Here is a 72,089-nt window from a genome sequence, read left to right as displayed (position 1 = left end):
AGCAGGGCTGCGGCAGGGATGTCATCCAGTGAGATTTCTCAAGGAGAACCAAGGCTGAAAGACCAAAATGTCACATTGCATGAGGACTTCCACCCCTTATGCTCGTCCCTCCCCTGTCCCGCTACAATAGGAGAACTGTTCTGAGGCGCTAGAGTGGTAACACGAGTGACAAGAAAAGTGGGAGAAGGAAAATTTCCCTCCAGTCCTTGGGAACGTGGAAGATGTTCCCCTTTTCCCTGGGACAATAATAAAAATGTTCCAGGCGGTAAGAAAAGAACCATGTGCTAGACTGGTGCTACTGTGTGGCTAGCAAGGATGACTGATACCACTGCATGCAAATGACACCTTGAGCACGGCTCAACCCATTGCGCAGAAAATTTGTATCAGGTTCTGCATTCTAAAGGACTGTCAAAATAAAGAAACAAAGTGACCTTTCTCATTGTTACAGTTTCAGGTACCACCAAGGCAGAGAAAATGCCTCAAGTCCATCAAAGTTCATGATACCAGAAGAGGGCGCTAAATGGACAAGGGGTCCCAAGAAACATGTCATGCTGATAAGTAGGGGTCACTGGGTTCTGGAGAAGGCAGAGAAAGCAGAACTTCATCAAACCTCAGGAGAAACTAGCTCCTGCCATATTTCTGTTTGCTGCCAAAGCTAGCACAGGCTTAAGGTAAAAGAATAATTTAAAATATAAAATTATCATTTGACTTCAAATTTAGTTCATGAAGGACAATATCTACTACTCTGTACAAATAAATTATTCTTGGATGTGAACAGTGATAAATTAGATGAGTGAACTCGTTTTGCATAAGAGGCACAGCCTTTCACTTGACTGTGAAAACAATAATTATAATATCGCCATTCTCAGCAGGACAAGAGGCTGCTATAAACATTAATAGTGTAAATGCAAAACTTATTCGTTGTCTAGCAGAAAAAATATATCAAAACATCAGAGTGAAGCTCTGTCAGTGGGAAAGAGTAGACGTGTGCCAAGTGTACGAGGATACAATGAGAAAGGTTGCTTTTGTGTGTGTCAATAGCCAGTGTAAATCGAGGACTACTCTAGGAAAGGATAATGGCAAAAGTGACATGCATGTTTCTCCACAGGACCAAGGTTAATCTCAGCCAGGAGTAATTAAGATGCTCTCTGTGAGGGTGAGAAGATGGACATGATCGCATGATGTATGACCTGAAAAAAGTAAAGTCATCCCTTAGTTATTAAACAACTCACTGTTAGAACATTTATTGAGTAGCTTGATGCCAGAGACATAAAATAACCAGGATACAAGACATGCCTGTGAATATTTTGGGTAGAGGACACATATATCTGAAACAGAAGAAGAGGAGGAGGAGGTGGAGGAAGAAGAAGACAAGGAGGAGAATATGATAGAATAAACATAATGTTATAGCACTATTTATTGCTGGAATACTAGATTAAAAAGGAAGAAAGGGGCAGAAAAATTAAGATAAAGCCATGCCTGAGGTGAGATTTTAATATTTGCCAGTCATTTATTCAACTCCTATGGATGAAGGACTAACGATGTTTATTGTGCTTGCTATCAAAAGACTGACAGATGGTGACTGGACTTGGAACAGGCAGAGCCAATGGTGGGTTTAATTAAAACTATACACGCAGATGGTGTTGTTAAAGACAGGCTGATTGGCTGTATGTGGGAGTGTAAGAAAAGGATCCACGAAGGAGGTGAGCTTTGAGAGACATGGAGATATCTGTGAATCCAGCTGTGACAAGCACAAAAGACTACGGGAATTCTATAGTGGGAGCAAGAGTTGGGAAAGGCGGGCTGCATGTGATGCACACAGAAGTGAAGGAAGTTTGACACAGTTATTTGGTGTGGGACAATTGTCTGTATTTTGTCAATTATATTTTAAACAAATGCTGGTTGGTCAGTAGCCAGGCAGGAAGTATAAGTGGGACAACCAGACAGGAAGTAGAAGTGGGTCAATGAGAACAGGAGAATTCTGGGAAGAGGAAAGCTTGGTCCACAGTCCTGGCCTAGCCACAGAAGAAGCAAGATGTGACTGCCTCGCCAAATTAGGTACCCAGCCACGTGGCTAACATAGATAAGAATAATGGGCTAATATAAGTTGTAACAGTTAGTAAGAAGCCTGAGATACTAGGCCAATCAGTTTATAACTAATGTAGACCTCTGTGTGATTTCTTTGGGACAGAATGATTGTGGAAACCGGGCAGGACAGAAAACTCAGAAAACAGTTATTAATTATGAAAAACATAGTTAGAACATTAGAACTACTGAGTAGGAAAAATAAGGCAAGAGTCTAGGTTGGCAGAGACCATATATCATAACAAACCATAAATCCAGACTTAAAACTGAAAATTATTTTGTAGAGTGGTGATTTTCTTTTTTGTTTTTGTTTGAAACAGGGACTCTCTGTGTAACAACCCTGGAGGTCCTGGAACTCACTCTGTAGACCAGGCTGGCCTTAAACTCACTGAGATCCTTCTGCCTCTCCTCCCAAGTGCTGGAATTAAAGGCGTGTGCCACCACTGCCTGACTGAGAGATGCTCTTTTCAAACTGGATGCTACTATGGTTTTTTTTTTTTTTTTGCTTTGTTTTCTTTGTTTGTTTGCTTTTGAGTTATAAGGGAGTATGTAAAAAAAAAAAAGTAAAGAACCCCCCAAGGACTGATTATAGAGTTCTTTAGGCTAGGCTATCTGGCTTTAAATGTTAATTATTAGGTAATGTGAACTCTTTGAACACTGTTGGGGAGAGAGGGGAATGACAAGCTTCCAAACGCGCCTCTTGTGACCATATGTCATATTGTGCCAGAAAGTCATTTTTCTCTTAACTCATAAGTAGTCTTCGGATCCTATTTATTCTGTGTATTTCTCAAATCCATCCTTCTTACCTCCTTCGCTATAGGGGCCTCCAGTGCTATGGGCCTTATCATTTGATGCCTGATTGGATAAAAAAGCCTCCAGCTTACCGTTCTGCTCTGTGCACTCAGTCCTCCCCGTGAACTTGTCATATCCCTCAGTGCACAGCTTTCAGATTTACTAAATATATGCAGTTTTCACGGGAGTGTAATTTTCTGGAAAGCGGATAGATGAAGTCCTGGAAGGGCTGCCAAATTGAGATGATTGCTAAAAGGTCTCCAGTTACTCATTCTCTTCCACACCATCTGATTTTCCTTTTCTACGTGGGCATTCCTATCAGTGTACCAACAAGCTAACTTTTTCTTCATCCTACAAACAAAACAAAACAAAACAAAAACGACTTTCATTTCCATGTATTCATTTGCTCTTGCTACTGCCTTCATAGCTAAATTCAAATATGTGAGGCTGGGGAGATGGCTCACTGGGTACAAAGTTTGAAGTCCCAGATCCTACCTTAAAAAAAAAAGCCAGATGCAAAGTACAAACATCTGTAATCCAGACAAAAGGCTGAGATAGGAGAAGAAGCCCCAGAAGCTCATGAACTAGCCAGCCTGGTATAGGTGGTGGGAAAACAACAGAGACCTTGCCTCAAACAAGATGGAGGGTAAGGATCAACACTCCTGTGATCTCCACACCTCCACATATGCACTATGGCACGCACAAATGAGTACAGAGAACATGTACACACACACACACTGTTGTAATATGAGCGGCGGGGCTGCGTTCCCAGCACCCCGGCTGCCTGGCTAGCTTATGCCCCGAAATAATTACACGGACACTGTATTCTTTTAATCACTGCTTGGCCCATTTCTATCTAGCCTCTTCTAGGCTAACTCTTGCACCTGGACTAGCCCATTTCTAATATTCTATGTAGCACAGCTAGGTGCGCTTACCGGGAAGATTCTAGCCTACGTCCATCCTGGGTCAGAGCTTCATTGCGTGTGTCTGCCCAGGAGCCGGGAGCATGGCGTCTCTGCTCCAGAGAGCAGGGCTGTCTGTCTGAGCTCACTTCCTCTTCCTCCCAGCATTCTGTTCTGTTTACTCCACCCACCTATGTTCTAAGCTATGAGCCCAAGCAGTTTGTTTATTACTTAACCAATGAAATCAACAGATTGATATATGACACTCCCACATCACACACACCTCAAATATGTTTCTGCTCCCTTTTATAGCAAGCTTAATAGATACATTGCTTCACTCTTCTTTTTTCCAGAAACTAATTTCATTTACATTTTTATCTTTCTCACTCTATGCAGTATTTGTCAAAGTCATCAAGCCTATTAACAGCTCTCTCTTCTCGCCTTGACCTCTTAACTTTAGATGCAGTAGATAATAAAGTCTTGAAATGACTGGCAATCCTTCATAAGTTTCCACCTAATTCAGTGGGTATCTCTTTCTTAGAGACCTTTGATGGCACCTCTTCTTTTACACGCCTCTAAATTTGAAATAGGTAAGTTCTGCTATCTCATCCTTTGCTCTCTCTATTTGCTCCCTAAGTAAATCCAAGACTGATCTTCAATCCCGCATATAGATCTGGATGATTCTGGAACACTCCCTGGGATGGTTAATATTGTCTACTTCACAGGATCTAGAATTACCAAGGAGACACACATCTGGGCTTATTTGCTAACCGAAGTGCGAAGACTGACCCTAAATGTGGGTAGCACTATCACATGGACTGCTGTCCCGGACTGGATGAAAGGGGAAAATGGGGGGTGGTATTCATCCCACTCTATCTCCTGATCGGGTGCAGTGTGGTGAGTTGTCTCGCAGTTCTGCAGCACGATGGACTGTATCCCCAACTGTGAGTCAAAACCAACCTTTGCTTCCTTAAGTTGACATTAGCGGGTGTCTCGTCAGAGCAAGGAGAAAAGCAGCCCACACACTCACATTCAGAGACTAGACCTTTTCCCCCAAGTTGACCCTTTTGTGGTCAACCACCTACTTGGCAAAGCTTGTTGGAGTCCTTTAGGCATTGTGAACTCACCATAGTCAAAGTAGATATTAATTTCTCATCTGACGATTTCCATTCCCTTCTTATTTTTCAGAAAGTGCCCCCACCACTCCCTTAGCAAGGACCGACTTTTTCTGTGTTGCCCTGACTGTTCTGAACTTCCTCTGTGGACCAGGCTGACCTAGAACTCACAGAGATCCTGCTGCCTCTGCTGTCTGAGTGCTGGGATTGGAGGCGCGCACTGCCACCGCCTGCCACATTAGTGATTTTCATCATGTCATTCTCCTATTTGAAAGGTCTACAGAGCTAGTTCCAGGACAGGCTCCAAAGCCACAGAGAAACCCTGTCTCGAAAAACCAAAAAAAAAAAAAAAAAAAAAGAAAAGTCTCTGGAGGCATCACTTCCAAGTGTAAACTCCTCCACACGCTCCGTTGTAGACACCACCCTGCTTTCCTGCTGGCCCCCTGGTAGGCCCTGTATACTGAGCACCTGGAGTTCCTTCTGTCCGAGATGAATTTATCGCAACATTTGTGAGGTGCCTTCCTTCACACAGTCTTCCTCTACACGATTCTGAAATGCTGCGTTCCTGGCCTTTCTCTTCCTCTTCTCTCATGTTCATTGACTCAGCTTCCATTTTCCATGCAGCACCCCCTCCCAGCTTTACAATGTCTTGTATGCTTGTCAGAGTCTTCAGCTAGAATGTGATAAAGACTATTTTTTTAAAATATAATTCTATTTTAGCTTATCAAAGTACAGCTGGGCCTCATCTTTGGGCATGTCCTTAGGAGGCCAGTTGTAGCAAGAATTTTCAATCCCGATATCTAATCAAATTCCTTGCTCTCCACTCACTCTCTTCTAGGTAATAACTGATCACATGACTTTCTTCAGCAGAAAATCTTAAGTCAGTTAAACAAGGAATCTCCGTGCTTTCTTAGCTATATTCCATCTGAGAGTGTACTCCACCCATCTGTCTAGATATTGGCCCTCTTTTTTTTTTCTTTTATGAATGTGGACTTGAATCCAATCTCTTGAGGACTACAGCCACCCGTACCTACTACGAGAGTACTAAATACAGAAGTCTTTCCTGTCTTCAGAGAAGGGCTGGGCTTTTTCAGCAGGTGCTACCATTCTCAGTGATAAGAAGGAACAGGGGAACACTTGCCTCTCTCCTCCTCGGCCACCAGTGTCCAGTGAACACACTCAGGAGCCCGCCCATCAGCACCACTAAGGAACGAATGCATTTAGAACAAAGAAACATTACATGCAGGTAATCCGGGAACTTCAGATTGGTTCGACAGATAGTCTCATATTACCTTAAACATAACAGTATTTTTAGAATGGTGTGAAACATTCATTAATGAAAGCTTTAAGACAGCTACTAATACAATTTAATTTTACGAGCCCTAAGTCTTGAGAATTAAAAGCCCTCAAATACCATAGTTTCATTTGAAAAACCGAGTTCTCTGGCAAGGCTTTAAAGGTCTTTTTTTTCTTAGATGAAGAAATATTTTGTTATTTATAAAACATTTGGAATTACCTAATTTATCTTGCTTGCACTAATTAATCAGGTCAAAGCTCTGTTCCTAAAGCTAACAGGATCGAGCTAACAGCTGAAGAATTAATGCCCATTTGAGGTCATTAAAGTGTGTTCAAAAAAGCTACAAATAATACATACACTGTGAGTTTTGTCAGGGGTTGTTTTAATTCCAAAGGACAGCTGTAACAGAGATGATAATCACTTCAAGGTGTCAGTACTATCTGCTTACTCTGACCTCCAGCAGCTTGAAAAGATTCTCAGAGATAGTCGCAGAATCCATGGAGGGGGTCATGATTTAACTCATCTCAAAGGGGTGTTGGAGCTTTTTTCTTTTTTTCACATGAGCTGTCAACACACACATGAAAGCAAGATTCCCAAAAAGCTGGCAAGATCCATAATATTTACACAGCAAAGCAAACAACCTTTGTTATTCCAATTAATACGTCTGCTTGTGAAGAAAGCCTGATCCGAACTGTTCCTGTCTCCTTAGCTACACTCAGCTTTATAATGTTGACTCATATTGAGGCAATTTAGAAGTGTATGCAGTTTTACAGGATGAAAATAGATTATGTTGAGAATGACATTTGTTACTAAGGTTCTTGCTAAAAATAACATCTCAAAGTTATTACATTTTCTTCTAAGAGTTTTAGGTATTGTCACATGCATCTGGTTCTCTTTAAGAGCTAAGACCTAGGAAATACAATTCTTCAATCTTAAAAGTCAGTGATAATAAATGTTAAAAGGTCAAATTTTAAATAATATATCAGGATTAAAGCATTTGTTTCTGTGTTGTTTTTTCATGACAGGGTTTCTCTGTAGCTTTGGAGCCTGTCCTAGAACTAGCTCTTGTAGACCAGGCTGGCCTCAAACTCACAAAGATCCATCTGCCTCTGTCTCCCAAGTGCTGGGATTAAAGGCATGAACCACCACCGCCTAGCCAGGATTAAAGCATTTGTTGAGAAAGCTTGAACTGTGAATTACTGTACTTTATAGTAATCCTATTGTCTATCTATCTATCTATCTATCTATCTATCTATCTATCTATCTATCTATCAATCATCTATCTATCTATCTATCTATCTATCTATCTATCTATCTATCTATCTACTTATCTACCATCTATTTATTTTTGTCATAATGGGAACTGAATCTAGGGCCTTCCATATACTAGAAAAATGACTCACCATTATAATAGGTCTCCAGGCTTCTTTGCCCTTTTTAATTATCTTTTTATGGCATCTTGCTATTTAGTCCAAGCTAGCCTGGAACTCATGGGCTTCCCACCTCTGGTCTCATTCATGCCAGAAGAATAGGCAGGTACCATCATGCCTATTTTTAAATTTTTTTTACAGATTTTTTTTTAAATATAAAATTTACTTATTACATATGGTGTTCTGCCTGCATGTGTGCCTACACGCCAGAAGAGGGCGCCAGATCTCATTACAGATGGTTGTGAGCCACCATGTGGCTGCTGGGAATTGAACTCAGGACCTCTGGAAGAGCAGCCAGTGCTCTTAACAGCTGAGCCATCTCCCAGCCCCAGAATGGGTTTTGAATGTATTTATTGAGCCTTTATCACAGAAAAGATATCATCAATATAATCATTAAATGTCTAGTTTTCTTTTTATTTTAAATTGAAGAAGAATAGAAATGCCTTATCACAAATCTGTAAGACTTGGTAGTTTCTGAATCATGCTTCTCCTCTACCTTCAAAGGCTTGAAATGCTGAGATCTGTAAAATTTCATCTTATATTTAACATGAGGATCTTACTACTTTGTGTAGCAACTCCAGAATGCTTGACAGAATGATTAAAAAGGAGGTTTAGTTTCAAAGATCATAGTGTATCATGGTGAGGAGGTCACAGTGTGACACAGCAGTTTACATTATGTCTGTTGGGAAATAGAGTGAGCTCTTAGGCCTGCTGGTTCTTTCTTCTTTCCCTGTGCTATTCCAACTGAACCTCAGCCTACCACATTCCAATAAGTCATCCTGCCTTGTTTAGTTCTCCTGTCAACAGCCAGGTGATGGCAACACCTTTAATCCCAGTACTTGGGAGGCAGAGGCAGGCAGATCTCTGGTCTACACAGTGAGTTCCAGGACAGCCAGGACTATATAGAGAAATCTTTTATCAAAAAACAAACAAACAAAAAAACCCCAAAAAACCAAACCAAACCAAACCAACCAACCAACCAAAACAAAATAAAACAAAAAAAGGAAAGGAAAAAAGAAACACTCCTGTCAATATCCTCTGAGGAGCATTTTCCAATCCAATAATGTTGAGGATCAAGAATAATTATCACATATTGGCATAAAATGAAACTTCATTTTCCCCTCTATTTTTAAACAAAAATTCTAAGAAGATATGTAAAATTCTACTGGACCCTAGACACAGCAGATAGGCTATGAAAATGCCAATTTTAGATATATTAAAAACTATTTTGTTTTTTTAAATTAATTTATTTATTAAGGATTTCTGCCTCCTCCCCGCAACCGCCTCCCATTTCCCTCCCCCTCCCCCGATCAAGTTCCCCTCCCTCATCTGCTCGAAGAGCAATCAGGGTTCCCTGACCTGTGGGAAGTCCAAGGACCGCCCACCTCTATCCAGGTCTCCTAAGGTGAGCATCCAAACTGCCTAGGCTCCCACAAAGCCAGTAAGTGCAGTAGGATGCATTACTGTAGTGAAATACACTTATGCTCTTTTTGTACACTGTTAAGATAGGTCTTTGGAAAGGCACATTCCAATTGATGTAATAAAGAGCTGAATGGTCAAGAGCTAGACAGGAAGAGATTAGACAGAACTTCTGGGCAGAGAGAACGTAAAGATAAACCAAGCATAGGGGAGATGCTGGAGGAGATGGAAAGGAAGCAAGACATACAGGAGGAGAGGTAAAAGCCACAAGCCACATGGTAGCATGTAGATTATCAGAAATGGATTACTTTGAATTATAAGAGCTAACTAGAAAAAAGCCTAAACTACGACTGAGCTTTCATAATTAACAAGATGCCTCCATGTTGTTATTTGGGAGCTGGAAGTATAGAGAAAGCCTGCTACATATGGTATCCAATGTGGGGCTCAACTATCCAAATATAGGGCCTTAAAAAAATCTAAGAAAAGTTCTAGACAAGGGGCTGCATGTGGCTTTCTAGTCCTGAAGTCTCTCAGGTGGGCTGGTACTCGTTGACATACTGAGGAGGTTTCCAACTGCTGCCGCCTGTGGGCTGGAACCAGCCACCAGCACCAAGTGCTAAGCTGAGCCACATGGCAACTCATATAGTAGTTTAAAATTTGTCTCATGCTAGGGCACGTGGTACATGACTTTAATCCCAGCACTTGGGTAGCAGAGGCAGGCAGATCTCTTAGTTTGAGGCCAGCCTGGTCTACAAAGCTTGTTGCATGGAGAGCAGGGCCCTTGTTCCATCCCAGCCACCTGGCTAGCTTGTACCCAAAAATAAGGACACAAAAACTGTATTAATTAAATCGCTGCCTGGCCCATTATCTCTAGCCTCTTATTGGCTAACTCTCACATTTTGATTTAATCCATTTCTATTAATCTGTATATCACCACAAGGTCATGGCTTACCAGGAAAGATTCAGCATGTCTGATTCTGGCAGCTCCATGGCTGTTCTCTGACTCTGATTTCTTCCTCCCAGAATTCAGTTCTGTCTTCTCTGCCTACTACCTAAGTTCTGCTCTATCAGTCCAAGCAGTTTCTTTAAAACAGAAGGACCTCTTACACCAAAAGCTAGTTACAGAACAGCAGGACTGTTACACAGAAAAACCCTGTTTCTCCCCACCCAACAACAACAACAAGAATAAGAATAATAAGAAGAATAAAGAAGAAGAAGAAAAATATTTGTCTCATGTGGTCAAAGAATGCTACAGGTGCTCAGTAAAGACAGATCCAGACAAAAAAAATCAAAACCTCTAAACGGGTTACAATATGTTTAAAAATGTACATAGACTTAAAAAGAAAAGAAAATGGGTATAGATAGTTCATAGAAAAAAGTAAATAGCTTATAAACAATAAGATAAAGTCTTTAAGAGAGAATAAAATAATATACAAAGGATAAGCCACATAAAGATGAGTCTGAATTCTGTATGGTGTTGTACTGACTTTGAATTTTTTGAGTGTTGATGAGCCAATGACAGTTGCTGGGATATGGGATTGTAACAAGGACTGATGAATTAAACCAGCCTAAATACTTTAGGAATGCCTTTATTTTAAAATGGAAGTAAAGCATGCATTGTGTTGGAGAAGTGGTTATACTTTTGTTACCACAGAAAATTAAAGGCTGTGGATTTCTTCAAGGAGGATGGAGATCAGATTTGACTTAGGGAGACCACCCCCCCGAAAATCTTGGTTACAGACATAAAGAAATAAATTTAGACTTTAAGACATGTGACCTATATTTCACCCTCTCAAACATAAACAAAACATTATTTTTGGCTGGCTTGTGTACAATGCATAGTCCATACTTGTGATAAAGAAGATATGTACATTACCTTTGAAAGTTTGTGTGTTTTCAGTGCAAGGTCCAGACCTTAATGAAAATGGGTGGCCCAGATGATCCAGCCTCTCAGAGTGCATCTGTTGCAATTTTCTCAGAATCCTTTATCCAAAACATCTTCAAGGTGCTGGCTGAGAAGGTTCAACCTCACAGACTATTCTAGGCAGGACTACACATAAGCCTTGTGCTTTCCCATTGCAGAGAGACTTGATAACAAATATTATGGCTATGTTTTCCAGGACTTAACAATTATCTTATTTTTCTCAGGTTCCCTAAAGATGCCATTGCCCATAGACAACAGGAAGTAGTCTAGAGAACACAATGCCCATATTTCCAGGAGTTGAGGTGGATGGTTTTTGTCATTTGGTTGGTTATGGATATTTGTCATCATTTAGGGGAGTTGGTTACAAATTGTGGCTGGTCATGGTCAGGGGAAAAAGCTAAACAAAGGAGATTAGATTCAGGGATCTCTTTCTGAGGGGAAAGGGGGGGGGATATAGTATAGAAATGATGGGATAAAAGGGTAGTTTATTGAGTCTACTTTTGAACAACCATTAGTCTCAAATATTTTACATTGGTATGGATTTTTGTATATTGATACAAATTTAAGTTTTAAGTTTTTGTTATATTTAACAAAAACTTGTATATATATACGTGTGTGTATATCTATTTTTACTCTTATTTTAAATATTTTGTCTATATAGCTCATTTAAAAAATATAATGCAGAGTTTTTGTCCTTGAAAGCTATTTAGGATAATAAGAAAAAACAGGTTAGTAGTCATTTATAACAATCAAACAATCAAAGTCATGTTAGGAATGTTTTCAAGGCCAAACAGAGATATATTTTAAATAGATAGATGGGGCTGAAGAGATGGCTCAGTGGTTAAGAGCACTGGCTGCTCTTCCAGAGGTCCTGAGTTCAATTCCCAACAACCACATGGAGGCTCACAACCATCTGTAATGAGATCTGGCACCCTCCTCTGGCATGTGGGCATAAGTGGAGGCAGAATGTTGTATACATAATAAATAAATAAATCTTAAAAAATAGATAGATGGTCTTCAAATACTCCAAATGCCTACAAAATATGGCGTTCAAAGTATTTTAATAACATAAGATTTTTAAAATTCTTTTCTTATATTTATTTACTTATTATGCATACAATATTTTGTTTGTGTGTATGTCTGCAGGCCAGGAGAGGGTACCAGACCTCATTACAGATAGATGGTTGTGAGCCACCATGTGGTTGCTGGGAATTGAACTCAGGACCTTTGGAAGAACAGGCAATGCTTTTAACCACTGATCCATCTCTCCAGCCCCTAACATAAGATTTTTCGTGATGGTAAAATACATCTGCTCCTGGTAGTACCAATTTACTTCAAAAAAGGATGATGAGCATCAAAGAACCTCCATATAGAGTTTGCATTCTTTGTGGCAAAGTTAACAACTGGGAAAAGAAACTGTCCTTACTTCAACTGACAGAATGCTGTCCAAATTGGACAAGCAAGACACAAAAGAAGACAACTGCCAAACTTTGCCAATACAAGGTATGACAGCCCTTCAAGTTTCCTGCTTCACAGAAATATCTGTCAGATATTTTAGACCTATAGGCCAAAGATGGATGCTCCAGCATTGCAGAAGAACCTTGAGTGATTGTCTAGGCAGCCAGCCATTTCTGTAATTTCTATAGTTTTGGAAGGTGCTTGCTCTGCACTTCCTATTTACTCATGTAATATTATATCCTTCTCAGGTCTCTGATGGAGTTAAAGACTAGATATAGTTTTCCTTGTTACCAAATTCAGAAAAGAAATTTACATAAGAAATGTAAAGTGTATAAGGTTGAGAGATATAAAAGCTTAAATTGTTTATCAAGAAAATGTTCTGAGGCCTAAAAAAATAGTGTTGGGTTGGTAATACAAGTTAGGATAGAAAACGAATTAGGCACAAAACTTTGGGTTCACCAATATAGGATAGATAATGGAATATTTTAGGTAAATTTGTCAAATGCAAATGGATTGGACATTATGAATATAATTCTTACCTGATCATTGTTCTTATTGTATATTGTTTTATTGTTCTAGTTAAAACCTTTCTTTTTACTTAGACAAAAAGGGAAAAATGTAGTGAAATAGTATTTTAGTACACTGTGAAGATGTGTCTTTGGCAAAGCACTTTCTGTTTGGTTTAATAAAGAGCTGAGGGCTCGAGAGATGGCTCAGGGGTTAAGAGCATTGCCTGCTCTTTCAAAGGACCTGAGTTCAATTCCCAGCAACCACATGGTGGCTCACAACCATCTGTAATGAGGTCTGGTGCCCTCTTCTGGCCTGCAGGAATACATGTAGACAAAATATTGTATACATAATAAATATTTTTTTAAAAAAGAGCTGAATGGCCAATAGCTAGGCATGAAGAAGTTAGGCAGAACTTCTAGGCAGAGAGGAAATAAGGGGAGATGAATCTAGACATGGGGAAGACACCAGAGGAGATGGAGAGGAAACAGGACATGATAGGAGAGGTAAAAGCCATGAAACACCTGTCCACATGTAGATTAATAGAACTAGGTTAATTTCAGTTATAAGAGCTAGTTAGAAACAAGCCTACGCTAAGTCTGAGCTTTCATAATTAATAAGAATCTCCATGTCATAATTTGGGAGCTGGCAGTACAGAGAAATCCTGCTGCACATTACTGTTCATTTATACAATAATAGGGCTGACGATGACTAGAGTAGCAATATGAAAAATGAGCAGTAAGGTCCACAAAGAGAAACAGAATAAAAAACTTGATCAAGGTTGGAGAAAAGGCTTGGTCAGTAAAGTACTTGCTATGTAAGCGTGGGGTACTGAGTTCAGATCTCTAGCACCCAAGTAAAACCTGGGGGCTCTGTGCACCTCTGATCCCAGCACTGGGGGACCAGAGACAGACTAGATCCCTGGGGTCTTCTGGCCATCCAGTCTAGCTGAATGGATTATCTCCAGTCTCAAAATGAATGACCCTGTCTCAAAAAAAAAAGTTATAAAATTGAGAAAGACAACTAATAGTGACCTCTGGCCTTCATAGGCACAAATACATATGTAGGAGGTAGGAGGGTCTTTCTTGTATTAAAGACTGGCCTTTTACCAGTGCAGGGGGCATGGGAATTGGAGAAGACGCATAAAATAATAAGACAGAAAACATAAGATAGTATCGGGAAGATATTTCAGGAATCACTCAGACCCTGAAATCCCCGCATTTATTTTTCCACAGCTTTTATACCCAACGGGTAACCTGGGGGAGAAGGTAACAAAAGCCTTCATTAACATGATGCAGCAAGGTTATCTCACACAATCAACTCTGAGACTTCCCACCATCAACATTCTGTTGCCTAGGTAGCGAGATGCCCCCAGTCTCTCTTTTTTTTAAAAAATATTTATTTATTATGTATACGATGTTCTGTCTGTGTGTATGCCTGTAGGCCAGAAGAGGGCACCAGACCTCATTACAGATGGTTGTGAGCCACCATGTGGTTGCTGGGAATTGAACTCAGGACCTTTGGAAGAGCAGGCAATGCTCTTAACCTCTGAGCCATCTCTCCAGACCCAAGTCTCTTGAAGACAGCCCTTCCCCAGGTGACCACATAGTTACAATGGAAGGAGCAGAAGCACTCTGCATACACTGACCACCTGTCAGGATGGAGCAGAGCTTTCTTAATTTCAAAAGAGCCAGGTAACCCCCTCCCGAGTTAGAAGGTGCAATTAAGCCTGTTAGTCTCTCAAAATCTCTGACCTCCAGACAGTGGTGAAAATGGGCCTACAGGTCTCGGCCTTCACATTCTTGTCCGCCTTACTTTGGGCTGCCTGTTCCCAAATACTGACACAGAGACTTATCATTAATTATGAAAGTTTGGCCTTTAGCTTATGCTTGTTCCCAACTAGCTCTCATAACTTAAACTAACCTGTTTCTGTTAACCATTGTTCTGCCATGTGGCTCATTCCCTCTTCTCCACACTGTACTTCTGACTTCCTCAGTGTCTCCCTGGCATCTCCCCTGCCAGATTCTAACTCAGAGCAGTTCCTCTCTCTTTCTCTCTGGAACTCCTAACTCCTGCTATTTGCTGTTTAGCTCTTTATTAACCCAATCAGAAGGTGCTTTAGCAGAGATACATCTTCACAGTGAACCAAAAGATTATCCCCGGCATACACCCATGCACAAGTGCACATATCCGCCCCCACACCCGTATAGTCAATCATGTTTAAGGGTAGAATTATCCAGTCTTTCTGCTAAGAAATTACAAAATATGAAGAAACAAAGATAATACAGACAAAAATGTAAAATATGAGTATTATAGATGTATGTTGGATAGTTAGTATATTTTTAAAAATTTCCTGAACTTGGAGAGGCTTGCTGTCTCTTATGACATCAGTGAGATCTATTGTCGTACCTTAGTTTAGCACAGCAGCTCCTAACCTGAGAACCACAACCTCTTTGGGGGTCAAATGGTCCTTCCACAGGGGTCGCCCAAGACCATTGGAAAACACGGATATTTACATTATGATTGATAACAGTAGCAAAATTACAGTTATGAAGTAGCAACGAAAATAATTTTATGGCTGGGGGATGACCGCACCATGAGGATCTGTATTAAAGGGTCGCTGCATTAGGAAGGTTGGGAACCACTGCTCTAGTAGTATTCCTGTCACCCATTCAGGTTCTGCTTTAGAATATTTGAAGGCAAATAACAGCAAAGGTCCAATCGTATGGGACTGATCTAATGGGAGCTCACCAAGGCCAGCTGGACTGGGACTGATGGAGCATGTGATCAAACTGGATTCTCTGAACGTGGCTGACAATGAGGGCGGACTGAGAAGCCAATGATAATGACACAGGGTTTTGATTCTACTGCATGTACTGGCTTTGTGGGAGCCTAGTCTGTTTGGATGCTCACCTTCCTAGACCTGGATGGAGGGGGGAGGACCTTGGACTTCCCACAGGGCAGGGAACCCTGACTGTTTTTAGGACTGGAGAGGGAGGGGGAAAGGAGTGGGAGGAGGGGGGAGAGAAATGGAAGGAGGTGGAAATTTTTAATAAATAAATTAATTAATTAAAAAAAGTCCAGTTGTAGGGAGCTAAGGCAGCAATAGTTAGAGCAATGATCAGAACAGAGTGGTTTCCTGGGATAGGAATCTTATCTACTGGTGCTAAACAATAACAACCCTAAAACATCAGCTGCAAGATAACAAAACAGGATATATTGCATTTGCAGTATTCTTAGGTAGATCTCCTAGGGGTACAAGCAGATAGAAACATTTACAGAGCCAGCTCTATAGAGAGCTTTGTGTTGCTGAGGAGGGTGCAGCAAACATGGACTCATAAATGAAGGTCAGAGCGCAACAGAAATTGGTGCTGACCTTAGAGACATTTCTGTTTGTCTCACCTATGTAGCATTCCGTTTCCCCACTAATAAAGCGCCCACAGGCTTGAAAACAGGGCTGCTCTAGAAATAAAAACGTGAGAACAGGCTTCTGGCTGTGAATTCGTTGCTCTCAGAGTACCGCATGATTTCAGCTGTGAGGAAACCCAAGGAAGAGGACAAGTTGAAACTTGATCTGAGCCTGCTGCTCTGCCTCTAGCTTTGTAGCCTTGGGAGGGGGGAACTGAGTTTTCAACATCTATAAAACGGGGGAGGGGGGACAATAACTTCCCCTGATGGCAAATAACTGTGCCTAAATTAACTTCTCGAACAAGAAAGTATTATTTATGTTTACCATAAAACTCTAAGGTTGGTTTAATAACAATGACATTTTAATTGGCGAATAGCTACTGCAATGTGCTTGAAGACCTCAGTTTGTAGCTTTTCTCCATGGAGTTTCACCATTTAAAGACTCTTCAAGAGCATTACTGGGTTATTGGGGCAACACAGACATACAAATGTGACTCTGAAAAAGCACAGCAGCCATCTGGTCTTCTCACCCACTTGAATGACTAGTGACGGAATGGCCTTGAAGTGGTTAAAAGTTCAGCCGTAAAAATAGCTGGGAAGCTCTCTACAATTTGCCAGCTAGGTTGAGATGCTTAAGTGAGATCTCTTGTCAGCAAGAAAGGTGATCTGAAGAATGAACAAAAATAGCTTGTGTTCAACAGCTGTGATGTCTATAATTGATAAGCTGAGATCATCTCTCATCAGATTACCGCGGTGTACACGCGAGGACGAGTTTGTCAGTTGTATGTTGAGTAGTTATTTGACAATCAAGCTTTGTTAGACACATTCCTTAGCGCACTGTTTACATATAAACAGTCTGACTTGAGCTTTCATGTTTGAGGAATGTGATCACGGAATTCTATTGGCATGCACAGAGTCACAAATGTTTGGCTAGCCTTTAATAACTTATCCCCAAATAGCAAATAATCCTTTTTCTGTGTATTAAAATTATGTTTTTTAATTGGGCAAAACTGCAAGTATTTATAATGCTTTGATATGTGTGTGTATGTGTTCAGGCAATGGCTAATTGGAACTAATGTAAATAGGAAGCTTCATAGTTTTTCTGTAGTAGGATGCAAATAATCTTCAAGTATGGAAAGATGGGTCGACACTAAATAATGAGGGGCATTAGAGCAAGGAGAGAAGGAGGAAAGGGGAGGGAGAGAAAGATTGCTTGAATGTTAAATTATTTGCACGTCTCTAATACTCTGGTCGTTATGCTTTTGTGTTCCTCTTACTATTCTCTCCCTTTCATCTTCAGTACACATTTTTAATTTGTGCTTTTCTATCATTCTTGCTCCTCGCAATACTTTTATTACCTGTGTTTTGCGTTTACTGGAACATGTAACTTATTTTCATATTTCTTTTTACTATGTTTCCCTTGCCCAATCTCTCATACATGTACACACACACACATACGTACATACAAACACGTGCACACACATGCGGGTGCTGAAATATACTAAGGGCTGTATCTGTGATTTATTAGGCAATTTTGTTTAAATCAGCTAAAACCAACAGTGCTGGAGAGGGTGTCTTCTATCTATGTAACGGATTGTCTACATAACTGCATGGAGAGGGTGTCTTTTATCTATATAACATGATTGTCTACATAAGTGCATGAGGAAAAGAAGTAAAGGAGAAGACATGACTGCTCCTAAGTATGTGGGGCTCGTCTTATGTCAACTTGACATAAAAACTAGAATTATCTGAGAAAAATGCCTCTATAAGATCCAGTTGTAAGGGGCTGGAGACATGATGGTTCAGAGGTTAAGAGTACTGACTGCTCTTCCAGAGAGAGGCTCCTAATTCAATTCCCAGAACCCATGTGGAAGTTTGCACCTTTCTGTAACTCCAGTTTCAGGGGACCTGACACCCATGGCAAAAACGAGAAAGAGAGAAACACACAAAGACGACAGACAGACACACAGAGAGAATAAAGATGCAGCTGTAAAGCATTTTCTTAATTAAGAAATTAATTAAGGGGGCTGGAGAGATGGCTCAGAGATTAAGAGCACTGGCTTCTCTTCCAGAGGTCCTGAGTTCAATTCCCAGCAACCACATGGTGGCTCACAACCATCTGTACTGTGATCTGGCGCCCTCCTCTGGTGTGCGGGCATACATCGAGGCAGAATGTTGTATACATAATAAATAAATCTTAAAAAAAGAAATTAATTAAGAAAATGACTAATTAATGATTAATGGGGGAGGGCCCAGCCCATTGTGGGTGGTACCATCCCTGGGCTGATGGTCCTGAATTCTATAAAAAAGCAAGTCATGCAAGCCATGGGGAGCAAGCTACTAAGCAGCACCCCTCCATGGTCTCTGCATCAGCTCCTCCCTCTAGGTTCCTGCCATGTTTAAGTTCCTACCCTGACTTCGATGATGAGCAGTTTTACTACTGTGGAAGTGTAAGCAGAATAAACCCTTTCTTCCCCAACTTGCTCGTTGGTCGTGTGTGTGTGTGTTCACACCAATGCAAAACCTAACTAAGAACTGTGGAAAAGGTTTACTGTAGACAAAAACGGACAGAGGCAGGCAGAGGCAGAGACATCTGAGAGGGTCCAGAATGAACAAGGCCATACAGAGCATGGCCACGTGAGGAGAGGTGGGAGGGAGAGCAAGAGAGGAGGCTGGACCAGTGTAGCCAAAATGTCTGAGTTATACAGGGTCCAGAGGAGTTGAGGATAAGGGTCAGCCCAGTCTCTGGGCTGCAGAGTTCAGGGTAGGCGGCGGGGGTATGTCAGCCAGAAGGAGCCTGTAAGATGGGGAAGGAGGGATACCGGGACAACCTGGCGGCCAGCATCACCTCTGATTCATTAATAGGCGGCCCCAGGCTCGCCGTTTGTCCCGGTTTTGAAACCTAACAATAACACGACTAGAAACTACAAAATAAGCGTGAGTTATAAAATAATGGGCAGCCATCTGAAGAGGGTAAAGACTAGAATGTCCCCAGACAAACAAGCCTTGACCGGAGGCGCATCCCAGGGGGTAAGGGAGGGCCGCCCACCCGAGTCCGCCCCTGCCAGCCCCAGGCAAGTCTCTCTGTTTGCACCCCTGCGCCCCCACTTCTCTTCAGGTTCTCCTTCCGTCTCTGCCGCGCTCAGATTCACCCCTCCCAGCGTCACTCCCACGGACTTTTCTCGGGGCACCGCGGCTCAGCGACCCGGGCCCACGTTCCCCCTGCGCCCGGCTTCTCTTAGCCCCACCGCGCCCCGCGCCCCTGGCGTCTCCGTCCCGCCCCCCCGGGCCCGCTGCACTGTGGGTAGGCGGCGGTGGCTGCGGCTGCGGCGGCGCTGAGGGCCCGCGGCCGAGGGAGGCGGTGCGCGGAACGGAACATGGCTGAGAAGCAGAAGCACGATGGGAGGGTGAAGATCGGACATTACGTGCTGGGGGACACACTGGGCGTCGGCACCTTCGGCAAAGTGAAGAGTGAGTGCAGCGGCGCGGGCGGGAGGCCGGGCGGCAGGTGGAGCGCCCGCGGGCGAGCCGGGGCCCCGCCACCTCGCGCTGCACCCCGGGCGTGGGTCGGGGGGGGGGGGGGAACCGGCGTTTTAGGCCATGCCTCGGCCGTCCCTTCGAGCCCCCTGTTCCCATCTCTACCCCTCAGCTCATTTGTCTGCAGAGCTGGGCGACTGGCCCAGTCCGAAGGGCCTTGAAGCATGGGGAGGATGGGGGAGTCGCCGCACCGTGGGTTGGGAGTGGGTTTCCCACTCGTGCCAGGTGCCCAGCGTGGAGCGTCACCTGTGGCCTCAATCCTTTAACGTGGCGCGGTCAGGGTGTGGTCTTCACCTTAAAGGTGAGAGACCGCAAGCCCCAAGGCTTCCGCGACACGCCCAAGGTCACAGAGAATTGGCAGATTCAGGGTCTGACATCCTAGATGCCCTCCAATTTTGGCCTTGTTGAGAGGCCCCTGCCTTCCCCAGATTCTTCCATGGTACAGGCCTTTGATGGTGGAGTTGACTGGGGGCCCTTGCTTGAGCCAGGAGGTGAGGGGGGAGGGTCCCTTCTGCTGGGTGTGTGAAACGCTGGAATGCAGTCTGTTGGGCAGCACTTTGGGGGTCCCCCTTCTTTGCGGGCTGATTGGTGTGTGTAAAATGTTTCGAGGAAGGCTTCTGGGGTCAGGGCTGGCCAAACGTTCCTTTGTGCTGGAATTTGGGGCCGAAGATGTCAGAACTGCTTAGGCAAGTATTTTTGAGGTTTTTATTTATTTATTTACTTTGGCGAAAGGATTGCAACTGAGGCTTAGCAAAAAAAACAGACGGCTTTGGAAATTTCACACTGTACTTACTAGTTAAGTATTAAACTTTCCTTTGCTTTCTTATTAGTAAGACTCCCATGGGGCTTGATTACCTGTCTTAACAGCTCTTGTTGAAAACACGTGGTAGCAAGTTGAGAATTAAAAGTGAAACATTAGCTTTCTTCGGTGTTGAATAAACGTTGGGTAAACAGTCCAGAAATGTCGTGCTGAGGTTTGCTTTACTGGAGGTTAGAAGCAGAAAGGAGAGAGACTTGTCATTTCAGCAAGGATTAACACCCGTTCCCTTGGTACATCTAATACCCATTTGTACAAAGAGAAAACACGTATTGAGCGCTCTTAGCAATAGAGTTCTAGGAAGAACAAAACCTGGGCTTTCTACCGCGGCGATCAGAACACACCTGTGAAGCCTGTCTCCCCCGTGGCGATCAGAACACACCTGTGAAACCTGTCTCCCCCGTGGCGATCAGAACACACGTGTGAAGCCTGTCTCCCTAACCATTCAGAAAAGGATAATAGCGGAAGGAAGGGCAGTTGTGTAAGGCTGGCAGATTATAATGAAGAGGTCACGTTTTTGTAAAGACCTAAACTGTTCGGAAAATTCTTTGAAGTCTTGTGAAAGGCTGTGACGTTGAGATGAAGCTGAGTCGGGATCTTGGGAGAAAAGTGGATAGTCAGGAGATAATGATGATCCAGAGATTACTGATGTTAGCAACATCTTTGCTGAGAACTACTTTGTTAGGTCGTTACACAGTTAAGCTAAACTGCTGCTTTACCATTTTAGGGTAAGTTATATAACTTCGCCTTATATCCTCTCAAATTCTGTTAAGTGCTTTTGTTGGCTCAGCCCATCGTCAAAGGATAATTTAAATCTATTTAGGTTATGTTCTCTATCTGGTTCTGAGCACCAGCTTCCTAAAATATAAATGTAACAGAAGGAACCTTTGATTTCTGAGAAAAATGAGTGTGGCTGGAATTTTCCTGGCATTATTTGATTGTCCCTAAAGAGCTTTTTTTTTGTTTTTTTGAGACAGGGTTTTTTTTTTTTTTTTTTTTTTTGTAGACCTCAAACTCACTGAGATCTGCCTGCCTCTGTCTCCCGAGTGCTAGGATTAAAGGCCTGAGCCACTATCACCTGGTGTGTGCCATTATCACCCAGCGTGATAAATTACCTTTAATTGTCAGAGTCACACGAGGTAAACTCTTCTAGGAAGGGAATCTTAATGAAGGATCACTTAGATCAGGGTAGCTTGTGGGCATGTCTGTGGGGAATTGTCTTGGTTATATTAACTGAAGTGAGAAGACCCACCCATTCTGCGCATTCCCTGAGTTTGGGTCCTGGATGTAGAAGTGTAGAGAGAGGCCCAGGCATGAACAAACATGCATGCATGTATTTTCTCTCAGCTCTTGACTGCGGATGTGGCTGCTTCAAGTTCTTTCCTTGACGTCTCTGAAATGGACAGAGCTTGGAATTTTGAGTTAAAACATAACCCTTTCCCCACTATGTTGCTTTTAGTCAGGGTGATTTATGACAGATGTTAAACTCAGACGTGTGGTTTGTAATCGGTACAACTACAGTTGTTCAGTTAATTTAAGGGACAGGTGAAACAAAAGTGTGAGCATCTAAAAAGTACATTTTACTTGTCATTCGACAGTCTTGTACTTCTGTATAATGTGCTTTTAGTCAAATCCATCCCACACTCTCTCCCCTTCAACTTCATGTACTCCTTTTCAACCCTGAGCCCACATGGTGCCGCCAGACTGTGTGAGTATAGGGCCAACCACTGGAACGGGGGCAACCTATTAGGGGTCACATCTGAAGAAAGCTAGTCTCCAACCCCCAGCCCCATGAGCAGCTGTCAGCTTCTAGTAGCTTCTCTGCCAGGAGTGCACCTTCATGAGCGCCTCCCCTAGCCAAGGCATGAATGTATATATATATATATGTGTATATACACACACACATACATGTATATATTAAAACATTATTGAGGTATGCTTTACATAGCATAAAGTCACTGAATGTTAGTATACAGCATACAGTTGAAGTGCATAGTGTACAGTTAAACAGTTTTTTTTAGTAATTTTACCAAGTACAACAACTGTCATTGTAGCTTAGCTGTAGAACATCAATTTTGCCCATTTGCAGTTAAACCCATTCCCACCCATAACCCTGGATACCACTAATCTATGGCTAGTATGTATAAAATGTCTTTTCTGGAAACTAAGAATTGGGATTGAGTCTTTTTTTTCTTTTCTTTTTTCTTTTTTTCTTTTTGGTTTTTGAGACAGGGTTTTTCTGTGTAGCTTTGGAGCCTGTCCTAGAACTCCACCTATAGATCAGGCTGGCCTTGAATTTACAGAGATCTGCCAGCCTCTGCCTCCCGAGTCCTGGGATTAAAGGCGTGCGCCACCACCCTGCTGAGTGTGGAGCCTCTTATGTCTAGCTTTTTGAGCAATGTTTTTGAGGGTCATACCTAGCATAGCCTAACTAATTGGTTCCTTTTATTGTTGAGTAGTCTCCCGTTGTATGTATGTGGCCCCGCCCCCCTTTCCACACATTCACTAGCTGCTGGACATTGTCTTTACATTAAAGGCTTTTACAAATAGTACGTCCGTGAGCAGTCACGGGCAGTCTCTGTGTGGACATGTGTTGTTTCCCTGAGAAAACACTTGGGAAACAACCAAAGGGAAGAAAGATACAGTTCATCCACATTTGAGAGCTTTCAGTGCGTCCTTCCTTGTTCTGTGTTGTCATGAGGCAGAACACAGGACAGGGAGCATAGGAAGCATGAAATACAGGCCACCTCCTACTTTCTCTTACCACCCCGTCAGGCCCTCATGCTATGAGCACAGCAAGGGTTAGTCTGTTATTGAAGAGAGTCCTCATAGACGGTTCCCCTTCAGTAGTGCCACCAACTAGAGACTTTTGGGGAACAATTCATATCTTCATTTCCAAATCTTAAGGATGGGGACACTTTTTTTTAAATCTTGAATAGGTAATTAGGAGTAGAATTGCTGGTTCCTATCATAGCTTTATTTTTTAACTTTTTGAGAGACTGACAAACTTTTCCAAAATGGTTGTACTAGTTTGTATCCTCACCAACATTTTTCTCCGTTTCTTTACTGACACCCGCTACTGTTTGACTTGTTACAGTTATTCCACTTGGTGTGAAATAGCTCATTGATGTTTAAACTTTGCATTTTACTAGTGACTAATGCTATTGGCCATCTTTTCATTTTTCTATCATACACATATTTTCTTACATTTGCATATTACTTGTTTTGGTGGGTTTTTCTGTTTGCTTTTGTTTTTGGAATCAAGGTCTCGCTACGTAGATATGACTGTCCTGGAATTTGCTATGTAGACCAGGCTGGCCTCAAACTTTAGAACTCATAGAGAGCTGCCTGCCTCTGACTCCCGGGTCCTGGGATTAAAGGTGTGCACCCCAACCTAGCTATTTGCTCCATTTTTGGTTGGGGTGTGCTATATGACTTGAATAGGGTTTATCCTGTATTGGAATTTGATTCCTACATTGCACTGAAAGGTGCTGGGACCCTTATGAGGTCATTAGGTTCTTAAGAGGAATCAGTGCTTGCCGCACACCACTCCCCTGTGTCTGCGCTCTGTGCCCTGGCACCCAGTTCGCGAGCTTCGGGCAAGGGGCTGAAGGTTAAAATACAGACACACACAGACAGAGAGACAGCGACATGGGTCATCTTTGAATTCCCCAACAATGCCCCCTTTATTGTGTTCAGGGGCAGATCATATAGAGATAGCCACGGCCCAGCCAAACCCACCAGAAACCACTCTCCTGCCATCAGGAACTCCTGAAGGTCTCGTGCTCAGAGCAGCTGTAGGCACTCAGATCAGGGGATTACAAGAAATTAAGGATCTAGGGTCTCACTGATCTCAACAAGTGCTTTTCTTTAGTAGGTTAAGTAATGGTGGGATAGAAGTGGTTATAAAGCAACTTTACCCTTTGTGGTTTGTGGCTTTCCCATGCACTTGCATGTCCTGCTTTTCTGCTGAGATCACGAACCATGAAGTTGTTCCCAGAAGCTGAGTAGATGCTGGCACCATGCTGGTAGGCTTCCCAACCTCTGTCGCCACTAGCCAAAATAAACAGCCTCATTTAATAACTTACCTCCTTTCAAATATGCTGGATACCAGTGGAAGGCAGGCAAAGACAAGTTGCTCATCAACCTTTAAGCTGAATTAAAAGGATTTAAAAATAATGAACAAACTTTTGCTACAAGTTTCTTGCTGTGAATATGTGTTGCAAATATAATTCTCTGTGCTTTGTAGGACTCCCCCCCCCCCGCCTTCATTCATTTCTTAGGAACTTATGTATCCCAGATTGGCACCAAACTCAATAAGTTGCCCAAGTGATAGGATTAAAGGCATGCGCCAGCATGCCCCATGTAAGAGGTTCTCAGGCGGGCTAGGCAAGCACTCTGTCACAGAGCTACAGCTTCAGTCCGATTTTTCATTTTTTTTTTAGTTGTTTCTTTTGAAACAAACATTCTGAAGTTCTGAGTTCAAATTTGTCATTTTAAAAAGTGGATCATATCTCTGTGAGTTCAAGACCAGCCTGGTCTACATAGTGAATTCTAAGGAAAAAAGTTGGAGGTGGGGTGTCAAATATTTGATACCATAGTTAAAAAATCTTTGCCTAGGAGGTCTGAAAGATTTGTGGCTTACTATGTTTTCCTATGCATATTTGATTGTTCTGGCGTTTACTTGTAACTGGGATATATTTTGACTTTATTCCTAAGTATGGTATGCGGTGAAGCTGAAGGTGGCCTTACTTTGTGGTTAGCCACTTGTCTCAGCATGTTTTGCTGAGAGCTCATACATTTTTAATAGTTCTAGATTTAGATTTTATAAAATTAATCTCTACTATAAAACCTTAATAGTGGATTGTCAAATTTTATGTGGCAATAAAGATGTGGAAGAGAGGAGTGAGGACCTTTTATGTGCTTTCTCTCTTTACTGTTATACTATTTACACTTAGTTTAAATTGTTGATATACAAATTTATTGATCAAAGTTACACTTAATAAACAGAAATATAAATAGTATAGCCTTCATAGACTAACACGGCTTCAAATCACTCTTAAAAAGCATAAAAAGTCTTATTTGCTAATAAGTAATTAAAACTTCCTAGTAAACTAAATTGAATTTTCTCCTTAATTGGGCTGTAGTATTGCTGTTTCTAGATCATGTCTTGGAAACAGATTATATGGGTTGACAAAGTTGAAAAAACAGTATGTTTTTAATTTCTGAAAAATTTCCTCAGCTGGGTGGTGGCTAATCCCATCACTTAGGAGGCAGAGGCAGGCAGATCTCTGTGTGTTCGATGCCAGTCTGGTCTACAAGAGCTAGTGCCAGGACAGCTAGGACTGTCACACTGAGAAACCCTGTCTCAAACAACAACAACAATAACAAAAAAAACAAAAATAAAACAAAATTTCTCCTCTAAATTGATGGTTTAAAGCTACACTCATTCTGGGTTGGAACTCTTGTAGTTAGACATGCTCTGTTATTCTCAAACTTACCTAAAGGTGATAGAACTAGAATAGATCTTTTTTTTTTTTTAAGATTTATTTATTATGTACATAGTGTTCAGCCTCCATGCCTGCATGCCAGAAGAGGGCACCAGATCTCATTACAGATGGTTGTGAGCCACCATTTGGTTGCTGGGAATTGAACTCAGGACCTCCGGAAGAGCAGTCAGTGCTCATAACCTCTGAGCCATCTCTCCAGCCCTAGAATAGATCTTTTGTATATGATTGGCAAAGACTGGCTGAAGGAGATTTATACTTATAATGCCAATTATTAATTTAAAAAGAAGCACTTGTTTTCAAGGTGAAGACTGGTAGGCTAGCCTGTGAGAGAACGGTTATGTTTGTGCACCAGTAGGTGCTTTGCGGTTCCATCTTTCTGTCTAGTCAGCAGAGTGCCTAGAACACTGGTCTTTCTGCTTTTCAGGTAGTTATCCATGAGACCTAGCTTTCAAGAAATAAGTAAATATTTCACTAGTTCCCCATTTATTTTTTAAATGAAACATTTCAAAATATAAATAACAAGTTCTAAATGGCCACTTGGAAGACTACAAGTTACACCTATGTTTTTCTTCAGATTTATTTTTTATTTCTGCTAGTCCGAAGGCCCTGAACAGTTCCATCTCTGTCCTTGTCTTTTTGTTCTAAACTTATAAGGACCTTGACAAAGTGGGCAGTAAGCTGACTTGGAAATGAGACTGACTTGAAATTACTTGTATTTAATTGCTGCCCTCGCTTTACTAGAGATCAGATTACTTTAGAATAGAGTGGAAATACAGATATGTCAGATGTCCGTAGAGGGAAGCACAGCTAGTATGGCAACATGTAGGCCTCCATCCCAGCACACAGGCTAAGGACGGCAGGGTCCTGGGTGTCAGTGCAGCTTTTGCTACACAGTCAGTGTCTGCCTCAAAAATAAAACAGACAGCAAAAAATAAAATAGCAAAGGGAAATAAGGTTTTAAAAAACTATAAACTATATTGTAATTACTATGCTATGTACATTTGGGTTTATCGATCGACAGAGTAGTCTTCTGTCACAAGTGGTAGATGCGTGCCGGGCATGTCTGCAGAGACATGGCACTTGCACACGCTCTTCAGTGTACAGACGTTGGAGTCGGATGACGCAGTGCGGAACTTGGCCTGTCACGAGCCAGGTGTGGTGGCATGTGCCAAACTCATATGTTCCTTACACAGCTGTGAGAAGTACATGGAAATACGTAGCTCAGAAGGTCCTCATATTCACAGCTACATTGTGAGCATTAGCTGTGATCTGGTTCCGAGAATGGAACTTAATCTCCAGCTGTGTAGCCACTGCTCACGTCTCACGCTCTCCCACTCACGAAGGCAAGTGTGAAGGCACATTGTGTTCATCTCATGTAGAAGGCCGTGTCCTAAATCCCCAGAAGAGATCATGTCATGTTCTCGTGCTGACACGGGGCTGCTTTTCCTTATTTTTGTTGCTGTCACTGCTTGAGTAGAAACAGGCCAAACTGTTGGGTTCTCTTGTGCTTCTAGCCAGCTGAGGGAATGCTCTGCTGAGTGATACTACCTCAATACCCTGCGATCCCTGTGCTTTCCGTAATGATAGGGAAAATATTTTGCAGAAAATTTTAATTTTTGAGGTCAGGTAGGTAATTTAATTTGATCTAGCAGAAAGATCTAATCTCAAATCCTTTATGAGAGTCGGTGGGTATCAATGTTGAATGTTCTGTAACAATGAGAGCAAATCTTAGCACATTGAGATCCAAATATGAGAGAAAGTTTGCGAATCAGGTTTGTACTTTTCTATTTAGGCAAATGAGATGAATATGCAAAGCGGTGTTTATTTTGATGTGTGGTAAACCATCTTATTTTTAGCATGGTGCTAGTGAGGAAGGAATTTCAGGGAGTTTTTATCTCTGCTAATAATAGAAACTTTCTTCCCTGCATCAAGGGAGCAGTCTCCTTGCCTAAGCAGAGACTTGTTTAATGGTGCTCGCCTCTGATAGATTTTCATTTGTTTCGTTTGGTGGTGCCTTTGCTTTTAAAGTTTTAAATATTTTTCTTTCAATGAATCTTAGATTTTTAAAATCAGCCTTTTATGTAGCTAAAAACACTAACAAAATTTACATCTCTTTTTCCAAATGCTAGTGTGCTTTGTTATTAAAATATTTGCTCTTTGGGTTATTGTCATTTTATGTATTATTAAAACTCAATGAGCGGTATGTGTGCATTAGGTACTTCTGTCTTTTTTTAAATTGTAAATTCTCTATCAACCAATTAAAAATGGTTACTATAGTGGAATGATAATGAAATTAAATGTTTACTTATACCCCCAATTCTTTTTTCTAAATTCTTACTTTATTTGCACAATTCTATTAGTATGCATTGTTTTTGTTTTCCTTCTTGACTCTGCTTGAGTTGGTGCTGTATGAGATTCCAGAACTGATTTCAGTCCTCCCAAGGTAATGCAATAATGCCACCAGTATATATTATATATTTCCTGTGCTTAGTTATATTGACTAGCAAGCACAAATAATATTATTGTTATTAGTGTGGCTATAGACACTACTACAAACATCTGACTTACTAATTTAAATGAAATGAGAATGTTAACATAATTTGCTTAAATGATTCTTGTTTCCTACTTAATGTCTTAAGTTACTATTATATGATGAGCCCATCTTCTCTCCAATTTGTACCAGGTCCTCTCTTCATAGCCTGTTCCAGTGCTTTGTGAGTTGTTAGATAATCTTACAACTAGACTGCATACTATCAGTTGATTTTAGCAAGAAAGTTTGCTGTTGTTCATAGTAGCTTTGTGATTAAGATAAAACGTGCTCCGGATGGTTTATTGCTGCTGAAGTACTGTTCTCAGAGGAGTCAGGTACGATCAGGAAGGGCATGCTCTCTTTATACTTGAATTGTCTTAATTTATTTTTAGTTATGTGTATATGTGTGTGTATGTGCAAGTGCCTGCAGAGGCCAAAGGTATTGGACCCGTGACCTGCCTGAGAGGTGCGGGGAATTGAACTCAGGTCCTCTGGAAGAGCAGTAGATGCTTTTAACCATGGAACCATCTCTCTAGTTCATACAATTGAGTTTATTCAAACGATTTTGACATGACCTCAGATCCAATAAGAGTTGCTGTTTAGGGTGGCAAAAAGCTAGATGAAGTAACTGGCAGACAAACTATAGAATCACTGTTTTAACTGAATAGAATATTTAGGTTGCTATATAAAAACCAGAAAAGTGAAATTCAATAGGAACAAGTGTCAAATCTAGCTCTTAGGTTAAAACTGAAACCAAAACACAGGTGGTGCATAAAGAATGGAACAATTGATAGTAGTTCCAAAGACTCAGAGGTTTTTTTTTTTTTGTTTGTTTGTTTTTTGTTTTTGGTGACCACAAGCTTAAGAACTAGGTATTATGAATGTTTAAATGATAAAATTGTTTCCAGGCAGAAAACAGATGTGCAGAGACAATATCAATTGGTGGTTGTAGAAGTTTTGTTTCATCATACTTTATGTCAAATTTGGAATAATAGGTTCAGTTCTTGGTGTTACAGCTTGGAAAAAATATAGCCAGCTGTGATTCATTCTGACAGTAAGCTTCATCTCTAGGAGAACTCCACAAGTGTGCGTGTACCCTCTTATAGAGGAAATGTAATGGTTTTTGCACTGTGAGGAAACAGGTGTGACTGTGCGTTAAGCAGCTAAAGTACCATCATCTGGAAAAAGAGTCGCCATAACTGGGGATGGCTTAGAGACGGATGCAAGGAGGTGCATTATGGGCCGCAGTGAGGGTTGTTTCCAGACACCTGTACCATGCATCAGTGAGATTTGTTATTGACCCATTTACTTGGGTGTAGATGGTCGTCCAGCAGGCTCATTACTGCAGACTACCTAGTTTCCATGGAAGGTAGGCATAGCTGCCTGTGATGTGCTTGTCAGCTTTAGCATTCTGTCTTTGTGCATTCATTTCCCCCAGTGTTATTGCCGTCTACCCTGACTATAGCTTGTATGAAATGAACTTTCTGCTTAAGAAAACTAGAAAACTGGAGGATAAACCCCAAGTAACTTCACAACCATCTGTTTGAAGGCAGCCAAAACTATTTCAAGGAAACCTTCTGAGAAGAAAAATCCTCTGGCGTGAACTTGACGTTCTGAGAGGTTTGCTAATATGTAAGGTGTAAATGTGAGACATCAAGCAGAGAGCCATAGCCAGAAGAGAGAACTAAGCAGGTCTAGTCCTGAGGAGAAGATAGAGTTAAAGTTTTTAGAGCCAATCCTTGGTAAGCATGTGAGTTCATGGTTCCAGTACTTGGAAGATGAAAAATTCTGCTTATGGTCCATTTAATCCCAGACTAAGAATGTCTACTTCCTGTCTTCTGTAAAGGAAAGAAAGTCAAGTGGGGTCTCTACAGATGTTCACACACGACATTCAGCATTGTAGGAGAGTTTTGTGGTAACAGGAAATACATGAAAGTGATTCAGATTTTAAAGTTATCAGACATGAACCTTAACTTACTTATTCATATGTCCAAGGTCAAGGTTTTTTTTTTTCAGTACTGGACAAAGGAAATTTGTAGAACAGAAAAATGTAGTCATCAAAATAGAACTTTCTAAATGTCTTAACAGATTGGACTCTACTGAAAAGATCAGTGCAGAAAATGATTGGTCAAAAGAAAATATCCAGGTTGGACCTAGAGAGACAAAGGATGGAAAGAATGCATGGGACACAAACTGGAACACAGTGAAAGTCCTCTCTATTTATTATTGGAACCTCTACAGAAAACGTTAATTGTAGGCTAGGTGTGAATAGAAAGGGAGCCTTAGGTTTTCCTTTTTAAGTGGTATTTTTAAAATATATTAATTATATGTATGTGTGTGTCTCTGTGTAGGGGTTTGTGGCATATCTATTGTAGGGTAGGTGTGAATAGAAAGGGAGCCTTAGGTTTTCCTTTTTTAAGTGGTATTTTTAAAATATATTAATTATATGTATGTGTGTGTCTCTTTGTAGGGGTTTGTGGCATATCTATGCAGTGTCCACAGAGGCTAGGAGAGTATCTCAGATTCCCTGGACCTGGAGATACAGGCAGTTGTGATCCATACAAAGTGAGTGCTAGTCTACCTAGTGAGTTCCAGGACAGTCAGAGCCACATAGTGGGACTCTGTCTTAACCCCCCACCCACCTCCCAAAAAAGTAGAAATCAATATACCTTGAGGTTAAAGAAGTTAAGTATAGAGTTTTTATTTTAAAAAAAACAAAAAGTCCTCGGGCCTTTCCTGATTGATTTAAAATAGCCTGTGTTTTTTCTCTTTATGTGCTTTATTTTCTTAATTTATTGCCATTGAACCAACATTATTTCATATGCTTGCTTATTATTTATATTCTCTGCCAGAGTGCAACTTCTGCTTATTTTCAGCATTTAAGGCAATTCTTTACATACGTCAGTCAAACAATATTTACTGATTGAAAGAATGAAAAATACACACACTCACATAGTAAAAACAACCAAGTGAGAAAGGTCTTTTGGGATATGTGGACTCATCCTTTCAGTACTGAATCTGTTCTATATGTATTATTATGGGACTGTCAGTAGTTTTAGCCAGGTTTTATTTCTCCAGTTTCAGCTTGTGTCTGGTTCACAACGAAGGGCACACCTCTATCTCCACCTTGCTCTTTGATGGAATAATAAGTGGCTCGTTTTGATTACTCTCATCCAGTGCCCTTCCTTCCATCATGGCTTCATTTATTATTACGTGCTGCGATAACGTGATAAGATGCAAGTGTGATAAGCATGCAGATGTGACAAGGACACTTGATACATGACAAGAGGCATTGGTGATCTAGGGGTAAACTAGTTTGAGTTTTGTGTTTAGGCCCTGGACACACCATCCTGTCTGTGTTGGTAAAACTTTTCAAGTTGATGGGATTTAAAATCATTGTGGAAACAGTTCTCTGGGCTTTTTAAAATTAGGTGGAGGTGGAATGCCACACTGAATGTGGGCAGCACCATTCCATGGGTTGTGGTCCTCTTTGAATAAAAAGGAAACCAGTTTCTGAGTTGAGGTATCCATCTCTGTGTGGATATGATGTGACTAGCTGCTGTAAGCTCCCCCGCCATGACTTCCCCTCATGATGAACTCTAAACCAAAATAAACCCCTTGTTCTTAATTACTTTCGTTGGTAATTTGGCTATTGTAATGAGGAAAGTTAACTAAAACATATAATTGGTACTCAGGAGTGGTGGTTCTTTGAAACTGGTTTGCAGGAGGACTGTGGAGAGTTTGCACCTGTGGACTACAAAGGCTCTAAAGGGCTGTGAGCAGAATTTAATGGAACATTCTGTTGGGATCTTGGAAGACAAGAATGTTGAGAGACATGTGGACAAAGGCCTACCTTGTGAGATGTCAGAGGTGAACAAGGAGTCTGTCTGGAACTGGGTTAGGGACTAGTCTTACAATATTTTGGTAGAAGATTCTGGCTGTATTTTACCTGTTTCCTGAGAACCCGAGTGAGGCTGAATGGTATGGACCAATTCATTTGACAGGGGAAGTTAACCAGATGGAATAGCATTCAGACTGTTATGGTTGCTGCTCATTGGCATAATCCAGGTCTGCAGAGAGAAAGAGCAGAACGTTGAGTAAAGCTGAAGTTAGGGGAGGAAATGTGTGAATTAAGTGTCAGGTTTCAGACAAGGTTGATGATTAACAAACAAAACAAACAACATCTGGTAGGTGGCGGTGGTGGCAGTGTTCCCAGCACTCGGGAAGAGGCAGGTGGATCTCTGAGTTCTAATTTCAAGGCCAGTTTGGTCTGCAGAGTGAGTTCCATGACAGAGAAATATTGTCTTGAAAAACAGAATCAAACAAACAACAAATAAAACAGCAAAACCAAAAACCAAAACAAAACAAAACAAAAACATCTGTAATTGTTAAGGAGATGAGTGCCACGAAAGAGAAATTGGAACTCAGCATTGGGGCAATAGGAAAGGTGCTCAGAGGGCAAGACCTCGCTCACAGAAGGCTCTAATGAAAGGAGGGAGCCTAAACCAAGAAGGATTTTGTAGGGGTTCCCAGACCGAAATCAATTTTCTAGGAAAGTGTTCACTCTGAGTCAGCATAGAGAGGCCAGTACAACTATAGTCCAAAAGGTCAGGCTCTAGTCCAAGCTGCTGCGGGACTTGGCAGCATTGTCCACAGGATACTGGTTTAACAGGCATAAAAGAGGCAAGATTAAGGAGGTTATGAACTCTGCACCACAGACCTCCAGAGAGCCACTAAGGACAGGCAATGTGTGCCAGGGTCGGAGTTCAAGTTAGGAGGAGATCCTGCAAGGTCACAAGGTTGTAGTGAAGACCCTGTTGTGTGGGTAATGCTACTATGGAATTTCTGCTGAAGAAAACTGTAGGCATGGAGGGGGATTGTTGACTCAAAAGAGGGGCTGTATGTACTTCAAGCAGCAGAGTTGAGGGATGAGGCCATCCAAACTCCTTGGAGCCCAAATGATTCCACCATGATCCCCTAAATCCACTCAGAGTGGAGCTTTAGGATGTGCTGTTTTCCCTGATGAATTTTCTGTCTTGCTTCTTGATGAATTTTCTGTCAAGTCCTTCTTGCTGTGCCCCAGAGCTCTCTTCGGAATGGGCATGTTTATTCTGTGTCTTTGTGTATTGTAAGACTATAACTTTGAGTTTATAGTGACTCCCAATTAAGAGATTACCTCCAGTCTCAACAGAAGCTTGGACTTTGGAATTTTAAACAGTGAGGCAACTGGTAAAGATTATAAGGACTTGTGAAATTAGATTGGATACATTTTGCATTATCAGATGCCCATGAGGCTGAGGACAAGGGGTGGAAGGTTATGACTTAACCTGCTATGTTTGTGTGTCAGGTTGACAGTAAGTGGGATTGTGATGGCTAATCTTGTTTATCAACTTAATAGGATTTAGAATCACCATGAAAACAAAGTTCTGAACATGTCAGTAAGGGATCTTCTAGAGTAGGTTAACTGGAGTAAGAAAACCTACACGAAATGTGGGCAGCACCATTTCATAGCCTAGGGTCCTGGACCAGATAAAAAGGAGAAAGATTATGGGGCTGCAGCATTCAGATCTCAACTTTGTCACCACGGAGCAGTTTGAGCAGCCACCAAGGTCCTGCAGCTATGACTTCCTACCATATTAACCCGTGTTCTTGAGCTATGAGCTAAAATAAGCTCCTTGTTATAGTGGTCTGTTATTTTTATTTTAATTAATAAAGCTTGCCTGAGCATCAGAGGGCAGAGCAACCACACTAGTCAGTCCTACAGGCCAGGGAACGGTGGCACACACCTTTAATCTTAGGATTTGGGAGACAGAGGCAGATGGATCTCTGTGAGTTCAAGGATACCCTGGGATACACAAGATAATTCAGAAACAGATCCAGGTGATAGTAGCTCACACCTTTAATCCCAGTGTTTGGGAGTCACACATGTTTAATCCCAGCACTAGGGAGGTGGAGACAGGAGCGATATGGCTGAGCAGAGAAAGGAATATAAAGGGGAAGAGACAGCAACTCAGTGGAGTGTGGAGTCTGAGGATTCATGGAGACAGAGTTTTGCCCTTTTGGTTTGAAGATTTGGTAGAGGTAAAAGGTCTCTCTAGGGGTTGGCTGTTTTGCCTTTCTGATCTTCAGGTTGAACCCCCATGTCTCTGGGTTTTTATTACTCCTGCTACACCTTGTTCCCTGTGTTAGCATTTAACGTGCTGTCATGCCCATATGTCCTCTCAGTTCCTAGTGTGCTCTCTGCAGCCTAGGCATGATGCTACATGTCTTCCGTCTGAGTTTGGAGAATTGAATATACCCATACAGTTCTTAGTATGGTGCTTAGTCATAGGCCAAAAATAAAAGTCTTTTGCTTCCATGTTAGAACAATTTTCAGAGAATTTAAGGACTTCGTGAAAAGGAAATTTGGAGAAAATCAGTGAGACAGTTTCATCATGGGCAAAGAAGAAAGGAGCCTTGTGTTATTTTGGCAGGAGTCTGGTGATGGTAGGAGTTAGGGCATATGTACATCAGATCACTCCTGACTCGTTCCCAGAGTTAGTGTTGGCATGAGTAAAGGCCAACAAACTGGGCCAATCTCTGCACCAAGTTCCAGCTTGCTGATAGATTTAATAACCTTGTACTTGCCATAGTTTAGGTATTGATTCAGTGTCCTAATGTTTTTGATATGGACTCTCATTGGATGTCCCTGTTTGGCCTAGAACTACTATGTAGAACGAAGTTGGGGTGATCCTTCTATCTCTGCCTCTGGGAAGCCAGGTATATACCATCATGTCCAGGGCCTCTAAGAGCTCTTAATTGACTTAAAATTATCCACCCCACCTACTTACTTTCTTGTTCCTGTGATAAAATACCTTGACAAAAGCAATGCAAGGAAGAAAAATTTATTTTGACTTAGTTCCAGAGATCTACAGTCTCTGTAGTGGTGAAGACATGGCAGCAGGCAAAGGGAGATATGATGTCAGAAGTCTGGCTGGCTGCATTGCATGTACATTCAGGAAGCAGGGAATGAACAGGAAATGAGGCTGTGCAATAAAACCTCAAGGCCCACCCCAATGACTTACTTCTTCTAGAAAAACTCTTAACTCCTAAAGATTCCACAATCTTTCTAAATAGTACTACCGACTGGGGATCAAGTGTTCAAAATGTGAGTCAATGGGGGACATTTCTCATTGACAACCACAGCATCCTCTATTCTTGAAAGATCCTCATCATTCTCATCACTCTTTCCAGGGGTACTGATAGTATAAACACCACCCATGAGCACTGCTTCTAAAAAGCCACAGAAATGGTATCCCAGGAGCTCCCTTTGGTCAATGCCTCCATTCTTTGTTCCCACTAAAAGCCACCCCCATGCATAATTGCACCCCCTTTGAACTTTTTAGAAGCAGAATTGTTTATATCTTGTTTCTTCTACCTGAGATTATGTTTGTGAGTTTTTTGTCTGTAGTTGCATATAATTGTAATTTGTTCAGTCCCATGTTACATTAAGTCTGCACTATTTGTTTTTGTTAATAGACATTTGGAAAGTTTTTGTACTTTAATTATCATGAATAATGCTGCTTTAAGCATTCTGTGTTTTTTCCATTTATATCATTTTGCCATGTTTGAAAGACATAAATTTAAAACTCATTCATATCATTATAGAAATAGATTTTTTCTGCACTATTTCAGATTTTGTCTTTAAGACCATCTTACAGGGTTTAGTTTGATACTCTAATACATGTGGATCAAATTCAGTCTCCTGTATCCATCTTTCCTAATCTCTTGTAATTACTCTTCTGTGTTGAAGGATGTGCTATAATCCCTTCTGAGATATCCTATTTTACCACAATTAAAACATTTGACAAGCCGGGCGGTGGTGGCGCACGCCTTTAATCCCAGCACTTGGGAGGCAGAGGCAGGCGGATCTCTGTGAGTTCAAGACCAGCCTGGTCTACAAGAGCTAGTTCCAGGACAGGCTCCAAAACCACAGAGAAACCCTGTCTCGAAAAACCCAAAAAAACAAAACAAAAAAATTTTTGACATTTTGATGTCTCCTCATACCATTGGAAATTGTTTCTCCTACCCAAGCTTTAGTACTATAGTCAAATGTCTCAACATTCATTGTGAATAAGATCCATTTATCTATTGATGTTGATCTAACCTTTAAAGGATCAAGGATCTTTTTGTATTTTAAGGTGGCATTCTCAAAAGCCAAAGATTCAATTAGTACATATTTAGCTTCTGGATCTGTTACTCCTATTTGTACTGCCTTAGTTAATCTTTGTAAAGAGTCACTAAAGGATTCTTTCTGTCCCTGTTTAACCCTAATATATGATTTAATTTTCTTTTTTGGTTCCTGAATCCTGTCCCAAGCATTTAAGGCTGCTGTGTTACATAGGGACAAGGTGTGTTTGTCATAAAGAGCCTGGTCGTGAGAATCAAAGTAAAGTCCCACACCAAGAATTTGATCTTGGGAAATCTTAAGTCTTTTTGCGTTTCTCTGCTTTAAAAGGTTTTGCCTCTTTTCTCCAATAACATTTTTAGAGAAGCTGTGGTCCATTTCTAGGACCGCTGAGATTAATTGAATAATGTGGGGTAGCCTCATTGCTTGAAGCCCACATTTCCTAACAAAGGGTGAGTGTAGGCCATAAGAAACTATTGCTTGTTTAATTTTTTTTAGATCACTCACACGTCTAGGCTCCCATGTATATTCTTTGACTACCTTAGGTACTTGGTGCCAGATGATCTTTCTGAGGAGATTGCTGGATAGGTAGTTAGAACTCTGGGTAAGCCATCCTGGAGTTTGGTATGTACTGATGAGGCTAAATTTTGTCTTTGTACCTTTTGTCCCTGCTCATCAATTTTGATAAATTTTTTAATCTTTTTAAATCTTTTTACCACTGCCTTTTATAAAGACTGGATCTCCTGTCTGGTGTTTTGTTTTAATGCCCTCATTGAGGATTCCAAGGTATAAAGTCGGTCCAGTAAAGATAACGTCTCATCCTTAGACATAATTTTTATGGCATATTTATTACCATCCTGGAGAGACACCCTATCTGTTAATCTATTACAACTGTTTAACAGATTTTGATGAATACATTTAACAACATGAATTCTCTCAGACAATATCTCAGCACCCTCTGTCATTGATTGGGTTTTGTTTGTCAAATTGGTTGTATCCTTCTCCATAGTGATGATTTTCCTTTTTAGCTGGTCATTATCAGTATGTAAAGACTATATAATTTTTAAAAGTGCCTCATTTTTGACTCTATTATTAAGGCATTTTTTAAGGAGAAAATATGAAAGACAAAGCTAATCCCTAGACTGAAATATAGGGATGTAGGAAGAAAATCACATAAGCCTTACATAATAACCATCCATGGTATAAGTAAAAAAAAAACTGTTGAACTCTTGCATTGTTATCAGTCATGTTGACCTTATAAATCTCATCTGTTATAAAATGTATTGAGTTGGAATGTTAGGTATTTCTCACCAGGACACCCCTAGACACCCCTCACCCCCACTTTTAGTACTATAAAAACCCAACTCTAACTGAGCTCAGCGTACTTTATCTATTTCAATATGTTGGATATACCGCGAGACCAAGTTTGCAAACTTGCATAAAATAAAGGATCTTTGCTTAAAAAAAAAATGTATCGAGTTGAGGTAGGTACAATAACCGTTACTGGCCAGCAGGTGTCTCAGTTGTAGCTGCGTGGTTGGAAAATTAAAGCCGTGGACTTTTTGAATTGATTTTAGTGTATTAGATACTGAAAAAAAATGCTTAAATTAAGATCAGTTTTTAAGATGATGAAAGCGATCTCAAGAATTGGTGACCAGGATAAAGAGAAAACCCAGAGCCTTTTGTCAGTGCAAATCACAGACTGTGTGCTCCAAGGAGATTCCTAACTGGGCAGCCGCAGTGTGGGTATTACAGAAACAGCAAGGCAGCAACACCGACGGAGACACCTGGGGAAGCCTGCGCCCTCTCTGGGCCTCTGTGGTGTGCCGGGGAAGCTGGACCCAGAGTGGCTCTGAAATATTACCAAGGCCAGAGGCTGCTGTAGAGCTGTGGCACGGGGAGGGTCAGTACCCAAATACCCACGTGGGGCCCAGCAGTGGCTGGCTGGAGCCATGAGGGTCCCAAAAAGGAGATGTACCAGTCCCTAAGCCCCATGTTGGTGCCAATTGTTGAAAGGCACTGTTTAAAGCATCCCAGGCTAACTCCAAGATAATTTAGTTATATTTTCTTTATTATAAGGGACAAATTCATGAAACAGGAATGAAAAGTCCAACCTCAGCTGGGGGGGGGGGGTGGAGGGAGGGAAGGAGAGAGAGAGGGAGAGAGAGAGAACGAACACGAATGAACCCTAGGTGGGCGGTGGTTTTCTCCGGTACCCAAAAGGTCACACCCTAACCTGGTCCAACCCCTTAAAGATCATTGGCTGGCCGAGATTCCCCATCACTTCTACATTTAGACCATGCTATTTCAGCTTCCACATATGAGGGAGAATATGTGATACCCGTCTTTCTTCCCTGGTTTATTTCACATTACCCAGGTCCTTTCATTTTACTGTAAATTACAGGATGTTGGCTTTCTTTAGCGTTCCATCATGTTTATAGACCATCTTTTCGTTAGCTGCTCACGCGTTGGTGGGCACCCAGGTTGGTTACATATCTCACTGTATTGTGAATGTCTCAGTGACTCGGACCTCAATGTGTCTGTTTGGTAGAATAGTAATTTCATTTGGATTTGTTCTTAGGCTTGAGATAGCTAGATTGTCTTTTAGTTTTTGGGGGGAATTACCACACTGTTCTTTATAATAGTTATACTTTATATTTCTAACAAACAATATAAAAGAATTCCTTGTTCAAACGAAAAGCCATTCTAACTGAAGCTGGTTTATATTTCCTTAGAGGCTGATGATACTGAACATTCTGTACCTATTTTTTGCCCATTTGCATTCCTTTTATGAAGTGCCCATTGAAGTGATTTGTCCACTTCTAAACTGGACATATGTCTTTATTTCTAATGTATCACTTTTGATAAAAAATAACCCATCAGATTTACTTGTAGGGGTCTATACAAATGAATAAATAAATGTAATAAGTCTGTCAGATTATATTTGAGAATATATAGTATATCTTTTTACAAAGAGCTTTGTTTGAGGGATAGGGGAGATGGCTTGATAAAAGACTGTCATACAAACATGGGGACTTGAGTTTCATCCTTAGCACCTATAAAAAAAAATCAGTTGTTGTAGCACCTATATTCCTTGCTCCGGGGAGGTGAAGACAGAAAGATCTTTGGACTTGTTGGCAGCCACTCTAACTACTACAGGGTCATTGAAAGATCCTGTCTTTAAGAAACGGGGAGGGGGGAGAGGAGTGATTGAGGGAGACACCTGACAAGAACATACACATTTATGCAAACACCCAGATGTATACACAACAAAGAGTTTTAATGTGCTTTTTTTTTTTTTTTTTAGTCTCAATGTTGTTTCCAGTTATTCACTAGGGACAGTAGGATTCCTGGGAAGTGGAAGAGAACAAACTTAATTTTCCCTGAGAATTGCTTTGTAGGTACCAAGATGTGGCTTTAAATAGAAGCTCTATTATTAATTTTCGAAATGAACTTTGGGCTGGGGGTGGGAGAGGCAGGTGGATTGCTACAAGTTTGAGGCCTGCCTGGTATACATACATAGTGAGTATCAGTCTAGCCAGAGTAACAGAGTGATACTGTCTGCCAACACCCCACCCCCAGGCCCTAAACAAACAGATAAGAAACAAAAAAAATAAATCATAAAAGGCATAGTTCAGGTGCAGTCTGAGTGAGTGTGGGTTTCCCTCCACAGTGCTCCTTGGTTTTAGAAAGTATTTTGTGGATATGGCTAGAATTTAAGAAAGTCAGAAGGGACTATTAATAGATACTCCAGCAAAATTGAATATTTGAAGTTAATTATTGCACATCTATGTATGTATGTATTTATGGTGTGTGTGCATGCCATAGCATGCATGTGGAGTTCAGAAGAGCCCTGAAGGGAGTTTTAAAGTGTTCTGAGTAAGTAGTTGTTAATCATCAGGGGCAGACATATGCAGAAAATAAAAAGGTAGCCCATCTTCAACTTGTGAAAAGGGCCTATTCCTTTTCAACTTGATGCAAGGTCTACCCCTCTTCAACTGAATAAAAGGGTCTATCTTTCTTCAACTTGTTGGTCAAGGGGGTTCCCATGGACTCCCCCAAACAATGCAGGCCATTGTGATTGCTCTTGGCTGCCCACCAGGAATTGGAAGGGTAAGATCTGATTGCGGAAGTCAGTCACCATGTACATGAGTCATAGGATACAGAAATCAAGCTGGTACTGACCTGGAATCTTTATCTGAACTGGCTAGCTTTTGTGTTGCCAGAAGGCACTATGCAGGCTACCGAGAGGGAAAAGCCATCAATATCTTACCCAGATGTGAACCCTGGGAGCTACAATAATGACTATTCTGGCAAGGTATGGCCACTGGTGCATAGTGGCTGGCATGTTATGAGAGTAACTAGCAATATTCCGGTTGGATTTAAGGCATGACCACAATATAGAACCCATACCTGGTACTGTTAACTGGATCAAAAACACATTGCTGGGTTGGTCATAAACCCTAGGGGAGAACCTGTTACTATTATGTTTGCCCTCTAGATACTTACCATTATGCTCTTCAACTCATCAAAGAAGCATCTTTTTGCTGTAGATGACAGTACAGAGACTCAAAACCAGTCACAGCACAGAGAATAAGAAACTGGGGTGTTTCAGCCTAAATGGAACATCCATATCATGGCCCTCCTCCCAAAACTCAAAGACCATCATCACAGAAAGGGAAAGCTAGAGATTGTGGAGGGCTGCGGCTAAGCAGTGTTTTCAGACACGACGGGGCTGCTGAGCATAAGGACTCCCAGTAGCTGTTTCTATATGGGTGAGATCCACACAGCCCAGTCCAGCAAAGATCCAGCATGCATGGGAGAGGGGTCCAAAAAGTCCCACTCATAGTTGAGGAACTACTGGCTACTAGGGAGGGTCAGTCAGTTTTCTTCAGGGATACCGATCCTGTTAGCTGGCCCTTGCTTCAGTGAAATGGTTTTACACTCACACATACTGATAACACTAAAGGGACTAGCGAGTTAAAAGAAAGAAACAAAAAAGTTGCACATGAATGAAAGATGGAGAAATGGTGTAGGAGTGTGGGTTGGGGTGGGTTTGTTCAGAAAACATTGTATGTGTTGTTGGGGAGGTGGACCGGCAGTCAACAATGCAGAGTGCACTTATAGAGAACCTCAGTCCAGTTCCCAGCACCACATCAGGTGGCTCACAGCTGCTGAACCTCAGCATTGTAGACTTGTATGAAATTCTCAAAAAGGGGGGAGGGGTTAAACAAGATGGTAGTATGAACTCTCGTAAAATTCTGACAGATAGTTCACACTGTCATAGTGTCTGTTGTCTGCTCTTTTCCCTGTTGCTTCTGGATACATAACTCACCTTTGGGTTCAGACCTTTTAAGTTCCAGACTTTGAGATGGAGAAACTGCGGAGACTTTTACATGGCTACAGCTAGACACTGAGGTGTAGGGTGCTGTCTTTCCTTTTGCTAGTCATGTGTGTGGGTGTAATTTGGGATTTGTGCCTGGGGTACAAAAAGTACAGTAGATATTGCTGGGCAGCTAGCAGTGCAACAGAACCATGCTGCCCCGGGTGGACTGTTCGTGTGATTAGCACAGTGCTTTCTCATGGTGGGCCTCACTATAAAGTAGTTCGGTGGGGGAGTGTTCTTACTGTACCCCAAAGCAGGTATGGTTTGAATACTTGCTTTGTACATGGTGCTATGGCAAGCTTGTCCATTCTTTTTCAACTACCCTTTACAAACAAGGAATATTAAATACCATATAAGATTTATTTCAGGCGGGGCGGTGGTGGCGCACGCCTTTAATTCCAGCACTCAGGAAGCAGAGGCAGGCGGATCTCTGTGAGTTTGAGACCAGCCTGGTCTACAAGAGCTAGTTCCAGGACAGGCTCCAAAACCACAGAGAAACCCCGTCTCGAAAAACAAAACAAAACAAAAGATTTATTTCAGTTGTTTAATTGCTGTCATTGTTCCCCATAAATACAATGAAGCCTAATGTAAATCTCTTTTCATGTGCATATGATCAACAAACCATTGCTCATAAAAGATGCCTACCAAATGTTTTAGATTTTTTCAATTGATTGAATGGAAATAAAACTTTGATGAATGCAAACATTTGATTTCCATAAAGGAAAGTTTATGTCTGCTATATACATATAAGATTTTTTTGGTCTTATATATGTATTTATTAAAAAGTTTTTGGACTTTAATTTGGCTTTCCGAGGAAAGGATGACAAATTATTTGTATATAATTAGTTATAGTTAAGCAAGAAGTCACTGAAGGATTTATTAGACAAATGGCTAATGTAATTCCTCAAAACTGGGAATTGTCAATGCATTGGTGTGTTTTAACTTCAGACTCTTACTTATCTGTTTTCTTAACCATTTCTATAGAAAATGCCATTTCTTTTTCAGTGTTTCATTCAGGAAACTTTCTCCATATATAAAGACAAACAGATAAGTTTTTCCTCAGATATAGACAAATCCTATTCTTCTGAGTCAGTTCACTCATGTTTTTGTTTGCAGATTTGCCTGTGATAGCAGAACAAATGACATACCTGCTTGGCCGATAGACTTCATGTTAGATACCTTTATATCACGTGGTCAAAATACCTGGGAACAATGTGTAGGGAGGAATTATTTATTTTGGCTACCAGTTTCATAGGCGCTACCTATCATGATGGAAGGGCAGGTTGGAGCAGAGCAGTTCACATTTTATCAGCCAGAAAGGAAAAACAGACCGGAGCCACTGCAGCCTTACAGACATTCCCATGATCACCTCCTTCCAGAGCCCTTTTGCCCCCACCTTTCACCCGTGTTGTGGTAGCATGGATCTGTCAAGACATTTATCCATCGCATAGGTCAGTGTCTTTAGGTTTTAATTATCTTTGGAATGGCTTCACATACATATGGAGAGCTGTACTTCACTAACCTCTCGAATATTTGTTCAGTCAACTCGATTTGACTAACCATCACAGAGTCCACACCCTCTTTGACTTGGGAAAGTCCCGTTTGGCACTAGACAGTACTTTAGTTGCTCTGTGGAGGAGAAAGTAAATCTCACCCTTTTGTAGTGATAAGTGGTGGCAGTCTTTACTTTCCTTGAGGTCATAGTAGATTTGAATGAAGACAAAGTCATACTTGTTGGGCCATGTGCACTAGTGCTAGGATGTTATCAGATTTCCAGGGTATGTGATACACACTCAGGCATCAAGAAACTATTTAAGCAAAAAAGGAAGGAAGAAAGGAAGAAAGGAAAGAAAGAAAGAATGAAAGAAGGAAGAAACTATTTAAGCTATTTCATTGGATAGTCCCTGAAAGAGAGAGAGAGAGAGAGAGAGAGAGAGAAAGAAAGAAAGAAAGAAAGAAAGAAAGAAAGAAAGAAAAAAAGAAAGAAAAACTATTTAGGCTATTTCATTGGATATTCCCTGAAATCAAAGTTTTCCTTAAGTTCTGGAAGCATTGTAGAATGTTAGTAAATTGATGTTGCTTGGAACATGACTTTTATTTATTTATTCATTTTATTTGTTTATTTATTCATTCATCCATTTATTTATTTTACATGCCAACCACAGTTGCCTCTCCCTCTTCTCCTCCTGTTCCCTCCCCATACCTCCCTCCTACCCCATCTACTTTGAACATGATTTTTACTAATTGGTTTGCTTTATATGTGAGGAAAGTAACTTTCAAACTTTTAAAAATGTGATTAAAATAATTATGAAGTTATGAAAATAAAATAATGTCCCTCAACAAGTAATGCAGTTCCTAAATTAGTCCCTTTTATGTTTGCATCACTCTTATCCCAAGCACATGGATAGCATTGTTGGATTGTGTGGTTAAACATTTGGTTCTGAAGTTAAGACAACTCTGGGTCACATGTGGTGCCTCCCCTTAAGCATGTGACCTCAGTCAGACAAACTGTTTAGCTTTTCTGTGTTAGGTTGCATTTATCCCTGGAGAATAGTGATCCTTCATGGAGTTGTTGTAAGTGTGGCTGAGAGATGTGTGAGATGACTCGAGGGGCCACCATGCATCTAGATTAGAAACTAATCTTTAAGGAACAGCAGAGAACAGAACGAAGGCCACCTAGGAGTTAATAAATAGAGTGGTGCTAACCAACAGGGAATAAGAGTGTTCCTTAGCAGAACCATTAAAGCTGGCCCAAGCCAGAGAAGATTAGCACGGTCCCGAACAAAAGGGGGTGATGAGCAGTGTGTGAAGTAGCAGAGATTGCTGTAGCTTGAATTTTGAACAGTAATTGTTTTACATTTATTACAGAAATTATTTATTCTGTAATAAATACAGTGATATTAAATAGAAGATGAGAAATAAGGAAAAATATAATGAATCCTATTCTGTCTAAAAGCTGTTCTATAGTATTTTTATGAAGGGATGCAGAAGATGAACTAACCTTTCTTTGCTTTACTGAGGATGCTGAGATGACCAAGGCGTAGTTTCTGTGTTGAAGAGACTCTTTTTGAAGGGGAAAATGCAGAGGCAAAGAAGAACACTTGAGGCCTGTGCATCCATGACTGCTGAAGTAGATCCATGAGTAAATAAGCGTAGGGCACTTAGGAAGGTGCACGACGATCCCGTTCTTATGACAGCCAATATTTCTCTTTCTCTTTCTTCAGTTGGAGAACACCAGTTGACAGGCCATAAAGTGGCAGTTAAGATCTTAAATAGACAGAAGATTCGCAGTTTAGATGTTGTTGGAAAAATAAAACGAGAAATTCAAAATCTTAAACTCTTTCGTCATCCTCATATTATCAAACTGTAAGTATTTTTGTTTGAAAATATAAAAAAGTCCTGAAATAGTTAAAACAAAATTTTATAAATATCTTGAGTTAACTTTAGAAAATATCAGTTTTCATGTTCATATTCGGTTTTAATTTTAATTCATTTCACCTCTGTCAGTTCTTCAGTGCACGTACTTGGTTTAGAATTAGAAGTCATTTCTTCAAAAGTGGTAGTATTCAAGTGGAAGCTGGTTCTTCAGATTTCACTGTGAAGATTACTCAGAAAATGTATTGTTCCTAGGTTGGTTCTTTTGTTTCTTCTATTTTTGATTTAAAAGTAATGTTAGGCCAGGTGTAGCAGCACATTAATGTAATCTCACTTGGAGTCCAGGACAAGGGGGGTCTTGAGTTTGAGGTCAACCTGCTGTACTTAGTAAAACTGGCCTTAATAAATAAGTAGTTAGATAGATAGATAGATAGATAGATAGATAGATAGATAGATAGATAGATAGACGGATGGATAGATGGATAGATGGACAGATGATGGATAGGTAGATAGATGGATAGATAGATAGATGGAGAGTTACAAGCTAGTTAGTAAAATTGAAAAATAATTTAACTAGATATATAGAAAACTGAGACATTAAGCAGTAATATTCTGTTATGTTGTTTAAAGTTCTAGTTTTGTAGAGGATAATGTAGAATTCTAGAATTATCTTTAGTGTACTTTAAAGCTTGGATGCAGCTTTTATACAATAAATGGTAGTTTTGCTTAAGGAGTGCTCGATGGTAGGCAGGAACTGTGCTGAGAATCCTGTATTTCTAATTCCTTATTATAGGATGGCAAGTCTGTAAGAGGACGGCATCCTAACGGGGGTAAACAACCAGGAAGGCACATTTGTGGCTCCATGGTTCTACCCAGTTAAACTTACATATTGTTACTCAGGTTGTGAAACAATAGCTAGGTATGAACCCAATATGGCGCTCGGTAAGGCCAAATTATTTAGTGAGTTTAGTAGTAGAAATAGGAAGAGAAATCTATGTCAAATAAGATTGCTGCATAAGAAAGCCTACTTAAGAATAAAGATATTAGTACCTTTTAGGTTTTGTTTGCTACTGTATCGAGAACAGAATAAACTATATTTAGCTTAGAATTAGTAATATTTTTCGTTTGTTTTTGTTTTTTTTTTTTTTTCAAACAGAATTTCTCTGTGTAGCCTGAGATTTCCTGGAACTCACTTTGTAACCTGCTAGCCTTGAACTCAGACTTCTGCCTGCCTCTGCCTCCTAAGTGCTGAGATTAATGCATGTACCACCACTGCCTGGCTAGCGAGCAATCTTTTTAAAAATAATTATATTGTTTAAGAACTTTATACATGCATATATATAAGTTTTGACCAAATCTACTCTATTCTTCCCCTGTGGTTCCCCTCCCCCACTGTTCCTTTACAACTTCAAAGCTCATTTTTAAAGCCTCAAAGCGCAATATTTGAATGTCAGTGTTAATAGGGATTAACTTCCTAATCCTATGGAGTTCTATTGTTTATTTGATGGTCAGCAGGATAATGGTCCTCCAAATGTTTGTGTCCTCACCTCAAGAACCTGTGAATATTGTCAGTCACACTGCAAAATCCAAGTACGTTTGCAGGTCATCTTATCTGAAGAGGGGTAGTTCTGGATGACCTGAGAGTCCATGTAAGCACAGCAGCTCTCTGAAGTAGCAGAGAAGGGTAGAAGGATGAGTCAGAAAGAGACCTGAGCAGGGCTATCATGAGCTGGTGTGAGACGACTCTGCTGGCTAATGGAAGCTTAAAAGGTGGAGGGAAGGGGCTCTGAGACAGCACAGGATAGCCTCCAAAAGCCAAATCTCAAAGAAGAGGACTCCTGGAGTCCCCAGAAGGCATCTTAATTCATGGCAGGCTTCTAACCCACAGAACTAACTATAAGATAATGCATGTGTGTTGGTTTCAGTCTCTTTACATTTGAAGTATGGAGGCAATGGACAGCAGCAAAGAAGCAGGCTAGAACAAACAATTACTCGTGATTTATTTTACCCCCAAGACAGGAAAGCCCTGGCTGTTCTGGAACTCAATATATGTACACCTGGCTGCCTCGAACTTGCAGAGACCTTTCTGTCTCTGACTCCTAAGTGTTAGAATTAAAGACAGGTGCCATGCCCAGCTTGTGAATTCCTAAAATGTGTGGTTGGTGCAATTATTACAGACTTTGGAATGTTTATTTAGTTTTTAATTGTTATACTTTTTGTCAGTGAACTATTGCAAATTAAAGTATTTGATAATACACAGTGTTATCTGGCCAACGTCAAGAATATGCCACTGTCTGCTCCTACCTGACTAATACGTGGTTTGGTGTGTTGCTAGGTGACACAGTTGGCATGAGACTTTGTTTTATAGTAAGCTTCAATGCTATGTGACACGTATGTTAGGTTTACTCCATCACAAATGTAGAATCATGTGGCAGTATTTGATTTTAAGACTATGTCCAGTACCAGGTGATCGATGACCCTAGAATGTGCATATAAACATTTTGGAAGATTATTATGAAATATAACCTATCAAGGATAATGTGCTTCTCCTCCCATTCATTTTCTAACTTTTGAATGGAGTGCTTCATAGTGTTATGTAAGAAGTAACTGTTGGCATTGGTGGAATGCCTAGTTTGTGATAAGCATTGGCAGAAAAGGAGGCATTGGCCTCTCATGAACTGATTCTTCTTGAGTTAACTCCATGTAGTCAGTTAGCTGAAACAGTCATATGTTTTGTTTTTAAAGACAGTCTTGCTATGTAACCTAGCCTGGCTCAGAACTGCTGGCTGACCTTACAAATTCACAATCCTGTGTAATCTAAGCAAACTGACAATCCTGTGTTTGCTTCCCTAATGCTGAAGTTCTAGGCCTGTGACCCTGGCCCTTCTCACATCTGACTTGACTCCATGTTTGTAATGACATCAGTGGTATGTAGACTAAGTCTCTTGTTTTTTTCTGCTTAGTAACTATTGTGGATGAGGAGAGAAACCTTAAATGGCCAGACTTTATGCTTCAACTTCACCTTCAGAATGCAAACCCTGAAAGCTCCTATGTGACCTAGATTTGTTCTGCTCTTGAAAACACAGATTGCATTTGCCATGGTTCTAGTTTAATTTCTGTTGCTGTGATAAAAACATCCAGCCAGAAACAGTTTAGGGGAGAAAAGGGTTTGCTCCACATATTATTATAGGTTACAGTCTATTGTTGAGGGGAAGTCAAGTCAGGAACACGGTAGCTAGTCACTCATGTCCACAGCCAAGGGCAGAGAGAAATTGAATGCACCCCCACTGGTTGCCTGCTGCATGCTTATATTCAGCTAGCCTTTCTCACTATCAAGCAGTTCAGGGTCTACCCCACAAAGTGGTGCCATCCACAGCAGGCTGAGTCTTCCTACAACAGTCAACATGACCACTCAGTTTCCAATAGACCAGGATGATCTAGATAATTTCTCAAGTGAGCTTTCCTTCTCAGGTGACTCTAAGTTCTAGCAAACTGAAGATTAAAACTATCAGTACAGTTAGTAAACATCTGTGGTTATCACAGAATTTAAAATTTTATTTCTGACATAATTTATCAATGTTGTCTTGTTTTTGTTTTTATAATTTAATAACATCTCTTATTAGAACTGGTATTTTTACATTGTTCTAAAGTAGCTACAGATTAATCTCAGAATTGATTAGCAAGTAATTAGCAAAGGTGAATCCAGTGTTTAAAGCTCTTGATTTTTCAACTATAAGCTTAACTCATTCATCCACATGCCTCTTTAATTGTGAATCTGAATTTTTAAAAAAGAAAAACACGTTTCTTCCTACTGAGGCTTATTGACATAGCCTCTAATAATGTTAGTGTTAAACACATGCATACACACACACACACACACACACACACACACACACACACAGAGGAAAGAGAGAATGTACACATATGAGGAGTCAGTGGAAAGTAGGCAATAAATCCACAATAGTAACTATAGCATATGCAATAAAGATGTGAATAGTATAGATGTCATGTATTAAAGATTTAAATATTGTAGATCTCATATATTAAAGATGTAAATATTATATATTATAAGAAGATATACACAGAGCAATTAACAGTACAAAGTATTTGAAGTGGAAAACCCTACACTTCAAGTAATACAGGTAGCAGAATGACCTAGAGCAGTGGTTTTCAACCTGTGGGTTGTGACCCCTTTGTGGGGTCATATATCAGATATTTGCATTACAATTCATAACAGTAGCAAAACTACAGTTGTGAGGCAGAAATGAAAATAATTTTATGGTTGGTGGTCACCACAACATGAAGAATTATATTAAAGGGGTGTAGTATTAGGAAAGTTAGGCGATCTCTAGGAGTTTGGTGTGATAAAAAACAGAGACATAAAGGAGAGCCAGACTCTATAGTACATCATCGAATGTTGGTAAGGACTGTAACTTCCATCTTGAGTAAGATGAAAAGCCTCTGAAATATGTTGACCAGAGGTGAGATGTCATCTGAGTATTTAGCCTGCATTTGGGCAAGTACTGAAGTAAGAAGGAAGGTTAGGAGTTGGTTGCAGTCATCTGGGTAAAAGGTGATGGTGGCATGGAGTACAGCATCGTGTGGTAGACGCTGAGAAGTATGCCTGTCTGCATATGCTTTCAAGGTGGAGTTAACGTTTACTGAGAGAAGACAGAGATTATGAAAGAAGAATAACTCTTGGTATGGGCAAATAAAAAAATATTGTTGCCAGTGACTAAATGGGAAAGGTTACATGAGGACCAGGTTTGAGATGGAGTATTAGGAGTTAATATCAAACATTTGACTTTGGTTTCATAAAGCTGAAAGGAGACATCCTACTAGAGATATTCTTGAATAACTGAGTCTGGAATTCAGGGGAAAGTTATATATGGATAGTGTCTTAGGGTTTCTGTTGCTGCGAAGAAACACCATGACCATGGTAGCTCTTAAAAAGGAAAACATTTAACTGGGGCTGACTTACAGTTTGGAGGTTTAGTCCATTACTGTCATGGCAGAAAGTTTGGTGACACAGACAGACATAGTACTAGAGAGGTAGCTGAGAGTTAGTTCTACATCTGTCTCAACAGGCATCAGGAAGAGAGATGAGAGACTGGCCTAGCTTGAGCCTCTGAGGACTCAGAGCCTGCTCCCAGTGACACAGTTCTTCTGATAAGGTGACACTTACTAACACTGCTACTACTTATGGGCCCATCGGGCCATATTTATTCAACCACCACAGACAGCATACCCTTAGATTGGATAAGAAGACCAAGAACCTGCGTAGAGATGAACAAAGCCAAGGACTGAGCTCAGGAGCACCGACTGTGTCTGGACATTAGCAGGAGCCAGGAAGGGATGAAAATGAACAGCCAGTCAGTGAAGGTGGAGGACAGGAGAATCCTGTATCTCAATGCAGAACAAGTGAAATAGTTCATAAACGAGACAGTGTCTTTACCTTGCTATTCCAGAGACCTAGATGGACACTTCGTGTCTTTTCACTTGGCAACATTATTTTTTTTTAATTTATTTATTTATTAAAGATTTCTGTCTCTTCCCCGCCACCGCCTCCCATTCCCCCCCCCCAATTAAGTCCCCCCCCCCCTCAGCCCGAAAAGCAATCAGGGTTCCCTGTCCTGTGGGAAGTCCAAGGAACCCCCACCTCCATCCAGGTCTAGTAAGTTGAGCATCCAAACTGCCTAGGCTCCCACAAAGCCAGTGCAGTGCAGTAGGGATCAGAACCCCATTGACTTGGCAACATTATTACATAACAATAAATTCACTAAGCACAGCCGGTTCAGTGGCAGCAGTTTGCCAGACAACACTATCTGGTTTTGATAATCTGGTTGAGGCTAATATATGTTTGTTTTTTTTTCCTAGACAGAGTTTCTCTGTGTATCTCTGCCTGTCCTAGGACTCACTCTGTAGACCAGGCTAGCATCAAACTTACAGAGATCCACCTCCCTCTGCCTCCCAAGTGCTGGGATCAAAGTGTGTAGCACTGACAGCCTGGCTGTTCTTCTATTCTAATCTTAATCATCCATATTGACTTTCACCTCATACTGGTACACAATAAATACCCCTTGTGTGTGTATATATATGTGGTTTGCAGAATGACTACAACGTAGAGGCCACTAGAGAGTTCTAGAGTTTTAAAGTTGTGCTAATAGAAATGCGAATGGAGTCTTTATTAATAAAGACAAAGGAACCCAACCTGGCTGCCCAGATGGAGCTGTTGCTGAGGAGAGTTGGTTGAAATCTAAGACTGAATCAGCTATACCTAGATTGAGGCAAGAACTGCAAATCTAGGTCCAAATGGGCCATCGGGTGGACCAGTGAATACAAGCACTTGAGTAGGCCTCCTCCACAAAGGGGAGCAGAAGAGAATGTACAGCCTAAAGGCAGGAGAAAGGGGGCTAATTGTAGGAGCTATGTTCCTAAGCAGGTTTGGGGACAACATTCAGTACATAATTGGAGAGTTAATCTTAGAAAATCTATGACCATAGAGATGTTGTCTGTGTGTAGTGGGAGGAAAGATAATTAGAAATGAGCAGTCTAGAAACCTGGAGGCTGTCTGTTAGACAGATGTCATAGATCGGTGACACCTATGCCCCCAGTACAAACAGTAGCAGTGAGGAAAAAGATGGTTTAGAATGAGAGAAAGTTAGCCAGGAGATCATTGTGTGGTACTGTGTTACAAGAGTGTATGCAACAGAGACTGCAGGTTTTTGTTTGGTTTCCTTTGTTTATTTTGAGGCAGGGTCTTACTATGTAGCACAAGATGACCTTGAACTTGCTAGGTAGTGACCTTGAATTTAAGACTCTGAGGAATATTGGACTGAACATATTTTTGCACCACATTTTATTGCTAGATTGTCGAAACATTCACCACTTAAGATTTAATTTAAAGGACTAGACGATGGCTCAGTGGTTAAGAACTCTTGGGTTCAGTTTTCAGTACCCACATTGTCTCACAACCGTCTATAACTCTAGTGCTGTGGATTCTGATACCCTCTTCTGGTGTGCAGATATACATGCAGACAAATGCCCACATACATAAAAAAGATATAATTTAATATTCAATTAGTGAATTGATGAATCTATGCTCTAAGTAGCAATGGCTACTTGTATCTCAGAAAGAGAGACATTGTTTCTTTGGCAAGAGGTTTCTGGTATGATGTCCTCTTTAAGATAAACAGACGAAAAGAAAATCTGATCAGTCCTCCAACTCTTAAGAGTTAGGAGCAGTGGGAGAAATAGAAGGTGTTCTCTTTAGGACAAACCACCTGATTTCCTCTGGAAAAAGCAAACTATGAGCAATCTATAAAACAGACAAATCAACCAATTGAAATGTATGGCTGGCAATTAGATCTAATTCTTAAAATAAACCCTATGATAGGGTATTTGATGATGCTCGTGGTTTTCTAAATGTCTGTCTGATAGTGATTTTACATTCTGTGCATATGCATGCATATATCCATGTATAATTACATTTTAAGAAATATTCAGGGCATGGGGCAGAGAGCTGCAGAACCAACTTCCTGCGTATAGGGTGAGGGCTGTCTCTGCCCTGTTAAGGCAGCAGGCCTGGGAAGCAACAGTGAGAATTGAGTGGGTGGGAGGTAGGTAGGTTAAAATTTATTAAAAATAAAACAAAACAAAAAATAAAAGAAATATCCATTGCTGAGAAAAAGGAAAGCAAATTTATTGTGATTTGGTGATGAAAAAATATGCTTTATAAAGTTAGTAATTAGAACATATTTATCCTATTTTCTAGACTATTATGGAAATATTAATTTTAATGTCCATGTATAAATAAGAACAACACTACTAACCCAATAAAATTTTCCAGAAAACTCAAGCATTTCTTGGAGAAGAAATATGTATGATATTTTGCAAATACTAGATATTGTATGATTCCACAAGCTTTCTAGTTATGTTAGCATAATAATTTTTAGAAAACAACTGTCACCTGAAATTGAGCATTTACATGTACTGTAACTTGGAAATTCAAGTCATCAGTATTTATCAAGAGAAAGATTGTACCTTGTACAAAAGTGTTCAAGCAGCACACAGAATTGTAGAAATAGGCTCAGTAATCTTTTGTGGTAGAGAGATGAATAAGGGACTCTGGTAATAAAAGATAGGTAAACAAATATGGTGGATATTATATACTAGTCATATCACACAGCTGTAGCACACAGCAATATTGACTGATTCTCAAACAAGTTCCCCAACATCACATGATATATACTATTTTAAATCTAAAACCATTAAGATAGATACAAGAATATGAAATATAAACATGTATGTATATTTTGATATAGCAAAATAAAACTAAAAAGAAAGCAAGAGAAGGCTGCACAGGGTTCAGGACAGTGACTCTCTTGGGGAAGAGCAAGGGGAAGTAGGGAGGAGCTCTCTGTGGTTATATGGGAGAGATTGGCAAGGCCCTGCCTTATTGTCTGGATGATGGTTTTGTATTACTTATTGGGTTTTTATTGAAAACAGCAATCACCAAAAGAAAAGGCCATTCATAAACCAAAGAAAATGAGTGTCAGCAGTCCAAGATAATGATTACTACATTTTATACAACTGAGTTAAAATTGATGAAAATCTTACTCTATATAACTTGACAATATAAATATTTTAAAATCTTAATAGATATGACCACCAAACAGGGATGTGCATTAATGCTGATTTTTGGGTCACTCCAGAAAGATTAATTTTTTCCTTGAGTCTTATATGCTACTTTGTGTGTTTAGTGCATAAAAATGCATGTAACCTTACCAGCTGGACATTGCTTAGGGATTGTCTGGATAATTGCTTCTTCCTTCCATAATTAATAATGTTTCTGAAAAATTTCCTAAAGCACAGTATTTTGCATTTTTGTTACATTAAAAGACTGCTGTTATATGTGAATGACTAGTTGTCATTATATTTCTTAAAATATTTTTATAATTATTAGAAGTTACCTTTTAATAATCCATCAATTTGCCTTTCCTGCCAATTCTCAAATATGAAGCTGTTTTCCTAGGGCTCTTCTTTTTCCAGAAATTGTTACTCATTAATTAAAATTTTATTGGTTGAAATTTTGCCTTTTTTAAACTTTTAGATTATTCTAGTATTGATCCAAACTACTTATATTTTAAAATAATTTATACATTAATTTAAATAGTTTGTAAGTACTTTGCCAGATGCAAATTCATTAATCCAATTGTCACCATTATAAAACATGCAATCACAAACTGATAGGTATGTGTTGTAAAGCATAGGTAAAGATGTTCATGCAAGCTAATTGCCACTCGGAAGGTGGCCTGTAAGCTAAATCCCGAAGGATGTCTGAAGGGGAGGTACTAAAGGATGTACCTCAAAGGGAGGCATACCAGTAGAACCAGCCTGTATAAAGAAGCTGCAGTGGGAGAGTAGAGCATGATTTATAAAAAGTAGTGGGGCTGCAATTGTGGGAACTGTATTTGAGAAATAACAGAGGGGGCCTGATTAATTGGAACCTTAAGAGAGATAGAAAACTCCTGGCCCTGAAGCTTAGATGTGTGTCTGAAGAGAATCCTTATTCGGTGCCTAACTGCAGCTAGATTGCAAGTTCCCCCAAGAGAGGATCTGACTGCTCCTAGTCTCACACAAGGACAGAACAAGGAGGTATTGAGTAAGTTAAGAGTCCTTATTTGGTTGGCAATGCCTGGCATATAGTGAGGGCTCAGCCATGGTAGCTAGTTTTCGTGCTATAATTTGGTGTGTGATGGTGTATGCTGTGGAGTTAGAGGCTTCAAGAGATAATATCTTGAAGAGCAGTATCCTGTGAAGATTTGTGGTATATTCCAAAGGACCTGCAGCTAAGATTATTTGATTTCATCATTTCATTCCTGCCTCATCCATAATGGATAAGCACAAATGTGATTGGTAACAATAATAAGATCAGAAAAAAATGAGTTCGATAATAGTAGATGCTTTCACCTACTCTATCTGGTTTGTTTGATCACTTGATGCCTGTCAAAATAGCCTTCTTCAAACTATTTCTTTTAGAGTTCCTAAATAAAATTATCTTTCCACACTTCGTGTGAAATAGTCTCAATTTTATTTCTGTTATGGTCATTTGCTTTACATTTGTGTCTTTGAAGACTAAAGATTACCATTAGAAGTGTTTTCCAGGCCAGATACGGTGGTATACACCTGTAATTCCAGAATGTGGGAGCCAATGTAGGAAGATAATGAGTTTGAGGCAAGCCTAGATTCTATATGATGAACATTTATCTCGAGGACAGAAAAACCCAGGACAGAAATATTTGCCGTAGGATAATCCTCTTGTACACTGTGAAGATTCGTCACTCATCTGTTTAATGGACTTTTTTCATGTGCTTAATTTATACACGGTGTATTTTCTCTTAGTATAGCTTGTGAAGATTTCAGAGATAACAGCAATCTGAAAAGCAGAAATCTGAAGGGACGTCTACAAGTCGCAGGAAGTCAGAAACTTTTATAATGTTCTTCCATGCTTATGGTTCTCAGATTAGTTGGTAATCATTGTAAATCTGTTGCCATTCTACAGTATTATACAATATTGGAATATGAAATTGTAGCAAGAATAGTAGATGAGGTTGACTGTTGTGGAAGCACAGCTTTGTATTAACATCCTTTTTTGTTTGTGAAAAAGGTATCAGGTGATCAGCACCCCAACAGACTTTTTTATGGTGATGGAATATGTGTCTGGAGGTGAATTATTCGACTACATCTGTAAACATGGGCGGGTGAGTACTGTATTAACAACCCCCAGCCCCGAGCTAAGAAAAGGGAAAGGAAAGCATTGCAAGCCAACCACAAAGATAATTTTCAGTGCTTTAAATTGTTTCTGTAATAATGTCAACTGCACATGCAGAACATATTTTCTTTCTCCAGAGGCAGCCTTTTGAGATACAGATTTGGAAACCATATCCCACTTAATCGCCAAAAGATTCTTGTGCTTTTCCCAGTCTGTTCTGCATAAAATCATGCTGAAGTTTCGGTTATTTCCTTTTCTTAGCATTTTCATTTAAGTTCTGTTTTAGCTGGTTTTATTGATTCCCTAAAACATTGTGCATATTTAATATTAGTTGAAAATTAGACATCGTTGCTATTCAGCAAAGCCAAACCTATCGAATAATATTTTGAGCTTTGACAAAGTTTTGGCTGGTTTGCTTTGTCTGATTTGTTGGATTTCTAACCAGTCAATTCTAAATTAGCCTGCTTAGTTATATTTAGACTGGTTATGAAACTGAATGCATAATAAATAGATGTCCCAGATAGTCTTGATGCAGTTTCTTTTCTATGTGCTAGGTTGAAGAGGTGGAAGCCCGGCGGCTCTTTCAGCAGATCCTGTCTGCTGTGGATTACTGTCACAGGCATATGGTTGTCCATCGGGACCTGAAACCAGAAAATGTGCTTCTGGATGCTCAGATGAATGCTAAGATTGCTGACTTTGGTATGCTACTCCATGGTTGCTCAGAGCTGTGTAGTACCTTTAAAATGGACCAGTAACTCCTCTTACAGAGCTAAGAACTTTCCGTTTCACTCACACAAATTCTGTTACACAAAAAGGGATTAATTACAGTCTTTACTCTGGCTTATCTCTTTATTTAAATCCACATGAAAAGTACTGAGGTTTCTACAACACATTAGAAGGCCACATCAAGACAGATCTTTCTTCCTAATGAATGATACCTGTTTTGTTTTTTGGGTTTTCTTTTGGGTGGGGGAGCAGCTGGGATGAGAAAGGAGTCCCAAACTTGTTTGAAACTTTGTTGATATAGTGGCTGCTTTCCCTGATGTATATAAACAAGTGTGAAAATTTGTATTCAGCCGTAAAATCTTGGTGCTCCTTCTGAACTGATCATGGAAAGACCTGTAAATCTTAGGACAACATCTAATAACTTATGAGAGATTGGGACTTTGGTCCTCGTAAAAGACAAGGTAAAATGTATGTTTTTATACTCCTTATACTAAACAGACGCAGAAAGGCTTCCACAGTGGATATTTGAGGAAAAGATTGTGATCTGACCCTAAGAAGAAAGGGAGGGGAGGTGCAAAGTCAGTGCTCCATATTATATATAGGCTTTCTGTCTGTTTTATACCTGCCGTTAAACTAGCCTCACTATTTCGGTTCAAACTCTTCTAGTAAGTGGTTCAGCTAGAGTTTGGCTCAGTAGATTATTTCTGCTGTGATGAACCAGAGCTCTTTAGATTATAAAACTTTTCCAGGAAGTTGAAGCAGGAGGCCCTCCTGTTTGTGCTCAGCCCCACCTGAACAGCAATGAGATCCTGTCTCCAGGGAAACAGCCTGCTTATCAGCTGGAGCTGCTCTGCTGTATAATGAGAGAGAGGGAGAGCGAGAGCGAGAGCGAGAGAGACTTTCATTGTATCTCTCTGACTGGTCAGGAACTTACTCTTGTAGAGCAGGCTGGCTTCAAACTCACAGAGATCCACCTGCCTCTGCCTCCTGAGGGCTGGGATTAAAGATGTAGTGCCCAATTACAACCTTTCAGGGAAGACTTTTAGAAGCACGGTTTTTTGTTTGCTTTAGTTAGCAGTCTTTTATTTCTTCATATACAGACGTAGATAATATTTGGTGCTAACGTTTTTGAAAATGGTAAGATAATGTCAAATAACCTTTTTGTGAAGAGTCAGAATTTTCATGTAGTGAGGTTTATTCCACTTATTGCATGTGGTGCTTTTTTTCTTTTCTGTGTGATGATTTAAGTTCCATAAAATAATCTCTTTCTAGTCTAACAGTACTTTCTGTTACTTTAAACATTAGTGTGTGCGTGTGTGTGTATGTGTATGTATGTGTGTGTGTGTGTGTGTATCCAATCCAGGAATTGAACTCAGGTTGTCAGCTTTGCTCAAGCGTCTTGGCCTACTGAGCTATCTTGCCTTTCACCTTTGCTCTAAAATAAAGAAGATTTCTGAAGCATGGTTTTCATCACAGTTTTACCTATGTCTTCAGTATCCAGCATCTGATAAATTTCTTTTCTTTTCAGGACTATCTAATATGATGTCAGATGGTGAGTTTCTGCGAACTAGCTGTGGATCACCAAATTATGCTGCACCTGAGGTCATCTCAGGAAGGTAATAGCTTATTAGTGATAAGTAAGCTTTCTGTGACCTTGCATCCATTCTAAGAGCATTTGCTTATATTTTCTTAGGAAGATTTTTTTAACATAGTAGAAATAAATTGTTCATTTATTTTTATTATAGGCATAATAATAATATATATATATTTAAAAACTTCATGAAGGCATTGTAATGTGTACATGCATTTTGTTCAGTGTCAATGACTGAGACAGATCTGATGCAGTGTCTATATTCTAATGTAGAAAATGTCAAGTAGCAATAGGATTTGCTAAAATTTAAGCCAGTGTCTTTGCTTAATAGACATAGTTATTTAATAGTATTTCCACATACTTTACAGAGTCTGAAGGTGGTTGTTTTATATTTTTTCCTTTGGAAGAAAGAAATTTGGGTGACAGTATTATTTTAAGCAGTTAAACTAGACAAGTGACTTTGAAGCCCCTCACGTAATTAGCTCATTGGTATATCATAAAATATTTACAGAGGCTGTAGAGATGATTCAAGCCATTCCACAGTGGCTGGTGTCCAGTTCTGAAAGTTAACAGACTACTTTGAGAGAAAGTATTGAAACAGTGCTTACAGGTAGCAGCTGTGAGTATTAGTTCCTCAGATCAGACCATACACCTTGCCATAGAAACGAGAGCAGTCTGTCCTGGAGCTCTGGACACACAGGATTGGGTGTGTGTAGAGCCTGGTCCTCACAGACACTGTCTTCCAGCTTTAAGCCCTGTGGTCACAGGGGAATGGGTCTCTCTAGGGTAGTCTTTTATAAGGGCACCGACCTTCTTTGTGAGAGTTCCACCTCAAGGCCAGATCTCCTTATGATCTTTACCTCCTCAGACTGTCGGTTTGAGGTGAGAATTTCAGCTGGTGGATTTTAGGGAACACAAGTGTTTTATGAGCGCTTAGGTGATACAGCTAATGATGTAAATTAGGGACATCCTCTACTGAAGCAGATCGTGTGCTTTCCATGGAACTGAGGAAATGTGTTACCTCAGACCCACGTTTGACTGTTGATATGCTACTGGGGAATGGCAGGATGGTAGCAAGGTTAGAGAAATAGTGAGGGATGTGTGTGTGCAGACATGGGTCATCTAGAGCCAAACTGTCTTAGTCCACCCAGTTAGCAGATGGTTTGAAAGGAAGTAGTTAAAGCTCTGTCATATAGGACCTGAGCAGATGGCTCAGTGCTTAGGAACACTTGCTCCTCTTCAGAGGACCCATGTTTGATTTCAGGTACTCACATCAGGGCTTGAAACTGCCTATAACTCCCATTCCGGGGACTCTGACACCCTCTTCTGGCTGCAACAAATATCAGACACACAAATATCACACAGACACACATGCAATCAACACACTCATATACATAAAAATAAAATTTAAAAATAATTTTTTTAGAAAAGTTAATGTTATATAAGTTAAACACTGTCAGTATCTACCAGTTAAATATTTCAATGTCTCAGATTTTGTTTGGTGTGGACTAGGAGCAAAAATTTTGTCCAGTATGCATTTTCGTTTTTGAAATAGTTCTGAGGGGGGAAAAACACTGTATATATTATTGTATTTTTTTTTCTAGTTTTTGGTTATCTACTGTTAGGTTTACTTAAATGAAAGAGAAAGTGTAATTTATTTTTATTAGTTGGTTTGTTTTTGAGACAGAGTCTTACGCTAAATGGCTTGGGACCAGGCTGGCCTTGAACTCACAGAGATCCGCCTGCATTTGCTTCCCAACTGCTGGAATTAAAGGCATGTGCCATCATGTCTGGCCTGAAAATCTAATACATTTTAATTAGCACTTATAATTAATTTCTAACAAAAATAAGTCTTTTGGCAAATTTTAGTAACTAATTAGGCTCATTATTTTCTATGAAGAGTAATTATTGAGGTTTGGGAATTTCTGTGTATTTCATTGAAAACCTTAAATAGCAGTATATACCAAGTTGGTTTGCATTTTGCATGTACGGAAGCAGGACATTAACAATGGGGGGAATTGGTGCCTACAATGAGGCTTGTGTCATCCTTTCTCAGGCTGTATGCGGGTCCCGAGGTTGATATCTGGAGCTGTGGCGTTATCCTGTATGCCCTTCTCTGTGGCACCCTCCCCTTCGACGATGAGCACGTGCCTACACTCTTTAAGAAGATCCGAGGGGGTGTGTTTTATATCCCGGAATATCTCAACCGCTCTGTTGCCACTCTGCTGATGCACATGCTCCAGGTGGATCCCTTGAAGCGAGCAACTATCAAGGACATCCGGTGATTATACTGTTTGCAGTTCTGTATATTTTCTTATTGTAGTAACAGTGATACTAGAATATTTGCTTCACCTATGCTTCATGACACTTTATCTTATGAGAATTTTGAGGCCAAATGTGTGGTATTTGCTTGTCATCCCAGCATTTACCTAGGGGGGTGATTCAGGAGTATCTCAAGTTCAAGGCTGTCTCAAAGGAAAAGCATTTTTAGTATTTGAACTTATTATGCAAACCTGATTATGTCACTTATCTTTCAAATATTTTACATTGCTTTTGTGCTTATTAGCATAAGTAACAAAGCATCTAAGGCCTGTATAGGAAGGATGCAGTCTCCTAGAGTCTCATTCCTTCCCCACTGCATCCTTCCCATTAGACTTTAGGGCCTGCATTCTTCATTAGATTGTTTTGTATCCTGATTTCTGCATCTTCTGACCTGATAGCATTCCAGTCCTCCTTCATGTTCTGCTCACACGCCACCAGCTTAGTGAAATCATTTCTGGTTCCCTACACTGTATAGAGCTTCTAGTTGTTCAGCACATACCTGAACACGTGCCTTGTCCCCCTGTTCTCATACTGTGTCTGTCCTGTCTCAGCCTATCGCCTCTCTTGCATTATAACTATTGGGGTACAAATTGTGGTAAGATGTAGGTGGAGGCAGCTTGTTTGTTCCTGGCTGCCCAGACCACAAAATAATCACTCAGAAACTATATTATTTCCAATACTGTTTGGCCAATAGGTTGAGCGTATTACTAGCTAGCTCTTACATCTAGAATTAACCCATTTCTCTTATTTTATATTTTACCACGAGGCTGATGGCCTACCTGCAAGGTTCCAGCTGGAAGCTTGTGTCTTTCCCCTCTGGCGGCTACATGGCATCTCACTGACTCCGCCTACTCTCTCTATATCTCTTTCAGCCTGGCTTTACTCTGTTAAGCCATTGGCCAAAAGCAGCTTCTTTATTAACCAATGGCAGTAGACATATTCCCAGCATGCATCACTTCCCACATCATTAAGAACCCTTCTATTCACCTGCTACTTTACTACTGTTGCTGAGATTAGAACTTCAAGAGGGATCTGAAGATTCAGTTGTGAAAATTGGAGAACTTTGTGTTTAGATATGATTGATGAAGTAAAGGATTGCCTTTTTAAATCCTTACCACTATAAAACTGGCTTACCTTCTTTTAAATTTATAGTATCTAGTACAATGAAAATGCTATATAAATACAGAAGCATGATACATATTTGAACATGTTCAATTCAGATGCATGCCTTCTCTTCCACCCCTCCCCCACTTTTCTACATCCCCCGCCTTCACTTTTTTCACTGTACCCTTCTGCCCCCATATTTCCCCCTACCCCCTTTATGTTTCAGATGTTTGGTTTCCATCCCCACCTTTCTTTTGTCTCACAGGCCCCTTTCTGTTTCCTGGCTTCTAACCACACTATCATTTAGAAGTTAGAATCTTAGTAGGAGAGGATGTGGAGTTTTTGTCTTTCTGAGCTTCACTTAATGGTTACCTTACTAAGTTTATTTGAGAATATAAGTTTTGTTAAATTTTTGATCCAATAGTCACCAGTGGATTTACTGTGGAGAATCCCTTGATTGTTGAGGGATTGAGTAGCATACTGGCAGAAGTGATGTAGTGCCTCTACATGTTATGTGTGATTTTAGAGGAATGACGTGATGCCTCTACATGTGATGGATGGTCTTAGAGGAATGACGTGATGCCTCTACATGTGATGGATGGTCTTAGAGGAATGACATGATGCCTCTACATGTTACATATGCTTTTAGAGGGATGACGTGCTGCTTCTACATGTTATGTGTGATTTTAGAGGAATGATGTGATATGCATCCACGTGTCATGTATGTTTTTAGAGGGCTTTTGTTTTTATCTTAGGTTCCAAAGCTTGTTTAAGAAGCAGATTCTTCTGGCATCTTTCAGAAACTTTCCCCTTTCCCCCAGAGCCAGAATAAGTGTTTTGATGTGTGTATCCTGTGGCGCATTCAGAGGGCGGCTGGAGCGGTGGTTTATGCTGGCTGCTGCAGTTCTCTTGTAAGCAAGGACTTACACATTTAGGTGTCTCTTTCCTCCTGGCAGGAAACAGCTTAAGGGAGGAAGGATTTCATTTGGTTCAGTGCTTGGGGAGATGTAGTCCATTATGGTGATGAAGGCAGCATTGCAGACATGGGGAATGCCGGAAGCAGAGTCAATAGGAATGTGCTGGGCTATGAGGCCTAACCCAGTGACCTTCTTTGTTAAGTGAAGCTCCAACTCCTAACAGATTTCATGGACTTCCTAAGCAGCAGCACTAGCTGGGAGTCACAGGTCCTAATGCCGGCACTTGTGGGGGGCGTCCCGCAACTCAGACCACAGCGTTGTTTACTTTCCCTGGCCTGTCCCAGTGTCCAGGCCTCGTGCACACGAATGTACACTGTAGAATTTCTGCCAGATTCAGTTATGGAAGTGCAGCCACAGGGGAGAGACCTCTGTTCACAATTCTGTGGGATAAATACTTCTTCTAACGGGTCCGGAAGAAAAATTAGACATGCTAATATATTTTTACTTGCTTATGTGAGCCCTTGTACATTTATAATAGTGACAGGATTAATTCTGTTACTTCAAAATAAGTTTTCATATATTTACAGACTTTAGAAGAAAAAATGTAAATGAATCTGTTAAAGTGAGTTAATTGACCCATAGAAAGTGCTGTACAATCGTGATATTCTGGACTGGCAGGATGGCTTAATCATTACAGGCTAAGGCTCACAACCAAAAGGACAAAATAATGGCAACATTTCTACACTTAAAATAATAACTTAGAGTTATAGTTCTCACTATTTTATGTTTGATATTTCAATATGAGTATTTTTAATTTGATAAAGTATACTTCAACAGGCATAAAAATTAAAACTTTTGACAGTTGATTAACATCAAGCATTATACCATACATTTAACCTGTTTTGTTGCACTGACTGTTTATAGGTAGCTGTTATAATTCTCATTTTCCAACAATAAAACTGAAACTTAGGTTATGTCATGATTCATTTATATACCTGGTTGTTTCTATCTAAGTTACTTTAAATTAAGGACAGCATTTTCATACTAAAATATGCCATGTGTGGCTTATATTTAATGGTGCACTGTCCTGTTTGTCAAGGACAGTGAGTGTAACTTAGTTCTCATACTGCTTATACTTATTCACAGAGTCCCGAGTTTGATCCCCAGCACTGCATAAACTGGGTGTGGGCTGCACATCTATAATCCCAGCCCTGGGGAGGTGAGGCAAAGGATTAGAAGTTCAGGGTCATCTTTTGCTATGTAGCAAGTTCAAGGTCTGCCTGGACTACCTATAAATGGAAAAGTTTAAGTTTTAGTATCTCTTTACCTTTTTGATATTGAGGACCTCAAATAATTTTTTAGTGAATGATATACCAGTAGTTAGCATATGATAATTAAAATTAGAACTGAATTTATTTAAAAATCTGTTCATTTAAATGTCTTAAACAAACAAACAAAAAAACCTCAAGGATTTGATCTAGAGTCTTGCAATTCCTAGGCCAAGCACTCTACCACTGAGCTACATCTCTGCTCCCTTCCCCCATCTCCTTTTATATTTTATTTGACATAAGGTCTCACTAATTTCTCTTGTAGCTGAAGCAAGCCTTGAACTTGAGACTCTTCTGATCGTCCTCTGAAGAGCTAGGATAATAAGTGTATACCACCAAGCCTAATAGTAATCTCTCTATGCACTTTTATAAATGTTCTCAGTGTCTAGTTTAATCAAATTATCAATCTAATGCTCAATTAAATTCTTCATTTAATCTTGCAGTTTTGTTTATTTTGAGTTTTTCAAGACAGGGTTTCTCTGTGTAACAGCCCTGGCTGTCTTGGAACTCACTTTATAGACCAGGCTGGCCTCAAACTCACAGAGATTCACCCGTCTCTGCCTCCCAAGTGCTGGGACTAAAGATGTTCACCACCACCACCAGGCTAATCTTGCAATATTTTATATTAGTTGAAGTTCTTGAGGAAAATCTGAACTCAGGTAAGTGGCTGAAAAATAAAAGAGTATTTAATAGCTATCAGATAATAGTAATATTCTTTGATACTAAAGCAAAGCCTAACCTGCCAGCTTATAGTTTGTAATATCAAATGAGAAAAAAAATCAATTAACTTCTGTACTTTATCACACTATAGGGATATAATGTTTTACACTTTAAGTGATTCTTATATGTCTGCATACTTCTGTCATATCATTGAGAGATCTTGCATTACTGAACTATACAGATTTCTTACATTTCATTTTACACTATCAAAAATCATATTCATTATTATCCATACCAACTTCATCAGAACATTTTTAGGTCTTGAGAAACCATCAAACCCCAGGAGGCAGGCATAAAGTACTACACAGCATCTGGAATTTTGATTGGGAACTCAGATTTTATCACTGACCATAAATGTTGCTGGTTGTTTTCCTTGAAGTGACAGACCCACTTTGTTCATTTTCAAGGAAATATTCCAAGTCCAAATATCTGTATTTATTTAAGGCCTGAGATGAATTAACTGGCCCCAGGGTCACATAGCCAATAGCAGCAGAACTGGCGCTGGAGACCAGGGTTTTGGAGTCTTTGTGTTATATTGCCCCATGTCTAAATTATTCAGGACTTACTAAAGCATGTTCTTACAATAGTGTATATGGTGTTTTTCCTAGAGAACATGAATGGTTTAAACAGGATTTGCCCAGTTATCTATTTCCTGAAGACCCCTCCTATGATGCTAACGTCATTGATGATGAGGCTGTGAAAGAAGTATGTGAAAAATTTGAGTGTACAGAATCAGAAGTAATGAACAGTTTATATAGTGGTGACCCTCAAGACCAGCTTGCGGTGGCTTATCATCTTATCATTGACAATCGGAGAATAATGAACCAAGCCAGTGAGTTCTACCTCGCCTCTAGTCCTCCAACTGGTTCTTTTATGGATGACAGTGCCATGCATATTCCCCCAGGCCTGAAACCACATCCTGAGAGGATGCCACCTCTTATAGCAGACAGCCCCAAAGCACGGTGTCCTTTGGATGCACTGAACACAACTAAGCCCAAATCCTTAGCTGTGAAAAAAGCCAAGTGGCATCTTGGAATCCGAAGCCAGAGCAAACCATATGATATTATGGCTGAAGTGTACCGAGCTATGAAGCAGCTGGATTTTGAATGGAAGGTAGGAAATCACAATGTACTAAGGCTGTGTGAAGAGAATTTTTTTATATATATAAGTTTTCTAAGCAGTTGAGTATTGAGGTCCACATAAAGTTGTTTTTGATTTAGAAATAATTGTAGTGGACTTCATGTTTTTGATAGAAACGGTTCATTCTTTTAAACTAGATAACACACTATCAAAACATAATAAAGGCTAAAGGACTGTTGATGCTGGGAACATATTTTGAGTTACAGAATAGCATTCTTGTCCAAGTAATCAAAATTATCCGAGAAAACAGCCCACCTGTATCATAGCAACATTTCTGAAATCTGAAATCTTGAAAGGCAATTTCTTCTCACCTTTTTCAGGGTATTTGTTTTCTTTTCATGCTTTTTTGGCACACATGGTCGATGGTTATGGCAGATAGTATTCAATATATATTATGTTCTCAGGTCTGTTCATTCTGTCAACAAGCAATTTCTCCAAGTTGAGAAATTCTCTTATCTGATGTTTTTCATCCTTGGTTTGCTAGTTCTTTCCTCACTGCTGGGACAAAATCCCTGACAAAGGAACTTAAGGAAGGATGGGTTTATTTAAACTCCCAGCCTGAGGATATAGTCCATCCCAGAAGGAAGCCATGGAGGCTGGTGCTCAATCCAGACTCCAGCATATAAAACAGTGCTGCCCACATTTAGAGTAGACTTTCCCATTTCAGATTACCCCATCTAAAAAATTTCTCACAGACATGCCCAGAGGTTTGTCTTCTAGTTGATTGTAGACCTTGTCACGCTGACAGTATTAACCATCACAAGCCCTCCTCTGTCAGCTTGATACCTGACCATACCATTTCAGATCTGTTGCCTCCATCTCTTCTCCCCACAACCATGGCCATCTCATGGTATGAAATGCATTCAGCACGACTTTAAAGGTCCGTAGTCTTTAATGGTTCCAATGCTGTTGAGTTTTAACTGTCACACTTGATTATGGTGTATTTTCTTACTATCAGCATACATTTTACTTTTTCAAGTTAACATTTTGTTGCAGCTCAACTCTTTGGATATATATGGGGTCATTTTTTAAATTTAAGATATCCCTTCAACTGTTATTCTTTTCTTGAAGGTGATGAACACTTAATTTTTTATTTTACTTATTTTGTTTTTACAAGACAGGACAGGGTCTCACTGTGTAACTGTGGCTATCCTGGAACTCACTCTGTAGACCAGGCTGTCCTGGAGCTCATAGAGATCCACCTGCCTCTGCTTCCAAGTGATGGGATTAAAGTCATGTGCCACTTTAATTGGCCTATTTTAATGTTTTGAAATTAAGATAGTTCTTTAACAATTTCATATATGTAAGGAAAGCATTCTTGCTGTTCTCCCAACTCTCTATTCTCATATGCCTGTCCCCAGCTCTTCCCTACTTGTCCCTTTCCAGATCTATGACTTAAGGTTTTGGTGTGTGAGCCATTAAAGGGAAAAACATTCCAAATTTATCACATAAACATTCAATACATTTTAATAAATCAATTTTAATTTGCTTTCATTTCATTATTTTACATGATTAAATAAGATAACATTTCTTAAATAAATTCAATCTCCTTTTTCTGAAGCAAGTTTATTTAGTTAAATAAGATTTTGCTGGGCATAGTGGTTCATGCCTGTAACAAACACTAGCACTCCAAGAACCTGAGGCAGGAGAATTTTTATGGACTCAAGACCCTGTGTTGGATTCTGTCTCACTTTATAAGCATGTAAATAAAAGAGATGCCAACATTTTAACATATCCAGGGAAAGAATCTAGAAACTAATCTAACCCATTCTGAGAACCAAGTGTTGATGGAAGCCGTTAGTTTGTTCCCAGCTGCCCTGACCCTACATAATCACACAGAAACTATATTATTTGTAATACAGTTTGGCCAATAGCTTAAGCATATTTCTGGCTAACTATATCCTAAACTAACCTATCTCCATTATTCTGTGTATTGCCACATGGCTGTGGCTTACTGGGTGAAGTTTCGTCCTGTGTCTGTCTCCAGCAGGGCTACATGGCTTCTCCCTGACTCCACCTTCTTTCTCCCAGCATTCACTTTAGTTGTCCCCCCATACCACCCCCACCCCCACCTAGCTCTATTCTGCCCTATCACAGACCAGGCCAGCTTCTTTATTCATTAACCAATAAAAGCAACACATATACAGAAGGACTTCCCACACCAGCCCAGAATCTTTTCATTTGATCTGCAGTTTTACATTATTTTTGGGATATCATGCTGTTGGTGTTTTATGACTCTACCTGATTTAAGCCACTGTAGGCAGAAGTTTCTGTCTTGCCTTAGTCCCACAGCCATTTAGTCCCAAAGAAACACACAGAGGGTTATATTAATTATGAATTATTTGGCCTATTAACTCAGGATTATTATTAGCTAGCTCTTATAACTTAAATTAACCCGCAATTCTTGTCTATGTTTAGCCAATTGGCTTGGTAGCTTTTCTCAGCGAGGCATTCTCATCTTGCTTCCTCTGTGTCTGGCAGGTGACTGCATCTCTGCCTTTCCTCTTCCCAGAATTCTCCTAGTCTGGTTGCCCCACCTATACTTCCTGCCTGGCTACTGGCTAATCAGCTTTTTATTAAACCAATATGAGTAACAAATTTTACAGTGTACAAGAGCATTATCCCACAGCAAGCCACTAATATTTAGCTCTGTTATTCCTTCTGCTCCCTATTTATCAAAACTACTGAAGCAAAGGCTACTAAGATTATTATTAATACTCTAGAGCAAATCCATATCTGGGTTAAAGGCTAGACTCTATAGGATCTGAACTTTTACAAATGGTATTGATAGTGGGGTTAAATATTCTGAATTACTTGTGACATAGAAGAATCAAGCATAAATCCTTCTCTCTCACCCATGTTTGGTTTTGTTATTTTTTGTTAAGATGGGAGACATTGTGTAGTTTTAAGTTTTTATTTATTTCTGGTTTTAGGTAGTGAATGCCTACCATCTTCGAGTAAGAAGAAAAAATCCAGTGACTGGCACTTATGTGAAAATGAGCTTGCAGCTTTACCTGGTTGACAATCGGAGCTATCTTTTAGACTTTAAAAGCATTGATGGTAAGGAGGTTTGCAGGGATGAGTTCTGAGAAGTAAAACTTGGCACCGTTTGACCTGCTGTCACAATCATTTCAAAGACATGGTGGGTGGGGTCTCTACTTCTTAAAGTAGACCTAACAAAAATGTAGGTGAAATTAAATATGGAAAATGGCCTAAGATGGAAGCTGTCTTCAGATGTCAGCATTAGTGGAAGTGCTGCATCCTGTGTTGAGAAGGATTAGGGATGTTGTGAGTGATTGGTTGGTAACGTGTGATGGCTGTGGGAAGGGCGAGGTAGCGTCTGTTCCACTCCAAACACCGAACATCACAGTCCTTACTAAGCTCCCGTGCTCAGATTCCTTTACTTCCCATTCTCAGTGCAGCAGCTTCAGGGACGACTTGGACGAGTGCACTTGCTCCATTCACTGTTCTTTGATCTTTCAGATGAGGTGGTAGAGCAGAGGTCTGGTTCCTCAACACCTCAGCGGTCCTGTTCTGCTGCTGGCCTGCACAGACCACGGTCAAGCTTTGATTCCACCACAGCTGAGAACCACTCACTCTCGGGTTCCCTCTCTGGCTCTTTGACTGGAAGCACTTTGTCCTCAGCTTCCCCCCGCCTGGGCAGTCACACCATGGATTTTTTTGAAATGTGTGCCAGTCTGATCACTACTTTAGCTCGTTGATAATCTACCACTGGTTTCTGTCTTTCTGTTACTGCACTGTGAAAATCACATATACTCTTTAAATTAGTATCTCACTTTTGGGTATTACATACTCTGCAATATGAATTGATGTGAATATTCCCAGGTGACATGCCATGTATTGAAATTACCAGAAACACAGAAGTCTGGCACTTTGTTTACTTTTAGAACTCTATTCTACTGTGCCTATGATAAATTTGAATATAGGTAGTACCTTTAATGGATGAGTGCTGATGTTTGCTAATTCATACTTGTGAGTTCACTACACATGATGAGCACCCTTCACTGATGAACCAGCTAATTTAGGAATGGTGTGGTACCTTCTTCCCTCATGTGTAGTGCACAAAAATCCAGTTTGCTTTCTAAATTTCAAAAGGTGTTAGACTATATAGGCACCCAGTTTTCTTGCACAAGAAGATCAAGAAATAGAATGTGCTGATCAAATATTTAAATATAGAAATCTGAAAAGCCTGTCCCCCTAAATATTAGAAACCAAATTCTTTTTAATGGTTTCTGAAAATACTGCCTAATATTAGCCAGAAAGACTGTGTTTCTGTGAACAGGTGCCCAGTATCTAGACTTTTCAACATTTGTACAAGGGCCTAGTTAAATCCCACCACCACCAAGCAAGACAAAACCATGCAAAAATAGTACACAGTTAAATGAAACAAGGCAAAATAACAACAACCCCTTAAAGGAAATTCTATTCTGATCTTCTATTTTGTGTTTATGGGCCTGGGGTAGGGCTCACATGGGGTGGGAGGCCTGGAGGTTATGACCTTCTGACGTCTTCATTAATTCACCTGAGGTTTAAGTTGTTATTGATGCCACCTCCTTCCTCAGTAACCATTGTCTTTGTTCATTGGTTTTCAATCTTTTGTTCCCTTTCTTTAGTCTTTAGTTCAAAACCCTGTTTTGTCCTTAGGACCTTAGTGTACTTCCAAAGCTTATCTGCTGTGACCTTCACTGTTGAACCTGATTGGACAGGGAAGCCTTAAACATTTAAAGTATTTTTTCCTGGAATAAGTGTATGTGTTGTTTACATATATACATGTATGTATTGACACATCAGTGCTTTTAATCAAAAAGAACCAAACTTTTTTGTGCAAGTTTTTTTAATTTAAGATAAAATCAATATAAAGCAGGATAAAGTTAATTGATTATATTTTGTTTTAGTAAAAGTATTTTTAAATTATGTATAATTTAATAATATATTTATTCATTTATTGTATTTATGTTGTAATTAACAAATCATTGACCTGATTTATCCTAGGAACTATTAAGCTCTTGAAAATGAAAGAAGCATTGCCTTGACAGGTTTCTCTTTACCAAAAATGGTATATTTTCAGTCTACCAAGAAGAGCAATGAGCCTATGAGACTAAGTTTCTCATGTGTTCACCGAAGACAGGTTTATCTGTCTTTAAATAGCTTTGAAATCATGAGTTTGCATCATATCACATCAGATAATTTTGTAGTTCTTTTAGAAAATGATGGTCAATACTCATCACTCCAGTTTTCAGTATCAAAATCTAAAGGACCGTTTCTCCAATTTGAGAAAGAGGGTGGGTGTACAATTAAGGTAGCTTGTGTTTTTAATCTTTGAAAGATTGCCATCTTGTGGCAATAGATGGTAATTTTAGTAGTTATTTTAATAGCAATATTTAGTCCTGTTTTGTCTAATGTGTTTTATGGATGTGGCATAATTTTGACTTCTCCAAATGTGTGCATACCCCTTTGTGTGTGTGTGTGTGTGTGTGTGTGTGTGTGTGTGTGTGTGTGTGAAATACCTGCTCATAATATTTTCTAATTATGAATGGAAGGCTTTGAAATAAGGAAATTATTGGATTCCTTACCTCTAATTACAATATCCTCAACAGTTTTGAAGGCAGCAAGGTTGCCAGAATGCTCTCTTAGTCTAGTGAATTTGATGCTAGGAGCTCGCTCATAGCAAAACTACTTTGTTTGAATAATTATGATGCTAGTGGAGAACTAAAAATTATTTACTATTATCTTATTTGTTCCAGTGTTTTGTACCCAGATTGACAGTTGCCTATTGAATTTCAGGAG

At 40.1% G+C, this 72,089-nt stretch overlaps 1 protein-coding gene across 2 annotated transcripts; it reads left to right on the top strand.

Annotated features, from left to right (window-relative positions):
* Window positions 1-19,628: 19,628 nt before the first annotated feature.
* Prkaa2 (protein kinase AMP-activated catalytic subunit alpha 2) lies at window positions 19,629-71,183 on the top strand. Of its 2 annotated transcripts, XM_075946982.1 has the most exons (9): window positions 19,629-19,808; window positions 45,509-45,650; window positions 56,329-56,422; window positions 56,988-57,132; window positions 58,688-58,775; window positions 60,807-61,031; window positions 65,750-66,254; window positions 69,215-69,341; window positions 69,765-71,183. In XM_075946982.1, the coding sequence occupies exons 1-9, from the start codon at window positions 19,715-19,717 to the stop codon at window positions 70,001-70,003; spliced, it is 1,659 nt and encodes a 552-aa protein (XP_075803097.1). In that variant the 5' UTR covers window positions 19,629-19,714; the 3' UTR covers window positions 70,004-71,183. The 2 variants fall into 2 exon arrangements, with proteins under 2 accessions (XP_075803097.1, XP_075803098.1); XM_075946983.1 differs by lacking the exon at window positions 45,509-45,650 and having other exon boundaries at window positions 19,676-19,808; window positions 69,765-70,131.
* Window positions 71,184-72,089: the final 906 nt, after the last annotated feature.

The sequence above is a fragment of the Microtus pennsylvanicus genome, chromosome 13, assembly GCF_037038515.1.
Source record: "Microtus pennsylvanicus isolate mMicPen1 chromosome 13, mMicPen1.hap1, whole genome shotgun sequence".
NCBI classification, from domain to species: Eukaryota; Metazoa; Chordata; class Mammalia; order Rodentia; family Cricetidae; genus Microtus; species Microtus pennsylvanicus.
This window is presented reverse-complemented; position numbering and strand designations above follow the sequence as displayed.

Excerpts from the sequence above, each read along its gene's own strand:
- Prkaa2 (XM_075946982.1), top strand. The coding sequence starts at position 19,715 with ATGGCTGAGAAGCAGAAGCACGATGGGAGGGTGAAGATCGGACATTAC. Across the intron at positions 45,651-56,328 it reads CATCCTCATATTATCAAACT|GTATCAGGTGATCAGCACCC; the intron begins GTAAGTATTTTT and ends TTTGTGAAAAAG. Across the intron at positions 58,776-60,806 it reads CCTGAGGTCATCTCAGGAAG|GCTGTATGCGGGTCCCGAGG; the intron begins GTAATAGCTTAT and ends ATCCTTTCTCAG.